The sequence below is a fragment of the Scyliorhinus canicula genome, chromosome 18 (genome assembly GCF_902713615.1).
Source record: "Scyliorhinus canicula chromosome 18, sScyCan1.1, whole genome shotgun sequence".
Taxonomy (NCBI): Eukaryota; Metazoa; Chordata; class Chondrichthyes; order Carcharhiniformes; family Scyliorhinidae; genus Scyliorhinus; species Scyliorhinus canicula.
The window spans coordinates 109,885,566-109,949,758 of NC_052163.1; the positions used below are offsets into that span (position 1 = coordinate 109,885,566).

At 50.4% G+C, this 64,193-nt stretch overlaps 2 protein-coding genes across 4 annotated transcripts in view; one reads left to right on the forward strand and one right to left on the reverse strand.

The window, feature by feature from the left end:
- Nucleotides 1–25,465: 25,465 nt before the first annotated feature.
- Nucleotides 25,466–35,093, reverse strand: LOC119953546 (leucine-rich repeat-containing protein 25-like). Its single transcript, XM_038777923.1, has 4 exons — nt 35,075–35,093; nt 33,699–33,731; nt 32,728–33,549; nt 25,466–25,632 (listed from the first exon to the last, which is right to left on the reverse strand). The coding sequence occupies exons 3-4, from the start codon at nt 33,546–33,548 to the stop codon at nt 25,488–25,490; spliced, it is 966 nt and encodes a 321-aa protein (XP_038633851.1). The 5' UTR covers nt 33,549; nt 33,699–33,731; nt 35,075–35,093; the 3' UTR covers nt 25,466–25,487.
- Nucleotides 35,094–63,426: 28,333 nt separating this feature from the next.
- klhl26 (kelch-like family member 26) overlaps nt 63,427–64,193 on the forward strand; it is a 7,561-nt gene continuing 6,794 nt past the window's right edge. The window contains exon 1 of one of the 3 annotated variants that reach the window (XM_038777374.1): nt 63,427–63,506. In XM_038777374.1, coding sequence (XP_038633302.1) covers nt 63,460–63,506 — 47 coding nt within the window. In that variant the 5' untranslated portion in view covers nt 63,427–63,459. Of the gene's footprint in view, nt 63,507–63,564; nt 63,607–64,193 lie in introns of those variants that run through there. The other 2 variants (XM_038777376.1, XM_038777375.1) reach the window with 2 other exon arrangements.

Genomic DNA, 64,193 nt, shown 5'->3' on the forward strand with positions numbered 1-64,193 from the left:
AGGTGACCATAATGTATTCGAACCAAATGGCTATGTTCAGCGCAGTGGTTGGGGCCGCTGCACTGCAGTTGGCCATCCAGCAGCGTCCACAGCCACATCCCACAGTGGATGCAGGGGCAGCTGCAGCAGCAGAGGGAATGGTCGAGGAGTTGCCAGTCGTCGAGCAGCATGGGGGGAAGGAGGAGGAGGGGGAGGAGGAGACATTGATTGTGGAGCCAGGGCGCCAGAGGCGACGATCGAGGCCTAGGGTGTACCGTGACCGGATCTCTTTCGAGGCACTGCCGGACATCACCTGCAGGAGGAGACTACGGTTGAGCAGAGAGACGGTCGCACATACTTGCCAACTCGTGTCGCACCTCGCCCCACGTGGAAGGGGAGGAGGACACGCGATCCCGGTTGCCATCAAGGTGACGGTGGCACCTAACTTTTATGCTACCGGCTCCTTCCAGTCTCCGAGTGGGGACCTATCCGGGATATCGCAAGCATCAGTCCACAGGTGCATCCGGGATGTGACCGACGTCCTGTTTGCCATCGCGGACCGCTACATCACCTTTCCCGAGTACCGAGCAAATCAAGAAGCACGAGCCCGATTTCCCAATGTCGCCGGGATACCGATGGTCCAGGGAGTGATAGATGGTGTTCACGTCCCCATGCACCCGCTTGCAGGCAACAGGGAAGTGTTCACAAACAGGAGGGGAAATACTCCATGAATATCCAGGTAGTATGCGACCCCCACATGAAGATCATGCACGTGTGCGCAAGGTTCCCTGGGAGTGTGCTTGATGCGTACATTCTTGCGCAGTCGTTCATCCCTGCTATGTTTGAGGGACGGCCCCCCCCGGCTGAGGGGCTGGTTGCTGGGCGACAGGGGTTATCCACTGTGGTCTTGGCTGATGACGCCTATACGGAGGCCTCAGACCAACGCAGAGACCCTATACAATGAGGCCCATGCAGCAACCAGGAGCGTGGTGGAGCGCTGCTCTGGTCTTCTGAAATGCGATTCAGGTGCCTGGACCGCTCTGGAGGGGCCCTGCAGTACCAGCCTGACAGGGTCGCTCGCATTGTCGTGGTCTGCTGTGCGCTGCACAGCATCGCGATGCAGAGGGGAGATGCCCTGGTGGAGGAGTCGGAGGGAGAAGCTACTGGCAGTGGTGCCAACACGGAGGAGGAGGAGGAGGAGGAGGAGGTGGAGGAGGTGGAGGAGGAGGAGGAGGAGGTGGAGGAGGAGGAGGTGGAGGAGGTTGGTGGTACATCGGGCGCAGCACGCAGACACGACCCGGGTGCTGGTGATGTCCAGGAGGCTGCACGACGGCACTGGCAAGGACAGCGGGCACGCGACATGTTGGTGGCAGCAAGATTCACGCGTTGCGTGCGACGGCACCACTGAACACTACCACCTGCATCGCCAGTCGTGCAGACGGACAGCACACAACTCCCACCACCAGCACCCCCCCCCCCCCCAACCCCACCCCCGCTCCGCGTACACTGCTCCAGTTCTACATCACCCTTACCACAGGGGCCAGACGGTATGGCATGACATTGATGGCTGTGTCAGCGGGTGTGATCAGTGCCATGTTGAATGATGACAGCCCGCTCTGCGATGAGCTATGAGCTCAGAATCGTTAGACTAAGTCTGACTCATGGCAATAGCTGAACCATCCATCTCGGTGGTCGCTGAGTTTGTCAGGGACACTCCATCACGTGCCCACGTGGGGTAGCTGTGGGAGGGGGTGGGGGGGGGAAGGGACTACACACCCAGCACCGAAGTTTCACCGCTCGTCAACCCCAGCGACACTCGGTCACCATCACGATCCCCGTGGCAACGGAAAAATCACACAGTCTTACAAGTTAGGTTCAACAGTGAGTTTAAATGTGAATATTAAGTACAGATGCCCTAGCCCCTACAACTAAACTGTGCCCTTCACCCGTGCCAACTTACTCTGTGTCCCTCTTCATTGCCTTATGGGCCCTACCACTACGTCTAAGTGAATTCCCAGATGGTACAGCAGGAGTGGAGGCGGACTGCTGAGCATCACGCCCCGCGACATGTCTCCCCGTCAGCACGCGTTTCCTGGGGCGACCCGGCCTTGATGGGCCAGGCTGCTCCACGGGCATTTCGGATGACGTGGTGCCACCCTGCTCTGCCCGCTGCCCACCCGATGCACCAGGGTTGGGACGGGGGGAGGCCGAGCGTTCAGGGATGTCCCATGATGGAGTTAATGGGACGGCCCCCAGAACCTCCTCCTCCCTCGGGGAGCCCGGTAGCCCCCGGGCCTCACTGTAGGACGGAGGTGCGAGCGGTGAGGCGCCCCGTCGCCCCACCGACACCTGGCGCTGCCAGTCCTGGAGGCCTGCAACCATATCGACCAGGGTCCGAAGGTTCGCTGAGACAGAGTCCAGAGAGTGAGACATTCCCACCAGGGACTGTGCAACCTCAACCTGTGAGTGCACAACGCCATCCAGCACGTGTGTCAGGCGGTCGATGCTCTCCGCGACTGACTGCTGGGACTGTGCCATGGCCTGCTGGGACTGTGCCATGGCCTGCTGGGACTGTGCCATGGCCTGCTGGGACTGGGCTATGGCGTGCTGGTACTGTGCCATGGCGTGCTGGGACTGTGCCATGGCCTGCTGGGACTGGGCTATGGAGTGCTGGGACTGTGCCATGGCGTGCTGGGACTGTGCCATGGCCTGCTGGGACTGGGCTATGGCGTGCTGGGACTGTGTCATGGCCTGCTGGGACTGTGCCATGGCCTGGTGAGACTCGGCCAGGGCCCGTAGCGTGCCGGCAATGTCATGTTGGCTCTGGCGCATTGCTGCCTGTGAGAGGGCAGCCCTCTCCGGCACCACTCCCTGCTCCTAGACGCGGTTTGACTCCTCTAACTGCATCTGCAGCTGCTGGAAGACGGCCCTCATCCCGTCATTGTGTCCCTGGGTTTCAAAATGCATCGGCTGTCCAGGTGGGTCGGGTAAATGTCTGGTTCTCCGTCAGGTGAGTCTGTTGACTGCGTCGCTGTCCTCTGTGCGTCCTGCTCGAGAGTCCCCAATTTGGAGGATGGCAATCCTGGCTGACCTCCTGCCACCCTCTGGCGTGTGGCCCTGGGTGCGGTGGTCGTGGCGGATGGGCGCCTGTGTGTGGCACCAGATGGCCCTGGACGTTCGTCAGCACGCCCTAGGGAACAGAATAATACGGGGTTAGTTAGACACGCTCGGCCGGGCGTTGGATGGTCCAGTGGGTAGAGTGTGAGGGGACAGAGGATGGGGTGTCCAGTGGGCAGAGTGTGAGGGGACAGAGGATGGGCTTGGGGGGGGGGGGGGGCAGGTCATGCAGGGTTGTCTCACTTGGTTCTGCACCTCCAACTTCGCATTGCGCGACCTCCAGGGTGGCAGATCCCCCAGCAAGGTCCAGTGCCCTCTGCTCGAACACTGTCAGGGGGTGCATGGTGGGTGAACCCCCTCCAGTTCTGTTGCGTTCCCGGCTATTGTGAGCAGTCTTATCCTGTTGGGGGGGGGGGGGGGCATAGATAGATCATCACAATTCGGCAGGGAACATCAGGGCGTTCAGATATTGGCACAGGTTGGGGGGAAAGTTGCAGCTACACCATGGCATCTCTCCAGGGGGTCGCAGTGCTCATGTGGGTCTGTGACAGCTTTGTTAACCAACCTCCCCTCACTCTTGCCTGCCCCCCTCCCCCTCGTGCCCGGAGGGGAGGTGGGTGATGAGGGACATGGGGGGGGGGGGGACATTGTGACCTGGGGGCACCCTTGTGGGCACTTACCCTGGCAGCCCTGGTGAGGTCGTGGAGCTTCTTGCGGCACTGCTCCCCAGACCGAGGGGTCTGCCCCACAGCACTGACTGCCTTGCCCACCTCACGCCAGGCCCGTCGCACGACGCTGGATGGGTGGCGATGCCCTCGTCTTGGGCATATGATGCCCCTGCGCTGCTCCACCTCATCAAGGAGGGTCTCGAGGTCAGTCTCACCAAACCTCGGGGCGGCCCTCCGTGGCTCCGTCATTTTCACCCCCTCCCTTGTTGTCGTCGCTCGTGCCCTTTTACGACGCGGAGCGGCGTCATTCGGGCGTCATTCGGGCATCATTCGGTCGTCGCGGCCTTCAAACGTAACCTCCCCCCCCCGTGTTTCCCGCGGCCCCGCTCCTTGCCCATTTCTGGGGCCAGAATCGATCGTGAACGGGGCCGTTTCCCACCGTCGTGGAACTCGGCCGAGTTCACAACGGATTTCCCGATGCCACGCAGCATCGGAGAATCGCGCCCCGAACTGCGTGTACTGGTGTGCTTTCTGGGGGGTTCCAAAAATAACCATGTCTGGAACCTGCCTTCGCTAAGGCATCTGCTTTAACGTTACCGGGGGGGAAGAACGGTGGTGACTGCGAACTTTTACAACGCCGTATTTCCTGTCCTTTGCCTGCTTTAAAATATGGCGGAGTAATGGGGCTGAGGGTAGGGGTTTTCCGTCTGCAGAAACAAATCCTCTTGTTTCCCACAGGGATAGGAATTCCGTCAAACTATTGCAGACATACAAGCTGTCCGAATAGATGTCTGCTGGGGTGGGGAAAAAGTCGGGGTGGTCTACTATGTACGCGATTGCTGCCACTTCTGCTGCCTGTGTGCCTAAGTGCCGTGGCAACTTTAGGGAAATCTCTTCTAGGGCGCGTCCCTGCGCGTCCTCTACATAAATGCCGCAACCTGTTATTCGTTTGCCATTCAGAACTGTGGAGGAGCCATCCACATACATTTTCAGGGGTGTGCACGTGTCTGTGGGCTGGGGTCTCTGGGGTGTATTGCCGAATTTCCTGGGAGGTGTCTTCAGAATGAATGGGCCTGTGTTGTGCTGTGTAGAGATAATCTCACATTCATGAGGGATGCCTGGGTACTGTAAATTATCGACAAGGAAAGTGTGTGTCTTTGTTCGTTTGACTGTAATGCCCCGTCCCTGTAAAAGAAGGGACCAACGGGCTGCTCGGATTTGGCTGACTGTACCATCTTTAAGTCGGCCGTCTAACAATAGCTGTGTCGGGGTGTGTTCGGTGAGGATGGTGATGGGGTTGAGTCCGGTTATGTATGAGAAGTACTGTACTGCCCAAAAAACTGCGAGCCCGTGACTTTCACAGGCAGAAAATCCTTGCTCGACAGGGTCTAAAACTCGTGAGGCATATGCCGCGGGTCGTAACTGGTCATGGCGTTCCTGGAGAAGCACGGCCGAAAGGGTTCGATCGGTGCTTGCTACCTCAATAGCGTACGGGGAAGAGGGTCTGGGACCTGTAGTGCTCTTTTTTAAAATAAATTTAGATTACCCAATTATTTTTTTCAATTAAGGGGCAATTTAGCATGGCCAATCCACCTACACTGCACATCTTTGGGTTGTGGGGGTGAAACCCACGCAGACACGGGGAGAATGTGCAACTCCTCACGGACAGTGACCCAGGGCCGGGTTTCGAACCCGGGTCCTCAGCGCCGTAGGCAGCAATGTTAACCACTGTGCCACCGTGCCACCTCTGAGCTCTTTTTAAAGCATCCACAGCATCTGTATGCTGTGGAAGCCATTCCCAAGGTGCCTTTTTCTTGAGTAGGTCCGATAGGGGCGCTGCTTTCGTGGCGAAACCGTCGATGTGGTTTCGGCACCAGTCCTAAAATTGACCGGAGGGCGGAGACATTGTGGGGAAGGGGCAATTTGACGATCGAGTCAATTCTCTTTTGCTCGATCTCGCGTTTACCATGCGTGATAACTGTTCCCAAGTATGTCACATTTTCTTCCAAAATCTGTGCCTTTTTGGGGTTTACCTTACAGCCAATTTCTTTCAGGAGTCCGAGGAGTTCTGCGAGAAGCGAAATGTGCTCTGCTTTTGTGTCTGTCTGTAGTAGCAGGTCGTCTACCTACTGAACCAGACAATCGGGATGGGAGAATTTTGCTAATCCATTTGCCAGCTGTCGGTGGAAAATGGAGGGGGATTTGTGGAAGCCTTGTGGAAGGCACGTCCACGTATACTGCTGTCCTTTAAAGATGAAGGCGAATTTGTACTGGCACGCTTTAGCCAATGGAATGGACCAAAAGCCGTTACTAGTGTCCAAAACTGAAAAGAATCGTGACTGGAGTCCCTGTTTGAGCATGGTCTCGGGATTCATTGCTATGGTGGGGGCTGCTGCTGGAGTTACTTTGTTCAGTTCCCGGTAATCAATGGTCAGTCGCCATGATCCATCCGGTTTCCTGACGGGCCAAATGGGTGCGTTGTTTGTGGAGGCTACTGATCTCAGTACGCCCTGGTCTAATAAACTATCTATCACTTTTGAGATTTCTCCCTCTGCTTCCTGGGGAAATCCGTACTGTTTCTGGGCTCTGGAGTCAGGACCTGTGATATGCACAGAGCCAGCCATTCTGCCACAGTCGTGCTTGTGTTGTGCAAATGCTGCTCTGTGTTCTTGCAGGACTGCCCTAACCTGTCTGTCTGTACTAATGGTTCGCGGGTCGAACCAGTAGTCTCCTACTGAGCTAATCCTATTTACATACTTTCCTACTGTGAGCGTGGCGGGGGCTCGTGATGCCTTTGCAATTCTCCAAATACATTTGTTGACTGGATCAAAGGAAAGGTTGTGGGAGCTCATAAAATCGATCCCTAAAATATGTTCTGCTGTGTGGGGCAGATCAACTAACACTATAGGGTGCTTGATGGATATGTTTCTGATTTGTATTGCTACAGGGGCTGTGATGTGTCCCTGTTGTAAGTGACCTGTAAAGCTGCTGAGGGTAATGGTGTCTGTTGTGGGCCACATGTCCCTCTGGAACATCGTGGAGGAATTGAGTGTGGTGCGGGACCCTCCTGTGTCCCAAAGAAATTCTACGGGCTGACCCCGGACTTTGCCTGCTACGACCGGTCGACCGGACTTATCCCAAAGGGTGTCGTAGACCCAAATTGGGGAGCCCGAACACCGTCAGTCTGTGCCATTCATGTCTCCATTGTCTGAACGGGCGCTAACACTATGGATAGGCTTTGCCCTATTTCTATTTAGGGTGCCTGTCTGTTGGACTCTCTATTGTTTCTGTGGCGCGTTGCACTCTCGTGCAAAGTGTCCTAACTGTCCACTGTTATAACACTCCTGTGATTTGGGTTGGGGTGGGCTGTTCCTACTCTCATTCACCCATGCGGGGTTCTGGTGCGCTTTAACTGTATGCATGTATGCTGTATGCTGTATGCTGTATTCTGTAAACTGTATGCTGGTTTAGCTCACTGGGCTAAATCGCTGGCTTTTAAAGCAGACTAAGCAGGCCAGCAGCTCGGTTCGATTCCCGTACCAGCCTCCCCGGATAGGCACCGGAATGTGGCGACTAGGGGCTTTTCACAGTAACTTCATTGAAGCCTACTCTTGACAATAAGCGATTTTCATTTCATTTCATTTCATCTGCCTGCTCTTCCTCGAGTTTGGGAAATGTGGTTTTGCTGTGAACGGATTGCTCCCAAGCGCGGGACAACCTTTTCAAAACCCATTTCTCATTGTGGGCCTCATCCGAGGGGTTGTAATTCGCGCAAGCTCTCTGTCCTGCCTCTGTTGCATGGGAGACCAAGATTCGAGTCCATTTGGCCATGTTATCTGCGGACAAATGGGCGTGGGTTAATTCTCCAAAAACTGCTGTGAAATGTATCCACAGGCGTCCAGCAAACGCTGTGGGGTGCTCTGTTTTCTTTTGCCTACATCTGTTTAGGCCTTCTACCGGGTCTCCTCTGTTGTAGCCGATCGCATCAAGGATCGCTGTTTGCATCTCTTGGAGTGTGCCTCCTCCTACATTCTGTGGGTCGGGAAGGGCTGCCATCACTGAAGGGTCGAGGCTTAAAGCTGCGAGCTTTACCTGCACTCTCTCGTCTAGGCCGTACATGGTGGCCTGTTGTTTAACCTTCGCAAAGAATTGGTGGGGGTCTGAAGTGGGGAGTAACGGTGTAATTTTTCCACACGCATCCCATAATTGGGTCACGGTTAAGGGGGTTGTGTAGAGAAAATCTGCTTCTCCTTCTGCTGTGGCCTGTGGTGTGTGGTTACCGGGTTCATGGGGGTGTGTTCAGTGGGGGGTTGGGGTGCTCTCCTTTTCTGGGGTTTCTCCTGTGTACATGCTCCATGTACGTATCTATGGGCTGTTTCATTTAATTCCTGCCAATCGGGGCTGTTTTCCTGATTTAATTGGGGTCCGAATGTACTCTGGAATCCATTCTGAACTGAAAGCAGGGATTGCAATTCTGCAATTTGCTTCCAGCACTTTGCGTGGTCTACGGAGCTCTGCCTTTGTTCTGCTGTGGAAGTATGGAGGCTCGTAGGGCTGCTTTTAAATCATTGCACTGTTTCTGCAATGTTTCTACTTGCTGCTCGGTTTCCTGTCTTACCAAGACCGCACGTTGTGTGTCCTGGTAGGCCTTATCGTACTACGTCTGGAAGCTACTTAAGTGCGCAAGACAAGACTGGTGTGCCCTCTTGGCATCATCCATCTCTCTGTCCTTTGCTGCTAGCTTCTCTCTCAACTCTTTATTCTCCTTCTCTAACTCACTCACGTCTACTTCACTGGTTCTATCTCTCTCCTCTATCTCTCTATGGAGCGTCCGAATGACCTCCTCTGTGCCTCGCAATTGTGCCAACAGGACACGATTGCCATCGGCTTGCGAGCTTTTCCCAAGCTCTTCTTGTGGATCTCTGTCAGGTTCTCCCACCAAGTATGTCCTATACTCCCAGGACCTGTTTCCTCATTAGCGCAGAATTCACTCCAAAGGGGCCATCCTTTCCCTTTGAGGTATTTCCTAATTTCCTCTTCCCAAAGGGGACACTGTCCTACTCTACTGGTCGCTGCGACCTCAAATTCCTGGGGGTTCATGAGACGTTCCATTGCCTTCATTGCCATCTTTTCTCTATCTCTGCGTTCTCTACTGAATTTGGAACAGGGGGTGATAAAGCAGTGTTGTAGACACGGGTACGGCTTACGCTAATTTCCGGCCTACAAAACTCCCGACAGATTTACGCAACAAAGTCTATCAGGCTTATATCCCTGTTAGTACATATGCATTAACACACTTCCGAATTCTGGAGGCTTGATCAGTATTGCTTAAACACTTGTGGTTTTTTCTGTTGCCAATTGGATTTCAAATTCAAATTTTGGGTTCTCTCGGAGTGGTGGGGCCACTTCTAAGTCGGGTCCCATCAGATGTCGCCAGTAAATGTTGCTCATTATGCTCTCCTTAATTTGCTCTGTTTTAATTACGTTTGCTCAAGAGTCGCCAAGTATCTTTCTGATACCGGCACAAGGTTCAAAACCGAATACTGATCAATGACTCGATACACCAGTTAGTAAGTTTGAAATCAATGCACATTTATTTACACACACAGTCAATTGTACTCATGTACAAACTCTACTCACTAAACTACAACTGCTACTAAAAGCCTATACTTAGCTTCGGGCGCCCACTCACTCAGAGAAACAATGGCCGTTGTCCGGTTCTGAGGCTGCTGGCATCGAACTGGTATAGAATAGTAGCTAGGAGCGCCTATCTCGTAGCGTGCGTTGACCTTAGACTTACTTGGCTGGTGCTTGGCGGCCTCTCGTCGCTGAGAGCCAAGGCCAAGATGAAGGTGAAGAAGAAGAGAGCGATCTGTCTTTGGGGACTCCTCTTTATACCCCAAAGGGGCTTCGTGCCCTTTTGGACGGTCCTTGAACTTGGCCACAATTAATTAGACAATGTCCTAATCATTTGTATTGATTTCTCCAATAACGGGGTCGTTGCTTGATCACTGGGTGGGCTCTAGGTAACCGTTGGCCTGCCTTTGTTTTAGTTTCCACTGGCGCCGGGGAGTCTGCCCTGGTACCGATTGTTTAAATGTTTCTCTTTTGTCCCCGGAGATAGCTCATTACTATGCTAATGACTTGTAGTATCGGTTTTGGCTGGGAGCTGCAAACTCCAATCCACAGGCAAACCTTGCACCTGCTTGTTTTCCTAGCTGTCCAATTTTTCCTTTACTCTTTGCAAGTGTCCATTTTTAAATCGGGACGTGGCCACCCCAGGTGGCTACAGGGGTAGTGTGTGTTCGGGGGGGAGTGTGTGTGTGGGGGCGGGGGGGGGGGGGGTAGTGTGTGTGTGGGGGGGGGTTAGGGGGGGGGGGGGTTAGTGTGTGGGGGGGGTTAGTGTGTGTGTGGGGGTTAGTGTGTGTGTGGGGGGGGTTAGTTAGTGTGTGTGTGAGGGGGGTAGTGTGTGTGTGTGTGGGGGGGGTAGTGTGTGTGAGGGGGGAGTGTGTGTGTGGGACTGGGTAATGTGTTTGTGTGGGGTGTTCGGGGATAGTGTGTGTGGGTGGGGTAATGTGTGTGGGGTGAGTGTGTGTGGGGGAGGGGTAGTGTGTGTGTGGGTGGGGGGATAGTGTGTTGGTGGGGGGGGGTAGTGTGTGGGAGTGTTGTGTGTGTGTGGGTCGGTTGTGTGTGTGTGAGGGGGGTTGTGTGTGTGGGAGGTACTGTGTGTGTGGGGGGGTTAGTCAGGGTGTCTGGGGGGTACTGTGTGTGTGGGGGGAGTGTTTGTGTGGGGGGTAGTGTGTGTGGGGGGAGTGTGTGTGTGGGCTGGGTAATGTGTTTGTGTGGGGAGTTTGGGGATAGTGTGTGTGGGTGGGGTAATGTGTGTGGGGTGAGTGTGTGTGGGGGAGGGGTAGTGTGTGTGTGGGTGGGGGGTAGTGTGTGGGTGGGGGGGATAGTGTGTTGGTGGGGGGGTAGTGTGTGTGAGGGGGGAGCGTGTTTGTGTGGGGGGAGTGTGTGTGGGGAGTGTGTGTGTGGGCTGGGGTAATGTGTTTGTGTGGGGAGTTCGGGGATAGTGTGTGTGGGTGGGGCAATGTGTGTGGGGTGAGTGTGTGTGGGGGAGGGGTAGTGTGTGTGTGGGTGGGGGGGTTGTGTGTAGGTGGGGGGGGTAGTGTGTTGGTGGGGGGGGTTGTGTGTGTGAGGGGGGAGCGTGTTGTGTGTGGGGGGAGTGTGTGTGGGGGAGTGTGTGTGTGGGCTGGGTAATGTGTTTGTGTGGGGGGTTCGGGGATAGTGTGTGTGGGTGGGGTAATGTGTGTGGGGGTGAGTGTGTGTGGGGGAGGGGTAGTGTGTTTGAGGGTGGGGGGGGTAGTGTGTGGGTGGGGGGGATAGTGTGTTGGTGGGGGGGGGGGTAGTGTGTGAGAGTGTTGTGTGTGTGTGGGTCGGTTGTGTGTGTGTGAGGGGGGTTGTGTGTGTGGGAGGTACTGTGTGTGTGGGGGGGTTAGTCAGGGTGTCTGGGGGGGGGTACTGTGTGTGTGGGGAGCGTTTGTGTGGGGGGTAGTGTGTGTGGGGGGAGTGTGTGTGTGGGCTGGGTAATGTGTTTGTGTGGGAAGTTCGGGGATAGTGTGTGTGGGTGGGGTAATGTGTGTGGGGTGAGTGTGTGGGGGGGAGGGGTAGTGTGTGTGTGGGTGGGGGGGTAGTGTGTGGGTGGGGGGGGTAGTGTGTGGGGGTGTTGTGTGTGTGTAGGGGGTTGTGTGTGTGGGAGGTACTGTGTAGTGGGGGGGTTAGTGAGTGTGTCTGGGGGGGGTACTGTGTGTGTGGGGGGGTGTTTGTGTGGGAGGTAGTGTGTGTGTGGGGGGGCTAGTGTGTGTGAGAGGAGTAGTGTGTGTCTGGGAGGGAGTGTGTGTGGGGGGGGGGAGAGTGTTTGTGTGGGGGGTGATAGTGTGTGGGTAGGGTAATGTGTGAGGGAGGGTAATGTGTGGGGGAGTGTGTGGTGGGGTAGTTTGTGTGTGTTGGGGGGGAGTGTGTGTCTGGAGGTGAGTAGTGTGCGTGTGTGGGGGTTAGTGTGTGTGTTGGGTGGCAGTGCGTGTGCATGTGTGCGGGGGAGTGTGTTTCTGTTGGGGGGATTGTTTGTGGGGAGAGTGTGTGTGGGGGAGAGTGTGTGTCTGGGGCGGGTTGTGTGTGAGGGGGTGGTTTATGTGTGTGTGGGGGGTAGTGTGTGTTCGGGGGGAATGTGTGTGGGGGTAATGTGTGTGTGTGTGGGGGTAATGTGTGTGTGTGTGTGGGGGGTAGTGTGTGTCTGGGGGTTAGTGTGTGTGTGGGGGGGTTAGTGTGTGTAGGGGGGTAGTGTGTGTGTGTGGGGGGTAGTGTGTGGGGGAGTAGTGTGTGGGGTTAGTGTGTATGTGTGGGGGGTTAGTGTGTGTGGGGGTTAGTGTGTGGGGTGGGGTAGTGTGTGTTTGTGTGGGGTAGTGTGTGTGTCGGGGTTAGTCTGTGTGTGGGGGTAGTGTGTGTGGGGGGGTAATGTGTGTGTGGGGGGTAGTGTGTGTGTGTGTGGTGGGGTAGTGTGGTGTGTGGGGGGGTAGTGTGTGTGTATGTGGGGGGGGGTAGTGTGTGTGTGGGGGGTGGTAGTGTGTGTGTGGGGGGGTAATGTGTGTGTGGGGGGGGAGTGTGTGTGTGGGGGGTAATGTGTGTGTGGGGGATAGTGTGTGTGTGTGTGGGGGGTGTAGTGTGTGTGGGGGTAGTGTGTGTGGGGGGGGTAGTGTGTGTGGGGGGTAGTGTGTGTGGGGAGGGTTAGAGTGTGTGGGAGGGTTAGAGTGTGTGGGAGGGTTAGTGTGTGGGAGGGTTAGTGTGTGTGGGGGGTTAGAGTGTGTGGGGGGGGTATTGTGTGTTTGGGGGGTGTGTGGGGGGGGTAGTGTGTGTGGGGGGGGTTAGTGTGTGTGGGGGGTTAGAGTGTGTGGGGGGTATTGTGTGTTTGGGGTGTGTGTGTGGGGGGGGTAGTGTCTGTGTGTGGGGGGGTAATGTGTGTGTGGGGGGTAGTGTGTGTGTGGGGGGGTTAGTGTGTGAGGGAGGGTAGTGTGTGTGGGGAGGTATTGTGTGTTCAGGGGGAGTGTGTGGGGGTAGTGCGTGCATGTGGGGGGGGGGGGTTAGTGTGTGTGGGGGGTTAGTGTGTGTGTGGGGGGGGGGTTAGTGTGTGTGGGGGGTAGTGTGTGTGTGGGGGGGTTAGTGTGTGTGGGGGTTAGTGTGTGGGGGGGTATTGTGTGTTCAGGGGGAGTGTGTGGGGTAGTGTGTGTGTGTGGGGGGTAATGTGTGTGTGGAGGTAGTGTGTGGGGGGGTAATGTGTGTGTGTGGGGGGTAGTGTGTGTCTGGGGGGTTAGTGTGTGTGTGTGGGGCGTTAGTGTGTATGTGGGGGGTATTGTGTGTTCGGGGGGTGTGTGTGGGGGTAATGTGTGTGTGGGGGGGTAGTGTGTGTCTGAGGGGATTAGTGTGTGTGGGGGTTAGTGTGTGTGGGGGGTAGTGTGTGTTTGTGTGGGGGGTAGTGTGTGTGTGTGGGGGGGTAGTGTGTGTTTGTGTGGGGTAGTGTGTGTGTGTCGGGGATAGTCGTGTGTGGGGGCAGGGTGTGTGGGGGGGTAATGTGTGTGTGGGGGGGTAGTGTGTGTATGTGGTGGGGTAGTGTTTGTGGGGGGGTAGTGTGTGTGTATGTGGGGGGGGTAGTGTGTGTGTGGGGGAGTAGTGTGTGTGTGGGTGTCGGGGTTAGTGTGTGTGGGGGTTAGTGTGTGTGGGGGGTAGTGTGTGTTTGTTGTGGGGGTAGTGTGTGTGTGTGTGGGGGGTAGTGTGTGTTTGTGTGGGGTAGTGTGTGTGTCGGGGATAGTCTGTGTGTGGGGGCAGTGTGTGTGGGGGGGGGTAATGTGTGTGTGGGGGGGTAGTGTGTGTATGTGGTGGGGTAGTGTGTGTGGGGGGGTAGTGTGTGTGTATGTGGGGGGGGGGTAGTGTGTGTGTGGGGGGATAGTGTGTGTGTGGGGTGTCGGGGTTAGTGTGTGTGGGGTAGTGTGTGTGTGTGGGGGGTAATGTGTGTGTTGGGGGTAGTGTGTGTGTGGGGGGGGGGTAATGTGTGTGTGGGGGGTAGTGTGTGTGTGGGGGGTAGTGTGTGTGTGTGTGGAGGTAGTGTGTGTGTGTGTGTGGGGGGGGGGGGTAGTGTGGGGGGCAATGTGTGTGTGGGGGTAGTGTGTGTGTGGGGGGGGTTAGTGTGTGTGGGAGGGTTAGTCTGTGTGGGAGGGTTAGTGTGTGTGGGGGGGTAGTGTGTGTGGGGGGTAGGTGTGTGTGTGGGGGGTGTAGTGTGTGTGGGGGGTAGTGTGTGTGGGGGGGGTAGTGTGTGTGGGGGGGTAGTGTGTGTGGGAGGGTTAGTGTGGGGAGGGTTAGAGTGTGTGGGAGGGTTAGTGTGTGGGAGGGTTAGTGTGTGTGGGGGTTAGAGTGTGTGGGGGGGTATTGTGTGTTTGGGAGGTGTGTGTGGGGGGGTAGTGTGTGTGGGGGGGTTAGTGTGTGTGGGGGGTTAGAGTGTGTGGGGGGGTATTGTGTGTTTGGGGGGTGTGTGTGGGGGGGGGTAGTGTCTGTGTGTGGGGGGGTAATGTGTGTGTGGGGGGTAGTGTGTGTGTGGGGGGGGTTAGTGTGTGAGGGAGGGTAGTGTGTGTGGGGAGGTATTGTGTGTTCAGGGGGAGTGTGTGGGGGTAGTGTGTGTATGTGGGGGGGGGGGGGTTAGTGTGTGTGGGGGTTAGTGTGTGTGTGGGGGGGGGTTAGTGTGTGTGGGGGGTAGTGTGTGTGTGGGGGGGGTTAGTGTGTGTGGGGGGTTAGTGTGTGGGGGAGTATTGTGTGTTCAGGGGGAGTGTGTGGGGGGGTAGTGTGTGTGTGTGGGGGGTAATGTGTGTGTGGGGGTAGTGTGTGTGGGGGCAATGTGTGTGTGTGGGGGGGGTAGTGTGTGTCTGGGGGGGTTAGTGTGTGTGTGTGGGGCGTTAGTGTGTGTGGGGCGTTAGTGTGTATGTGGGGGGTATTGTGTGTTCGGGGGGTGTGTGTGGGGGTAATGTGTGTGTGGGGGGTAGTGTGTGTCTGAGGGGATTAGTGTGTGTGGGGGTTAGTGTGTGTGGGGGGTAGTGTATGTTTGTGTGGGGGGTAGTGTGTGTGTGTGTGGGGGGGTAGTGTGTGTTTGTGTGGGGGTAGTGTGTGTGTCGGGGATAGTCTGTGTGTGGGGGCAGTGTGTGTGGGGGGGGGGTAATGTGTGTGTGGGGGGGTAGTGTGTGTATGTGGTGGGGTAGTGTGTGTGGGGGGGTAGTGTGTGTGTATGTGGGGGGGGTAGTGTGTGTGGGGGAGTAGTGTGTGTGTGGGTGTCGGGGTTAGTGTGTGTGGGGTTAGTGTGTGTGTGGGGGGTAATGTGTGTGTTGGGGGTAGTGTGTGTGTGGGGGGGGGGTAATGTGTGTGTGGGGGGTAGTGGTGGTGTGGGGGGTAGTGTGTGTGTGTGGGGGTAGGTGTAGTGTGTGTGGGGGGTAGTGTGGGGGGCAATGTGTGTGTGGGGGTAGTGTGTGTGTGTGGGGGGGGGGTTAGTGTGTGTGGGAGGGTTAGTCTGTGTGGGGGGTTAGTGTGTGTGTGGGGGGTGGTAGTGTGTGTGGGGGGTAGTGTGTGTGGGGGGGTAGTGTGTGTGGGGGGGGTAGTGTGTGTGGGAGGGTTAGAGTGTGTGGGAGGGTTAGAGTGTGTGGGAGGGTTAGAGTGTGTGGGAGGGTAGTGTGTGTGTGGAGGGGTAGTGTGTGTGGAGGGTTAGTGTGTGTGGGAGGGTTAGAGTGTGTGGGAGGGTTGGTGTGTGTGTGGGAGGTAGTGTGTGTGTGGGGGTAGTGTGTGTGGGGGGTTAGTGTGTGTGGGGGTTAGAGTGTGTGGGGGGGGTATTGTGTGTTTGGGGGTGTGTGTGGGGGGGGTAGTGTCTGTGTGTGGGGGGGTAATGTGTGTGTGGGGGGTAGTGTGTGGTGTGGGGGGGGGGTTAGTGTGTGAGGGAGGGTAGTGTGTGTGTGGGGGGTATTGTGTGTTCGGGGGGAGTGTGTGGGGGCGGGTTAGTGTGTGTGTGTGGGGGGGGTAATGTGTGTGTGGGGGGTAGTGTGTGTGGGGGTAATGTGTGTGTGTGTGGGGGGGGTAGTGTGTGTCTGGGAGGGTTAGTGTGTGTGTGTGGGGCGTTAGTGTGTGTGGGGCGTTAGTGTGTATGTGGGGGGGTATTATGTGTTCGGGGGAATGTGTGTGGGGGTAATGTGTGTGTGTGGGGGGGGTAGTGTGTGTCTGAGGGGGTTAGTGTGTGTGTGTGTGTGGCGTTAGTGTGTGTGGGGCGTTAGTGTGTGTGTGGGGGGGGTTAGTGTGTGTGTGGGGGTGGGTAGTGTGTGTGTGTGTGGGGTAATGTGTGTGTGCGGGGGGTAATGTGTGTGTGGGGGGTAATGTGTGTGTGGGCGGCGTAATTGTGTGTGTGTGGGGGGGTAGTGTGTGTGGGGGTAATGTGTGTGTGTGGGGGGGGGTAGTGTCTGAGGGGGTTAGTGTGTGTGTGTGGGGGGGTAGTGTGTGTGGGGGTAGTGTGTGTGTCAGGGGGGTTAGTGTGTGTGTGGGGGGTTTAGTGTGTGTGGGGGGGGCTAGTGTGTGTGTGTGTGTGGGAGGGTAGTGTATGTGTTTGTGTGTGTGGGGGGAGGTAGTTTGTGTGTGGGGGGGAGTATTGTGTGTGTGTGGGGGGAATGTGTGTGTGGGGTATAGTGTGTATGTGGGGGGGTTAGTGTGTGTGTGTGTGTGGGGCGTCAGTGTGTGTGGGGCGTTAGTGTGTGTGGGTGTGGGGCGTTAGTGTGTGTGGGGGGGGTTAGTGTGTGTGTGTGGGGGTGGGCAGTGTGTGTGTGTGTGGGGGGTAATGTGTGTGTGTGGAGGGTAATGTGTGTGTGTGTGGGGGTAATGTGTGTGTGGGGGGTAATGTGTGTGTGTGGAGGGTAATGTGTGTGTGTGTGGGGGTAATGTGTGTCTGGGCGGCGTAATTGTGTGTGTGTGGGGGGGGGTAGTGTGTGTGGGGGTAGTGTGTGTGTGTCAGGGGGGTTAGTGTGTGTGGGGGGTTTAGTGTGTGTGGGCGGGGTTAGTGTGTGTGGGGGGGTTAGTGTATTTGTGGGGGGTTAGTGTGTGTGTGTGTGGGGGAGGGTAGTATGTGTGTTTGTGTGTGTGGGGGGAGGTAGTTTGTGTATGGGGGAGTATTGTGTGTGTGGGGTATTGTGTGTGTTTGTGTGTGTGGGGGTTAGTTTGTGTGTGGGGAGAGTATTGTGTGTGTGTGGGGAAAATGTGTGTGTGGGGGGTATAGTGTGTGTGTGGGGGGAAGTATTGTGTGTGTATGTGTGTGTGGGAGGGTAGTTTGTGTGTGTGGGGTGGGCGGTTGTGTCTATGTGTGGGGGGATAGTGTGTGTGTGTGTGTGTGTGGGAGGGTAGTTTGTGTGTGTGGGGTGGGCGGTTGTGTCTATGTGTGGGGGGATAGTGTGTGTGTGTGTGTGTGGGAGGGTAGTTTGTGTGTGTGGGGTGGGCGGTTGTGTCTATATTTGGGGGGATAGTGTGTGTGTGTGTGTGTGTGGGAGGGTAGTTTGTGTGTGTGGGGTGGGCGGTTGTGTCTATGTGTGGGGGGATAGTGTGTGTGTGTGGCTGTGGTGTATTTGAAGGGGTAGTGTGTGTGCGAGTGGTTAGTTTGTGTGGGAGGGGAGGACATTTCTGGGACATTGACAGAAATCTTTGTATCCTCACTGTCTACAGGTGAGGTCCCAGAGGACTGGAGAGTAGACAATGTTGTTCCTTTGTTTAAGAAGGGTAGCAAGGATAATACAGTAATTACAGGCCGGTGAGGCTTACGTCAGTGGTAGGGAAATTGGTGGAGAGGATTCTTCGAGACAGGATTTACTCCCATTTGGAAGCAAAGGGACGCATTAAATGAAAATGAAATGAAATGAATGAAAATCGCTTATTGTCACGAGTAGGCTTCAATGAAGTTACTGTGAAAAGCCCCTAGTCGCCACATTCCGGCGCCTGTCCGGGGAGGCTGGTACGGGAATCGAACCGTGCTGCTGGCCTGCTTGGTCTGCTTTAAAAGCCAGCGATTTAGCCTTGTGAGCTAAACCAGCCCATTAACAAGTAGCAACATGGTTTTGTGAAGGGGAGATCGTGCCTCAACAACTTGATTGAGTTTTTCGAGGAAGTGACGATGGTGATTGATGAGGGTAGGACAGTGGATGTGGTCTATATGGACTTAAGGAAAGCCTTTGACAAAGTCCCTCATGGCAGATTGGTACAGAAGGTGAAGTCACATGGGATCAGAGGTGAGCTGGCAAGATGGATTTACAGAACTAGATCGGTCATAGAAGACAGAGAGTAGCAATGGAAGGGTGCGTTTCTGAATAGAGGGCTGTGACTAGTGATGTTCCGCAGAGATCAATGCTGGGACCTTTGCTGTTTAGAGTATATATAAATGATTTGGAGGAAAATGTAACTGGTCTGATTAGTAAGTTTACAAATGACCCAAAGGTTAGTGGAACTGCGGATAGCGGTGAGGATGCTGTCAGAGGATACAGCTTGGTTGGAGACTTGGGCGGAGAGATGGCAGATGGAGTTTAATTTGGACAAATGTGAGGTAATTCATTTTGGAAAGTCTAATACAGATGGGAAATATACAGCAAATGGCAGAACCCTTCTGAGTATTGACAGGCAGAGGAATCTGGATGTACAGGTCCACAGGTCACTGAAAGGGGCAACACAGGTGGAGAAGGTAGTCAAGAAGGCATATGGCATGCTTGCCTTCATCGGCCGGGGCATTGAGTATAAAAGCAAATTATTGCCGATGCTGGAATCTGAAACCAAAGAGAAAATGGTGGAAAATCTTAGCAGGTCTGGCAGCATCTGTAGGGAGAGAAAACAGCTGATGTTTTGAGTCCAGGTGACCTTTGTCAAAGCCAGTTTTTGGTTTCAGATTCCAGCATTGAGTATAAAAATTGGCAAGACTTCCTGCAGCTGTATAGAGCCTTAGTTGGGCCACACTTGGAACACATTCTGGTCGCCACACTACCAGAAGGATGTGGAGGCTTTGGAGAGGGTACAGAAGAGGTTTACCAGCAAGTTGCCTGGTATGGAGGGCATTAGCTCTGAGGAGAAGTTGGATAAAATCTCGGTTTGTTCTCACTGGTACATCGGAGGTTGAGGGACGACCTGATAGAGGTCCACAAAATTTTGAGGGGCATGGACAGAGTGGATAGTCAGAAGCTTTTTCCCAGTGTGGAAGAGTCAATTACCAAGAAACATAGGTTAACGGTCGAGGGACAAAGTTTGGAGGAGATGTGCGAGGGAAATTTTTACTTGCAGAGGGTAGTGAGTGCCTGGAAGACGCTGCCGGAGGAGGTGGTGGAAGCAGGGACAATAGTGACATTTAAGGGGCGTCTTGCCAAATACATGAATAGGATGGGAATAGAGGGATACGAACCCCGGAAGTGAAGAAGATTTTAGTTTGGACGGGCAGCATGGTGGGTGCAGGCTTGGAGGGCCGAAGGGCCTCTTCCTGTGCTGTACTGTACTTTGTTCTTTGGGTGGCAGTGTGTGTGTGGGAGGCAGTGTGTGTGTGGGAGGCAGTGTGTGTGTGGGAGGTGGGTACTGTGGTAATAAGGAAAAGGTTTTATTGGAGGGGGCGGGTGGGTGGTTGGGGATTGATTGGGACTGAATTAAATGAGTTTTAAACAGCCTCGCGCCAAAATCTGAAGATCAAGACTAACAAAGTTGCAAACTCTGGAAATGTGAAATGTGTCGACAAACAGGTTTATCTGGAGGGAAGTGGATTGTGTAAGACACAGTGGGGAAACTGAAATCTGCAGCTTAACTTCCTGAAGCGAATATACCAGCAGGCAGCAGTCCCTTGCAAACCACCAAACTTCCCCATTCTGCACAAGTTTTGTCTGGAGACGAGAACCACAAACTCGGAGACTGAGCCGAACATGCTCAAGCCAGGAATCTACCTAGCTGTGAGCAGCAAAGTAGCACAAGTGGATAGCACTGTGGCTTCACAGCACCAGGGTCCCAGGTTCAATTCCCCGCCGGGTCACTGTCTGTGCGGAGTTTGCACGTTCTCCCCGTGTCTGAGTGGGTTTCCTCCGGGTGCTCCGTTTTCCTCCCACAGTCCAAAGACGTGCAGGTTAGGTGGATTGGCCATGATAAATTGCCCTTAGTTAGGTGGGGTTATTGGGTTACGGGGAGAGGGTGGAAGTGAGGGCTTAAGTGGGTCGGTGCAGACTCGATGGGCCGGATGGCCTCCTTCTGCACTGTATGTTCTATGTATAAACTTGAATTAAAGATGACTGCTGGGTGCTTGCTGAAGAGAGTAGGATAGTGGAAAGAGAGCTCAGATGTGCAGGGTAGGGGAACAGGGCAGGCTGGGAAAGCAGCGACTCCAGCAGCATAATCAAAGTGAGAGTCACCAAGAGACGGGAATATGTTGCAAAACCTAAGCCACTCTTCCTGCAGCCCCTTTCAAATGTTACCATTTAATTAATTTTATTTCCCCACATTCTTTACACATTCCTATTATTTTTCAGTACCTAAAGCATAGAGAGCTTTAAGTTTCATTGCTCCTCCAAAGTTCCTACCTACTCATTATTTATCAGAAAGTACTCTAACTGTAGCTAAATTGTTAAGAGTAAATGTTTGATCAGGGTACGGGTCACTCACTGTAACTGCACAGAGTCACTGTTTATTCAGGGTGAGGATCACTCACTGTGTAACTGTACAGAGTCACTGTTTATTCAGGGTGAGGATCACTCACTGTGTAACTGTACAAAGTCATTGTTTATTCAGAGTAAGGGTCACTCACTGTGTAACTGTACAGAGTCACTGTACAGAGTCACTGTTTATTCAGAGTGTGTGTAACTGTACAGGATCACTGTTTATTCAGAGTAAGGGTCACTCACTGTGTAACTGTACAGAGTCACTGTTTATTCAGGGTGAGGGTCACTCACTGTGTAACTGTACAGAGTCACTGTTTATTCAGGGTGAGGATCACTCGCTGTGTAACGGTACAGAGTCATTGTTTATTCAGGGTGAGGATCACTCTCTGTGTAACTGTACAGATTCACTGTTTATTCAGGGTAAGAATCACTCACTGTGTAACAGTAGAGTCACTGTTTATTCAGGGTCAGATCACTCACTGTGTAACTGTACAAAGTCACATTTTATTTGAATAAGGATCACACACTGTGTAACTGTATAGTCACTGTTTATTCAGGGTGAGGTTCACTCACTGTGTAACTGTACAGAGTCACTGTTTATTCAGGGTAAGCATCACTCACTGTGTAACTGTACAGAGTCACTGTTTATTCAGAGTAAGGGTCACTCACTGTGTAACTGTACAGAGTCACTGTTTATTCAGGGTGAGGATCACTCACTGTGTAACTGTACAGTCACTCTTTATTCAGGGTGAGGATCACTCACTGTGTAACTGCACAGAGTCACTCTTTATTCACGGTAAGGGTCACTGTGTAACTGTACAGAGTCACTGTTTATTCAGGGTAAGGATCACTCACTGTGTAACTGTACAGAGTCGCTGTTTATTCAGGGTAAGGATCACTCACTGTGTAACTGTACAGAGTCACTGTGTATTCAGGGTAAGGATCCGTCACCGTGTAACTGTACAGAGTCACTGTTTATTCAGGGTGAGGATCACTCACTGTGTAACTGTACAGAGTAAGAAGTCTTACAACACCAGGTTAAAGTCCAACAGGTTTGATTCAAACCTGTTGGACTTTAACCTGGTGTTGTAAGACGTCTTACTGTGCTCACCCCAGTCCAACGCCGGCATCTCCACATCATAACTGTACAGAGTCACTGTTTATTCAGTGTGAGGATCACTCACTGTGTAACTGTACAGAGTGACTGTTTATTCAGGGTAAGGATCATTCACTGTAACTGTACAGAGTCACTGTTTATTCAGGGTGAGGATCACTCACTGTAACTGTACAGAGTGACTGTTTATTCAGTGTGAGGATCACTCACTGTGTAACTGTACAGAGTCACTGTTTATTCAGGGTAAGGATCACTCACTGTGTAACTGTACAGAGTCACTGTGTATTCAGGGTAAGGATCCGTCACCGTGTAACTGTACAGAGTCACTGTTTATTCAGGGTGAGGATCACTCACTGTGTAACTGTACAGAGTAAGAAGTCTTACAACTCCAGGTTAAAGTCCAACAGGTTTGATTCAAACCTGTTGGACTTTAACCTGGTGTTGTAAGACGTCTTACTGTGCTCACCCCAGTCCAACGCCGGCATCTCCACATCATAACTGTACAGAGTCACTGTTTATTCAGGGTGAGGTTCACTCACTGTGTAACTGTACAGAGTCACTGTTTATTCAGGGTGAGGATCACTCACTGTAACTGTACAGAGTGACTGTTTATTCAGTGTGAGGATCACTCACTGTGTAACTGTACAGAGTCCCTGTTTATTCAGGGTAAGGATCACTCACTGTGTAACTGTACAGAGTCACTATTTATTCAGGGTGAGGATCACTCACTGTGTAACTGTACAGAGTCACTGTTTATTCCGGGTAAGGATCACTCTCTGTGTAACTACAGAGTCACTGTTTATTCAGGGTAAGGATCACTCACTGTGTAACTGTACAGAGTCACTGTTTATTCAGGGTGAGGTTCACTCACTGTGTAACTGTACAGTCACTGTTTATTCAGGGTGAGGATCACTCACTGTAACTGTACAGACACACTGTTTATTCAGGGTAAGGGTCACTCACTGTGTAACTGTACAGTGTCACTGTTTATTCAGGGTGGGGATCACTCACTGTGTAACCGTACAGAGTCACTGTTTATTCAGGGTAAGGGTCACTCACTGTGTAACTGTACAGTGTCACTGTTTATTCAGGGTGAGGATCACTCACTGTGTAACTGTACAGAGTCACTGTTTATTCAGGGTAAGGATCACTCACTGTGTAACTGTACAGAGTCACTGTTTATTCAGGGTAAGTATCACTCACTGTAACTGTACGGAGTCACTGTTTATTGAGGGTGAGGATCACTCACTGTAACTGTACAGAGTCATTGTATATTTAGCAGGGTAAAACGTATTTCACATTTGTGCACATAAAGTCATCATCTATTTAATTGTAGCTTTCCAAATGTGCCCTGTCGATTGAGATGCCAAGTGTGCCCCAGTGTGTGTGCTCCCAGTGTGTGTCTGGACCCAGTGTGTATTCCCTGCGTGTGCTCCCAGTGTGTATTCCCTGAGTGTGCTCCCAGTGTGTACTCGCTGCGTGTGCCCCAAAGTGTACTCGCTGCGTGTGCCCCAATGTGTACTCGCTGCGTGTGCCCCAAAGTGTACTCGCTGCGTGTGGTCCCAATGTGTACTCCCTGCGTGTGCTTCCAGTGTGTACTCGCTGCGTGTGGTCCCAATGTGTACTCGCTGCGTGTGGTCCCAATGTGTACTCGCTGCGTGTGCCCCAATGTGTACTCGCTGCGTGTGCCCCAATGTGTACTCGCTGCGTGTGCCCCAATGTGTACTCGCTGCGTGTGGTCCCAATGTGTACTCGCTGCATGTGCCCCAATGTGTACTCGCTGCGTGTGGTCCCAATGTGTACTCGCTGCATGTGCCCCAATGTGTACTCGCTGCGTGTGCCCCAATGTGTACTCGCTGCGTGTGCCCCAATGTGTACTCGCTGCGTGTGCCCCAAAGTGTACTTGCTGCGTGTGCCCCAATGTGTACTCGCTGCGTGTGCCCCAATATGTACTCCCTGCATGTGTCCCAATGTGTACTCGCTGCGTGTGGTCCCAATGTGTACTCGCTGCATGTGTCCCAATGTGTACTCGCTGCGTGTGCCCCAATGTGTACTCGCTGCGTGTGGTCCCAATGTGTACTCGCTGCGTGTGCCCCAAAGTGTACTTGCTGCGTGTGCCCCAATGTGTACTCGCTGCGTGTGCCCCAAAGTGTACTTGCTGCGTGTGCCCCAATGTGTACTTGCTGCATGTGTCCCAATGTGTACTCGCTGCGTGTGTCCCAATGTGTACTCGCTGCGTGTGTCCCAATGTGTACTCGCTGCGTGTGGTCCCAATGTGTACTCGCTGCGTGTGTCCCAATGTGTACTCGCTGCGTGTGCCCCAATGTGTACTCGTTGCGTGTGCCCCAGTGTGTACTCCCTGCGTGTGCCCCAGTGTGTACTCCCTGCGTGTGCCCCAGAGTGTACTCGTTGCGTGTGCCCCAGTGTGTACTCCCTGCGTGTGCCCCAGTGTGTACTCCCTGCGTGTGCCCCAGAGTGTACTCCCTGCGTGTGCCCCAGTGTGTACTCCCTGCGTGTGCCCCAGTGTGTACTCCCTGCGTGTGCCCCAGTGTGTACTCCCTGCGTGTGCCCCAATGTGTACTCGTTGCGTGTGCCCCAGTGTGTACTCCCTGCGTGTGCCCCAGTGTGTACTCCCTGCGTGTGCCCCAGAGTGTACTCCCTGCGTGTGCCCCAGTGTGTACTCCCTGCGTGTGCCCCAATGTGTACTCGTTGCGTGTGCCCCAGTGTGTACTCCCTGCGTGTGCCCCAGTGTGTACTCCCTGCATGTGCCCCAGAGTGTACTCCCTGCGTGTGCCCCAGAGTGTACTCCCTGCGTGTGCCCCAATGTGTACTCCTGGTTTCTCCTCACTTCACCAGCCAGCGACTTTTTGAAATACTGACCAGTTCTTCCAAACCCACAATTCAGCATCTCTCAGCTCCGAGCCAGTTTTTTCTTCTTTTAAGACAGAACCTTGCTGACAAATTCTTCCTAATCTTTTTGACAATTCCTGAAATCCCTTTATCCCCACGGTGGAATTCGCTGTGACCCAAAGCCTCCCCTTTATTCTAGACTGTGGAATCAGCAGTTCTCATGATGTTAAATTTCCGACACAAAACTAAGTGAGGAACTAGAGGGTTGGCCAGCAATATGTTTCTCAGTCGATTTCACACTCTCACCCCAAGGTGAGATGCATCTCCGGGAATGTATCCTCATCAAACCACCAAAACCTGTGGCCCTCTGAATCCGGTTGGATTCCTGGTGATCTGGTTGGATTCCCAGTGATCTGGTTGGATTCCTGGGTTCCTGGTTGGATTCCTGGTTGGATTCCCAGTGATATGGTTGGATTCCTGGGTTCCTGGTTGGATTCCCAGTGATATGGTTGGATTACTGGGTTCATGGTTGGATTCCCAGTGATCTGGTTGGATTCCTGGGTTCCTGGTTGGATTCCCGGTGATCTGGTTGGATTCCCAGGTTCCTGGTTGGATTCCTGAGTTCCTAGTTGGATTCCCAGTGATCTGGTTGGATTCCTGGGTTCCTGATTGGATTCATGAGTTCCTGATTGGATTCCCAGTGTTCCTGGTTGGATTCCTGGGTTCTGGTTGGATTCTCAGTGATCTGGTTGGATACCTGGGTTCCTGGTTGGATTCCCGGTGATCTGGTTGGATTCTGAGGAGTCTGGTTTAATTCCTAGGTTCTGATTAGATTCCTGGGTCCGTGGTTGGATTCCCAGGCGTATGTTTGGATCCCTAGGGTTCTGTTGGATTTCTAGGACTGTACATGCCACTTGTTCAGATTGTAAGCGATTAAAGATTTTCATGGCTTGGTATTAAGAGGAAATGCAATAAATGATCTGCAGTCAATCAGATTTTTTACAAATAGATGGGGGCACTACAATATTTTCTTTACTTGTCAGGTATGATATAAACATCATCCTCTGGGTTCGGCATGGATCCTTCGTAGTTACAATAAATGGGCTGCTCGTTTAAGTAAATATCACTGGCTGGGTCGCTTTCCAGATAGTAGGTATCATCAGTGGTCTTCTGATTCCTGTAAAGAAAGTAGCAACAGAAATACTATTAAAAAGTGAACAGGTAGTGCAGCAAAATCTGTGTCTCTTGTTTATTCCACTCATCCCCTGAAAAGTTTTCGTTAGAATCCAAATTATTTCTGCCTGAGATGCCACGGAAGGTGAAGACTGCTGTCTCTATATCATAAGGCCATAAGACGTGGGAGCAGAAGTAGCCCACTTGGCCGATCGAGTCTGCTCTGCCGCGCAATGAGATCATGACCGATATGAAATGATAATCCTCAACTCTAATTTCCTGCCTTTTCCCTACAACCCTTGATTCCCTGACTAATTAAAAATCTGTCGAAGGAGGCGGCCAGAGAAATAGGCAGGGTAGTGAACGATATGGGGAACAGAGTGGATGACCCGTCAGGACTGAACAAGGTGTTTCAGGAGTTTTATAGCAAGCTCTATGCCTCGGAACCCCCAGAGGAGCCGGAGGAGATGAAGCGCTTCTTAGACGGACTGACCTTCCCAAAAGTGGGCAGGGGGCTAGTAGACGGACTGGGGGCCACGATTAGAGCTGAGGAAGTACTGGGGGGGGGGGGGGGGGGCTTGAAGGCCATGCAGTTGGGTAAATCCCCGGGGCCAGATGGATACCCAGTGGAGTTCTACAAAAGATTCTCAGAGATAGTGGGGCCGGTGCTGACTAGGATATTTAACGAGGTGAGGGACAGAGGGACTCTACCCCCGACGATGTCACAGGCTACCATCTCGCTGATATTAAAACAGGATAAAGACCCGGAAGCGTGTGGGTCATACAGACCAATCTCCCTGATCAACGTCGACGCCAAGCTCCTGCCGCTTAGAATTGAGGACTGTGTCCCGGAGGTGATCGGGGAAGACCAAACAGGGTTTGTTAAAGGCAGACAGCTGGTAGCCAACTTAAGAAGACTACTCAACGTGATCATGATGCCCCCGGAGGGCAGAGTGGTAGAGGCAGTGGTGGCAATGGATGTGATAAGGCCTTTGACCGGGTGGAGTGGGACTATTTGTGGGAGGTACTCGGACGGTTCGGGTTCGGAGAGGGCTTTGCCGCCTGAGTCAGACTATTGTATCAGGCCCCAAAAGCTAGCATAAGGATGAATAGGACAACATTGGACAATTTTAGACTGCACCGGGGGACCAGACAGGGATGTCCACTCTCCCCATTGCTGTTCGCACTGACTATAGAACCTTTGGAACACAGGGTCTCGCTTTACATGAATGACCTGCTCCTGTACGTATCGGACCCGCTGGCTGGGATGGACAGTATACTCGGAATATTGAGAGAATTTGGCCTGTTTTCAGGGTACAAACTGAACATGTCTAAGAGTGAGATGTTTGTAGTGCAGGTGAGGGGCCAGGAGAATAGGTTGAAGGAGCTGCCATTTAGGATGGTCAGAGAAAGTTTCCGATACTTGGGGATACAGGTGGCGCGAGACTGGGGCAGGCTGCACAGGCTAAATTTGACTAGAGTGGTGGAACAAATGAAGAGCGAGTTTCGGAGATGGGATGCTCTCCCGATATCACTTGCGGGGAGGGTGCAGACGGTAAAGATGACAATCCTCCCAAGATTCCTGTTTATTTTTCAGTGCCTCCCGATTTTCATCCCGCGGTCCTTCTTCAAAAGGGTCAACAAGATTATTATGGGCTTTGTCTGGGTGGGGAAGTCCCTGCGGGTGAAGAAAGCGATGCTTGAGAGGAACCGTAGTGAGGGTGGGCTGGCGCTGCCGAACCTCAGCAACTACTACTGGGCGGCCAACATAGCCATGGTAAGGAGTTGGATGGGTACGGGGTCTATTTGGGGGCTTCGTGAAGGGGCACCAGTTTGGCAGCCCTGGTCACGGCCCCCCTACCGCTCCCGCCGGCCAGGTACTCCACCAGCCCGGTAGTGGTGGCAGCCCTGCGGATCTGGAGCCAGTGGAGGAAACATGTAGGGGAGGTGGGAGCATCGGTCTGGTCTCCATTATGCGACAACCACCGATTCACCCCTGGGCGTATGGACGGTGGATTCCGAGCGTGGCAGCGGGCAGGGGTGGGAAGGATGGGCAATATGTTCTTGGGGGGGCGGGGGGATGCTTTCTGAGCGTGAGGGCCTTGGAGGAGAAATTTAGACTAGTATGGGGAAATGACTTTAAGTACTTGCAAGTGCGTGACTTCATACGCAGACAGGTCCCATCCTTCACACGCCTCCCACCAAATGGGATCCAGGATAGAGTAGTCTCTAGGGGAGAGGTAGGAGAGGGAAAGTCTCAGATTTTAACAAGAACTCATGAAAGGGGAGGAATCCCAGACAGAAGCTCAAGTGGGAGGAGGAACTTGGCGAGGAGATGGAGGATGGGGTATGGGCGGAAGCCCTGAGTAGGGTAAATTCAACTGCAACATGTGCTAGGCTCAGCCTGATTCAGTTCAAGGTCGTCCACCGGGCCCACATGACGATGGCCCGGATGAGCAAATTTTTTTGGGTGGAAGACAAGTGTGCTAGATGCGCGGGAGGACCAGCAAATCACATCCACATGTTTTGGGCATGTCCAAAATGTAGGAGATACTGGGAGAGATTTGCGGACGTCATGTCCCAGGTACTGAAAACGAGGGTGGTGATGAGTCCAGTGGTGGCAATTTTTGGGGTCCCGGAAGACCTGGGGGTCCAGGAGGAGAGGGAGGCCGACATCTTGGCTTTTGCTTCCCTGGTAGCCCGGCGACGTATACTGCTGCCATGGAGGGACTCAAAGCCCCCGAAGAACGAAGCATGGCTCTCGGACATGTCGAGCTTTCTTGGCCTGGAAAAAATTAAGTTCGCCATGAGAGGATCTGTATTAGGGTTCGCCCAAAGGTGGCAACCATTCATCGACTTCTTCGCGGGGAATTAAACGTCAGCACGGGGGAGAGGGAGGGGGGGGGGTAGATTAGAGTAGAATAGGGGGGGATAAATAGGCGGGTATTGTTTATGAGAGAGGATTGGTCATTTGCACTATTTGTTTGTTGATAATTGCACATTATTGTAAGTTGTAACTGTTTACAATGCCAAAAATACCCCAATAAAATTGTTTATTTTTTAAAAAATCTGTCTCTCTCAGCCTTGAACATAAAGAATACCACAGATTTACTACCCACTGAGCGAGGAACTTCCTCCTCATCTCTGTGTTCAATGGACCACCCCTTACTCTGAGATTACACCCTCTGGTCCTACACTCTCCCACAAAGGGAAACAACCTTTCAGGTTTTCCCACCCCTTTCAGGACCCTCCCAACCTTTCTGTAGCCCCTTCATGGGCATGGCCCTCCGGGAGTCAATGGCTGCCCCTCAGAGGCCTTAACCAGGTGCCAATTAGCACTGGTTTCCACAATCGTGCACCAGGCATGATGGCACCTTGGGTGGGGGGTGGGGTCTCTGAGGCCATTAGAGCCCTCGGGTGGCCGGGGACAGGGCAGGGTAGTACTCTAGCATTCCCCCTGGCACCCTGGCAGCGCCATCAGGCACCCAGGCCCAGACTCCTGGTAGTGGCAACCTAGCATCAAGACATCTTGGCACTGCTAGCCTGATACCCTGGCAGTGCCCCGTGCACCCTTCCAGTGCCAACCAGGCACCCTGACTGTGCCAGACTGGCCTTGAAAGCCTTGTCCGCGCATATCGAACCTGTATGAGTATTGCAGATGTACATTATATATTCAACAATAGAATTCAGAGTGAAAATGAATGATACATCACAGCAGTAACACAGCTAGCAAAATCATGTGAAATTGGGACAGCTAAAAGATGAAGGCTACTCTCCTTATACATAAAAAAGGGGAAAGGAAAATTGCTTCTCTCCTGAGACATGCACAATATCCCTTTTTGAGTTTCTTACAAAAATGTTCACATTCGGTGGCCTCGGTATTCTGTTGATATGCTTTGCTTGTGCACAGTTACTGTAGTAAATGTATTTACACATTCACAGCTACTGATGTGTTAATGCATTCACACTGGTGCAGCTACCAATGTTGTGATAAATGTAGGCATTTCAGATTTATTGTGTTATTTTATTTGATGCAGTAAGGGTCAAAAGCCTGGGTTGGTGTATGTATGACTACTGCAGTAGTGTTTTCTAAAATCCTGGTTTGCAAGACAGTTTGGCTTTTTGTGGCCCAGTAGTGCAAGTAAAGCATCATAAAATTTGGGCTAATGGATTTTTGTTTGGATTAGGAGGATTCCCTGGGGAATGGTTAGTTGGAGACGTGTTTCAGCTTAGTAAGATGATAAAACTAATGCAAGGAGCTAGAGTAGTAGACATTTTAGTAGAGAAGCAGAGATTGTTCAGTTAGTTACTGGACGTTGAACCGTGTAAACAGTTTCTGAAAACTTCAGCTGGAGAATTGACTTGACAGGATTCAGGTCTATCTCTTCAATCAGTCTGATTTTGATTTTAGATTTGATTGATTGTCACATGTACCAAAGTACAGTGAAACGTCTCAAAGAACATCTCTTCAACAAATATATCTGCTAACTCTATTTAAAAGTGGATGTTGACCTGATGGGTTTGCTTGAGTGGGAGTAAAGATAGCAGTTAAGGGTTATTGTGTCACCGTAATGATTAACATTGTGTAAGGGGTAATCATAAGCTATTGGGCAGGATTCTCCCTTGTGACGGCAGAGTGTTGACGCCGTCATAAAAACCGGAGAGTTTAACGACGGCGTCATCAGACCGCTAAATGTAGCGATCCTCTGCCCTCCAGGAGGCCAGCACGGCACTGGAGCGACTCACGCCACTCCAGCTGCCGATACCGGCGTCAAACATGCAGCGTGGGTCTGCGCAGGCGTGAATGGAAACTGCAACCGGCGCGAATGCGCACATGCGCGGTAGTTTCCTTCTCCGCACCGGCCCCAACGCAACATGGCACAGGGCAACAGGAGCTGACGCGGAGCAAAAGAGGCCACCACCAGGAGAGGCCAGCCCGCCGATTGGTAGGCCCCAATTGCGGGCCAGGCCACGTTGGGCCCCCCCTGGGGTCGGACCCCCCCCCCCCCCCCCCCCCCCCGGGGTCGGACACCCCCCCCCCCCAACCACCAGGCCGCCACCGACAGGATGGATGCCGCGGTCCCGCCAGGTAAGACCACATGTCAATGGCGCCAGCGGGCTTCGGGCTTTCTTGGCGGCCACTCAGCCCATCTACGGCGGAGGCTGCGTGGAGCAGCCCCTGACTGGCGCCGCGCCGACGCCAATTCTCCAGTGACCGGAGAATCAGCGGAGCGGCGATGCGCGAATCGCGCCCGGCCTGGCGATTCTCCGAACGGCCACAGGCTGAGAGAATCCCGCCCATTGTCTTGTGTGATGTTAAGGATATTTTAATACTGTGTTAGCAATAAAGTTTGTTTTAATATACCACATCCCTGTTTTGTGTGAAATCACCCCCAGAGTGAGGTATCCTTTCCTCAGTCTTACAAAATTAAAACAAAATATTGAGGCTTCTGTCCAGTATCTTAGTCACTGTTGGAGTCTCGTCTGGGTATGTAATAATGTGCTGATGTACATACACAGTCTCATTTACCAATGTGTTAATGTATTTACACACTCGCAGTCACTGATGTGCTGATGTATTTACACACTCGCAGCTAATGTGGAAATGTATTTTGCACAGTTAGCGATGTGTTAATGTATTTACATATTTTCCATTATCTATGTGTTGACGTATTTACACACTTACAGTTACCGGTGTGTTTATACACTCAGTTATGATGTGTTGATGTATTTACACATTCACAGTTATCAATGTGGAAGTGTATTTACGCGCTCACCATTATTGATGTATAAATATATTTACACTCGCCATTATTGATGTGGGGATGTATTTACATACTCGCAGGCATTGATGTGGACAGAAATGTACACACAATTATCAGCGTGTTAATGTATTTACACACTCAGTCATCGATCTGGAAATGTATTTACACACTTGCAGTTGTTGGTGGCATGGCGGCACAGTGGTTAGCACCGTTGTCTCACAGCTCCAAGGTCCTGGGTTCAATTCTGGCCTTGGGTCGCTGTCTGTGTGAAGTTTGCACTTTCACCCCGCGTTTCCTCCGGGGGCTCCTGTTTCCTCCCACAGTCTAAAGATGTGCAGGTTAGGTGGATTGGCCATGCTAAATTGTCCGCTAGTGTCCAAAATGTTAGGTGGCGCTACTGGGTTACGGGGATAGCGTTGGGGCGTGGGCTGGGTAGGGAAAAGGCAAGTAGGTATTCTTTCCAAGGGTCGGTGCAGACTCGAAGGGCCATATGGCCTCCTTCTACACTGTAGAGATTCTGTGCGATATGGAAATGCATTTACACGCACAGTTATCCATGTTAATGTATTTACACACTCAGTTATCGATGTGTTAATGTATTTACACACTCAGTTATCGGTGTTAATGTACAAAGAACAAAGAACAGGCCCTCCAAGCCTGTGCCGACCATGCTCCCCGACTAAACTACAATCTTCTACACTTCCTGGGTCTGAATCCCTCTATTCCCATCCTATACATGTACTTATCAAGATGCCCCTTAAATGTCACTATCGTCCCTGCTTCCACCACCTCCTCCGGCAGCGAGTTCCAGGCACCCACTACCCTCTATGTAAAAAAACTTGCCTCGTACATCTCCTCTAAACCTTGCCCCTCGCACCTTAAACCAATGCCCCCTAGTAATTGACCCCTCTACCCTGGGAAAAAGCCTCTGACATCCACTAAAAAAAGAGTATTTACACACACAGTTATCGATGTGTTAATGTATTTACACACTCAGTTATCAGTGTTAATGTATTTACACACTCAGTTATCGATGTGTCGATGTATTTACACACTCAGTTATCGATGTGTTGATGTATTTACACACTCAATTATCTGTGTTAATGTATTTACACACTCAATTATCGGTGTTAATGTATTTACACACTCAATTATCGATGTGTTAATATATTTACACACTTATAATCACTTATATGTGTCATTTTTCCTGCTCCTGTTGTGTACAATTACACAATTGCATTGACTCAACTGCATTGACACAGTTACTTATGCAGATAGAAGTGCACACTTAAATGTGTGTTGGTGCATTTACACTCTTCTGACCCCCACTTTACCTGTCATGTCTTCCCGGTTTTCCGTGGGATTCCCCCACCAGCATGTTCTCATAATCCTGGTGGACGGGCTGCTGCTGCTGCTGCCCGCTTGCCCTGGGACACTGAGAGGTGCCGCTCTCCGCCTCCGCCGCTGAACCTTTCCAGTTTGTGGCGCTCACATACCTCTGCTGCCCGGCATCCGAGGCGGACAGCGACTTGTTGGTGGAGAGGGTGCCGGCGCTGCGCTGGGAGCACCGCCTGACCAGCAGGAAGACGGCGGCGCCGGCGATGGCAGCAGCGAGCAGCGGGAGGAGGATGTAGAGGGCCAGCAGGTGGTCGGTCTCCGGGCATTCGGCATCGTAGAAACTGCTGGCGTTGAAGAGCTGGGGGCCGCTGGTGGAGCTGCAGCTCAGATTGTCCAGGGAGCAGTTCGCCGTTTCGCTGCAACTTTGCTGCAAGCCCCGCAGAAGACCACAGAAGCAATCGAAGCTGACTTGTATTTGCAGAACGACGCTGAGAGGGATGGACGTGAGAGGGTTGCCAGTCACATTGAGCACCTTTAAGCCGGTGAGGTTTTGCAGGAGGTCCTCTGGAAGTTGCTGAAGGTTGTTATTGCTCAGAATGAGTGTCTCCAGGGCAGAGTTGGGGACCAGGTTAACAATGCGGGAGATTTTGCAATTCGGCAATGACAGGACAATCTGATCCTTGAGCTGCAATGCACCCCAATCCAGACAGCTGATGGAGCAGTTACCCCATTCCGGGTTGATGGGTGGACCTTCACATTGGGAACCCACTGTGGACTCAGCATGCAGCAGGATGATAACCACACCGAGGATCTTCATCCTGTGGAGATGGAGAGGAGAAGCTCTGTATTAGCAATAATCACCTGCTCGTCCAATAGTTGCAGGGTTTGAGAACAAGGCGCTTTGTGTGCACTGAAGGATAATGCAATGTCACACTCGCGTTTCCACTTCAGCCAATGAACTACTCACACCCAATTTGGAAACTTGCATCCAAATATCGCCCTTAAAAAAATGGAGCCTCAGTTTAACATTTCATCTGAAAGACATCACCTCAGACACTCCCTCAGTACTGACCTTCTGACAATGCAGCACTCCCTCAGTACATACCCTCTGACAGTGCAGCACTCCCTCAGTACTGACCCTCTGACAATGCAGCACTCCCTCAGTACTGACCCTCTGACATTGCAGCACTCCCTCAGTACTGACCCTCTGACAGTGCAGCACTCCCTCAGGACTGACCCTCTGACAGTGCAGCACACCCTCAGCACTGACCCTCTGACAGTGCAGCACTCCCTCAGTACTGACCCTCTGACAGTGCAGCACTCCCTCAGCACTGACCCTCTGACAGGGCAGCACTCCCTCAGCACTGACCCTCTGACAGTGCAGCACTCCCTCAGCACTGACCCTCCGACAGTGCAGCACTCCCTCAGTACTGACCCTCTGACTGTGCAGCACTCCTTCCTCACTGACCCCCTGACAGTGCAGCACTCCCTCAGCACTGACCCTCTGACTATGCACCACTCCCTCAGTACTGACCCTCTGACAGTGCAGCACTCCCTCAGTACTGACCCTCTGACAGTGCAGCACTCCCTCAGTACTGACCCTCTGACAGTGCAGCACTCCCTCAGTACTGACCCTCTGACAGTGCAGCACTCCCTCAGTACTGACCCTCTGACAGTGCAGCACTCCCTCAGTACTGACCCTCTGACAGTGCAGCACTCCCTCAGTACTGACCCTCTGACAGTGCAGCACTCCCTCAGTACTGACCCTCTGACAGTGCAGCACTCCCTCAGTACTGACCCTCTGACAGTGCAGCACTCCCTCAGTACTGACCCTCTGACAGTGCAGCACTCCCTCAGTACTGACCCTCTGACAGTGCAGCACTCCCTCAGTACTGACCCTCTGACAGTGCAGCGCTCCCTCAGTACTGACCCTCTGACAGTGCAGCACTCCCTCAGTACTGACCCTCTGACAGTGCAGCACTCCCTCAACACTGACACAGGGAGCACGAACCTGGTCATGGGCCTTAATCACTGAAGTGGTCTTTTGTCTCAGAGGTAAGACCGTTCAAGCTGGGCCAGGGCACAGTAAGAATCAGTCAGGGTCTTGTGATAATCTAACAGCGTTCGAGCCACCAGTTATATTCCGGGAGCTTTGCAGAGGATTGAGATTAGGATCGCAGTCAGTGGCTGTGAGAGGCTGTGAAAGACACAGCAATAAAGAATGGCACACTAACACAGGCTGAAAACCTTGAAGAAGCAAAGGCAAATACATAAATCATAAAATAACTGCAGTGAATAGTTACACGTACTACCCCCTCATTGAATGGAAATGTAGAATATTACCTGTACCTGGTCGTAGATGATGTTGATACAACCTCTGGTTTCTTTCCCAAAAGGAATCAAACTGAGCTTTTGACTAAATTCAATTTTGTTGATGACAAAAAAGGAAATTGACAAAAGGGAAATATTTCACTCAGGAAGCTGCGGCTGATTTAGCAAATTCTCAGGTCTTCTGTCATCAGTTTCAGGAACTGGAGGGTTTTTTTTTCTAAATTTATCGTTGAACGTTTCTGGGAAAGGAATTGAAACTTACTAGTTCCCACTATCATGATGGAATCAAGTGAGAAGGGGAAAAGTACAGCTCCATGTCTGCTTATCACAGACATCTGCTCCATTCTTCATAGTTTTCAACATATTGGAAGATGTTCGGTCATAGTCTCTTTCATGCTGGAATCAGCATGAACGTTTCCCACTAACAGAATGATCGAGAACCGAGCAGACTGTAATATTACAAGGCTCTGTGACATTACAGACAGTGAGGGACAGACTGTGACCACGACACAACGTCTGATTTGATCGCTGAGTGCAGAAGGAAGAGGAACAAGGGTTGGGAAATACTGGCAATAAAGGTTATTATAATACAAGCAACACAGGTTAATAAGGTTGTTGAAGCAAAACAATTTCTAGAGGAATAGAATTGAAAAGCAGAGAAGTTAGGGTAAGCTTGTATTGAACCTTGGTTAGACCACATGTTGCGGAGCGTTTATGAACAATCACTAGATACAAGGTTCTCAAACAATCAGAGTGTTTTATTTTGTTACACTGAGGGGGAGACAATACCTACAACATAATGAAAGGGAAAATGCTGGAAAATCTCAGCAAGTCTGGCAGCATCTGTAGGGAGAGAAAAGAGCTAACGTTTCGAGTCCGATGACTCTTTATAAAAGTCTAGAACAGGGGTGGGCAAACTTTTCCGTGCAAGGGCCACATTCAGAAATTCACAATTCACAAAGGGCCGCATAGTATATTAAGTAAAATAATTACTTCACCCGGTTATGATTCTGGGCGCCTCATATAGAACATAGAACAGTACAGCACAGAACAGGCCCTTCGGCCCTCGACGTTGTGCCGAGCAATGATCACCCTACTCCAGTCAACGTATCCACCCTATACCAGTAAGTAACCCAACAGCCCCCCCCCCCATTAACCTTAAAAAAAAATTTTTTTTAAAAAAAATTTAAAAAAATTTTTTTTTTTTTTAATAATTTGGTGGGCCGCAGAAATACCTTTGGCGGGCCGCATGCGGCCCGCGGGCTGTAGTTTGCCCACCCCTGGTCTAGAACATAAGAACAAGGAGCAGGAATAGGCAATTCAGCCCCTCGAGCCTGCTTCGCCATTCAATATGATCATGGCTGATTTCATCTCAACCTCAACTCGATTTTCCAGCCCATCCTCCATAACCCATCAACTCATTAAATATCTGTCTACCTCCTCCTTTAAATTTACTCAATGTGCCAGCATCCACCGCACTCTGGGGCAGCGGGTTCCACCGATTCACCATCCTTTGAAATAAGTAATTTCTCCTCATCTCTGTTTTAAATCTGCTATGACCTCTCATTCCAGAATGCCCCAGAACAGGAAACATCTGCTCTACGTCTAATTTGTCAATACCTTTTTTATCATCTTATATACCTTAATTAGATCTCCCCTCATTCTTCTAAACTCTAGTGAGTATAGGCCTAAACTGCTCAATCTCTCTTCATAAGCCAAACCCCTCATCTCTGGAATCAATCCAGTGAACCTCCTGTGAACTGCCTCGAATGCCACTACATCTCTCCTCAAGTAAGGGAACCAAAACTGTACACAGTACTCCAGGTGCGGTCTCACCATTACCTCATACAGTTGTAGCAGCACTTCCCTACTTTTGTATCTTATTCTTTTAGCTATAAAGGCCAAAATTCAATTTGCCTTCCTTATTACCTGCTGCACCTGCATGCTAGGTTACTGTGATTCATACACCAGGACACCCAGATCCCTCTGCACCCAAGCACTCTGAATTTTCTCTCCATTTAGATAAGAAGTTGCCTTTCCATTTTTCCGACCAAAATGGGTAACCTCACACTTACCCGCGTTAAACACCATCTAACAAATTTGGGCCCACTCACCTAATCTATCCATATCCATTTGTAAATTTCATACTTCCTCGTTGCAATTTACTATCCCATCTATTTTAGTGTAATCTGCAAATTTGCCTCCAGTACCTTCTACCTCTGCATCCAAGTCATTTATATAGATTGTAAATAGTTGGAGCCTGAGGACAGAACCGTGTAGCACCCTACTAGTTTCATCTTACCAGCCAGAAAAATACCTATTTATCCTGACTCTCTGCCTTCTTTTGCTCAGCCAGTCCTCTATCCAAACTAATAAATTACCCCTAATCCCATGTGATTTTACCTTGTGTGTTAACCTTTTGTGTGGCACCTTATCAAATGCCTTCTGGAAGTCCAGATATACTACATCTACAGGATCCCCATTACCCACTTGGCTTGTTACATCTTCAAAGAACTCTAGAAAATTATTTAAGCATGATTTATGCTTCATAAAACCATGCTGAATCTGATGGAATGCGTTTTGATTTTCCAAATGTACTGTTATTACTTGCTTGATAATGGATTCTAACAACTTCCCAATGACAGATGTTAAACTAACTGGTCTATAGTTTCCTACTTTAGCCTTCCTCCCTTTTTGAACATGGGCGTTGCATTGCATTTTTCCAATCCACTGGAATCTTTCCAACATCCAGGGAATTTTGGAATATTAGAACCAATGGATCCAGTATCTCTGCTGCCACTTCCTTTAAGACCCCAGGATGTAGGCCATCAGGTCCCATGGACATGTCTGGCTTCAATCCCAATAGTTTGTTTCGCAATTTTCCCCTATTGATGATGATTGTTCTAAGTTCCTCCCTTTCTATTATCCTTTCTAATACCTCTGCATTTAGGACGGCATGGTGGCACAGTGGTTGGCACCGCAGCCTCACAGCGCCAGGGACACAGGTTCTTTTTGGGTTACTGTCTGTGTGGAGTTTGCACATTTCCCCGTGTCTGTGTGGGTTTCCTCCGAGTGCTGCAGTTACCTCCCACAGTCCAAACGTACATATTAGGTGAATTGGCCATGATAAATTGCCCCTTAGTGTCCAGGGATGTACAGATTAGGTTATGGGGTTACGGGGATAGGGTGGGGTGAATAGATGAGCGGATATGGGTAGAGCGCTCATTCGATGGATTGGTGCAGATGCGATGGGCCGACTGGCCACCTTCTGTACTGTAGAGATTCTATGATTGCCTGTTACTAGTGTCCTACACCATGAAAAATGAGGCAGAATATTGATTTAGCGACTCCGCCATTTCTCTGTTCCTCACTATTAACTTCCCGGTCTCAAACTCCAAGGGACCAACGTTCACTTTAGCTACCCTTTCATATACTTATCGAAGCTTTTGCTAAAATCCTTTTTTAGATTTTGCACTGGTTTTCTTTCATAATTTACTTTTGCTCTTTTTATTACTTTCTCTGTTGATCTTTAAAAGTTTCCCAATCTTCCAAAATGATATGCCTTAGTTTATGTTATCTTTAACTTCCTTGTTTATCGATGGATGTTTTTTCCCCCTCTTGCAATCTTTCATCCTCTCTGGAATATATTTTATTTGGGAGGAATTGAATATCTCCTTAAACAACTGCTCATCAACTGCCCTATCTATCATCTCCCTGCCCAATCCACTAGGGACAAATCTGTCATCATGCCAACGTAATTACCTTTGTTTAACTCCAGAACGCTAGTGTGGGGCTCCAGTTTCTCACCCTCAATTTCCTCAATTTGAATTTCAAATTCTATCATACTGTGATCACTCTTCCCCAGAGGATCCTTAACTATGAGGTCATTAATTAATCCCTCCTCACTACACCATACCAAATCCAGAATAGCCTGCTCTCTGGTTGGTTCCACAACATATTGTTCCCAGAAACAATCTGTAAAACATTCAATGAACTCTTCCTCGAGGCCAGCCTTGTCAATTTGATTAATCCAGTCTATATGCATATTAAAATCATCCATGATTATTGTTGTAACTTTCGTACAAGCCTCCAATATTTCCTGGTATATACTATGCCCCACTGGGGAACTACTGTTTGTGGACCTGTATATTACTCCCACCAGGGACTTCTTTCCTTTGCCATTTCTTATTTCTACCCAGACTGATTCTACGTCTTGATCCTCAGTGCCTATATAATTTTTCACTATAGCACTGATCCCTTCCTTTACTAGCAAAGCTATGCCATCTCCTTTTCCTTTCTGTCTACCCCTCCAAAATACTGAGTACTCTTCGATATACAACTCCCAGCCATGGTCTCCTTGCAACCATGCCCCAGTAATCGCCACCAAATTATAGCCCTTTGTCTCTATTTGCGCTGTTAACTCATTCATTTTGTTCAGAACACTTTGTGCATTCAGACACATGGGCGGGATTCTCCGATCCCCGCCGAGTTGGAGAATCGGCGGGAGGCGGCGTGAATCCCGCCCCAGCCGGCCGCCGAATTCTCCGGCACCGGAGATTCGGCGGGGGCAGGAATCGCGCTGCACCTGTTGGCGCCCCCCCCCCCCCGCCGATTCTCTGGCCCGCGATGGGCCGAAGTCCCGCTGGTTCTATGCCAGTCCCACAGGCGTAAATTGGACTAGGTCCTTTACCGGCAGGACCTGGCGGTGTGGGCGGGCTCCGGGGTCCTGGGGGGTGCGCAGGGCGATCTGGCCCCAGGGGGTGCCCCAAGGTGGCCTGGCCCACGATCGGGGCCCACTGATCCGGGGGTGGGCCTGTGCCGTGGGGGCACAGGAGAATTCCGCCCAATGCCTTTAAGTTTGTTCTATTATCAAATTTCTTTGCTTTTGTCTGATTCCTTGGTGCAATCTGACGTTCAAACCTTCTGTCCCTTCCTTTTATTTATTTTTCCAGTTCATTGGTTATATGGTTACACAGGAGACTTGTCTGACGGTTTACAGAGATAAACAGGCTTATATACAATTGTCGAAATACACATAAGATACCCACAGGGAGTACAAACATTGGACGGAATCTTACCAAAAAATGGCAAAGTGTCAGTCCCGGCGAGAAAAATGACTCAGTCAGCAGGATTTCTTATGGAATTTTACACATCTTAAAGAAATGTTTTTCTCCACACAACATTAACGCCATACTCTTGGCATGCTCCCGCTTATTTTCTCACCCTGGGAAAACTTAATTATTGCAAAGATTGGCAAGCTCCATCTAAACGCTTCCCCAGCACTGTTTCCAGATGTATGAGAGGGATGGCAGCCAGCGTTTCACAGAGGAAGTCCTGGATGGTGCGCAGCAGTGGCGGGAAGTCCTGGTGGGAGGGTTTCCACCCCCGACTGGGAGGCAATAGCTCTCTCCAGAAGAGGATAGGGCAGTTCTCTTCAGCTTTGCATATCTCATTAGCACTGAAGGGGGAAATTGCATTCCAATCAAAAAAATTTTTAATAAATATTTTTATTCTCCTTTTGCACATTTTCTTCATATTTACAACAACAAATATTATCAATAACAACAAATACAATGGCAATCCCCTAGCCAACAGTCCCCTCATCCCACCAACCCTCAAACAGCTCCCAACATTTTGAATACGAAAGACCAATGAAAAAGAATCATCTTTAATTGATACATTCCAAACCCCCCCCCCATGTTCGATGTCATCCAATTCATGGAAATGCATGGTGAACAAGGCCAATGAGTTGTAGAACCCTTCCATCCTCCACCTCAACTCAAACTTTACTTTCTCGAGCGTTAAGAACTCCACCAGGCCCCCTCGCCACGCCGAGGCACAGGGCGGAGAAGCCGACCTCAACCCCAACAGAATCCGCCTTTGGGCAATCAGCTAGCGAAGGCGAAGGCATCTGCCTCCACACCCGCTTCCAACCCCGGCCAATTCGACACCCCAAACATGGCTTCCAGGGGACCTGGTTCAAGTCTCACGCGCACACATTCCAATCAATTTCATGCCTCTTGTGACTGAAAAGACTCAGCTGGTCAGAGTAAAGCCGGCAAGGAACATGACAAGCACAAATCTAAAAGGCACCCTCGCTCTCCCTTTGTCACAGCCCTACACACTTATTCCTGAGATAAACAAGTGATTTTCAATAGAATTAAACCCCTTGTTACACAGAGTTGTGCCTGGATGTGGGGTTCCACGCACATTCCAGTTGTGCTTTCCCAAGTGAGAGGGTCTTCATTATTCATGAGGCAGAGATGCAAATCATTCTTGTGGTACCCACTCTGCCCTTGCAGCATAGCTTCTCATTGGACATCCCCAGTTCTGACCTTCAGTATTCACCTCCTGCCACCCACTTACCAGCTCCCAGTAAGGACAGGCACTCCCTCTGTGGTGATTTGGCATCGTGCCCAGCAAGGAGGACAGTGGAAGCGATGCCTGCATGACAACCTCAAGACCCCCTTAAATCAAGGGCTGCCCAAAGGCCTGCTAGTGACCCCTCCCCCCGAGATTGAGTGACTGAACCCCAGCCCCTGGTTGAACTTATCTGTGTCCCTCAGGTCCTTTCCGATGCACCCTGACCAGTGAGGAGCTTGGAGCACCTGAGGACTCGCCTCCAATAGCCCCCTTGGAGGAGGGGCTCCCACATGCACGATTTTGTAGACCTGTTGTAAATGACGCTGGCATGATGTCATGCCGGTGCCCAGTGAACATTCCGTGAGGAGGGAACACCCGGAGAGAGTGCTTGCTAATGACATGGTAAAGGGCGGCACGGTAACACAATGGTTAGCACTGTTGCTTCACAGCGGTTAGAACTATTGTTCACAGCTCCAGGTTCGATTCCCGGTTTGGGTGGCTGCCTGTGCGGAGTCTGTACTTCTCTCTGTTTCTGCGTGGGTTTCCTCCGGGTGCTCCGGTTTCCTCCCACATGTCCCAAAAGACGTGCTGTCAGGTGAATTGGGCATTCTGAATTCTCCCTCCGTGTACCCGAACAGGTGCCGGAATGTGGCGACTCGGGGATTTTCATAGTAACTTCATTGCAGTGTTAATGTAAAACTTGCGACAATAAAGATTATTATAGTATTAATATTATAATGTATTAAAATGAGGTTCCTGGGTTGCTGCAGTGCAATTTGCTCTACTCCACTGGAGAGAGGGGTGGGACAGGGATGGATTCCAAAACCCAATACACCCAATCACGCCAGTGAGAATCATGTCTTTTGAATCTCTCCGTATTTTCAGCCTATGCTGGGATTCTCACAGGAGGCGGGGATGGGCTCAGAAATCGCCCCCTTCATTTTATTCACTGATATTGTTAATGGTCAGCCCTTTGATGGCTTCTAATCACATTCTCCAGACGTACATTTCATGCAACTGTTAATTCTGGATTTTAACTATACACTGCAGTCCACAGGCAGAAGCATCTTCTCCTTACGATCCCCCTTTCTGGTGCTTGGCCCCAGCTCAAGACAATCAAAAAAAGCCCTTGGATTCCCTGCCTCCTGCAGGGGCCAACTGCTGGTTTGGGATCCCTGGTTTTGAGCAGTTACATGATAAGTTGTGCTTGTTCTCTTGCACTTGCTCGTGCCTTGTGTCTGTTTCTGCATTTCCTGCAGCTATTTCCCCAGCAATGGCCAAAATCAGCTGGATTATTGCCAGATGATGCGAGTCTGAGGGTGGATTTCAAATTATAAACCCCCAGCTCCACAGTCATAGCTCCAGGGGCTTGGCTCAAGCTGTATGTTTCTGACTTCCTGGGTCTGGTGGATCTGTTTGTTCTCAGGGTCCTCCCGGTTTATTCCCTTATTTCCCCTTTCTTTTATTTTGGCTATTGCATTTTTTGATCCATGGATTATTTATGGACATGTGTCTTTAAAGCAGTGGCTTTAATTCAAGCAGAGAATTTCAGCAGCAGGAGAAACCACTGGAATTGTGGACTGTCAGGTCACTGAGCCTCGGTTTGATTGATTTGACTGGTGGCCAACGGATTTGGCCCAAAAGGCTGTGCTCTGCCCAGTAACAGGTGGTGATTGGATCTGATCCACTGGAATGTTTTCAATTTAGATTCTGTCAGCCTGGATGGAGGGATCTAACTGATTCTCTCCAAAAAAGATCCTACCAATTCCCTGGAAGGCCACTGCGAGGGCTGACTCTCTCCAGCAAGTCTGTGTGCTGTTCTCTTGATACTGCACAGGTCTGAACCTCGAGCAAAAGGCCCAGTTTGATGAGAAATAGAGGGCGCGATTCTCCCAGCCCTGCGCCAGGCCGGAGAATCGCCACAACCGCGCCATGCCGCCCCTACTTCAGTGCACGATTCTCTGAATCGGAGAATCGGCGCCATTTGCGCCGGCGCATTTGGCGCGGGCCGGTCGCGGGCTGCCGTACGAGGCCGGGCCACCGATTCTTCGGCCCGGCGCCGTCCATACCTGATCGCTGCCAACGGGAACTCTGTGCGAAGGGTCGGGGGGCGGCCAGTGGTGGGGTTAGGGGTGTCTGCCGATGGGGTCTGGCCCGCGATCGGGGCCCACCAATCGGCGGGCCCGCCTCTCCCCCCCCCGGACCTACTTTCTTGCGCGTCCGGCCCCAGAACCCTCGTGCCATGTTGCACATAAAATCACAGGTAAAGCCACTGTGCATGCACAGGTTGGCGCGTCGCCATTGCACATGCGCGGGTTGGCGCTGCCCTCAGTGTGCGCCAGGAAGTGAGGCTGGAGCGACGTGAACCGCTCCAGCGCCGTGCAGGGGGCCAGAATCGCTAGTGCCCATGCCCGTTTTGCGCCGCTCCGAAACGCAACGGCGTTCACAAAGTCGCGGACACTCTGTCCCGCGATCGGAGAATCACGCCCAGAGTGTCCAGAAAGACTGTGAGTATTGCATCTTCTCACCTGCGAGGACCCTGAATGAATGACTCTGCAAAGAAGACCATTACCAGCTGTAAACGAGAAACTTTTATCAGCAAGCGTGCTGTGAGGAACATGTGCTAAAATAAAACACCATTTTGATCTTCATCCTTATTATTTTTACCCCTTTCCACCCCTCTGTGTTTGTCTGTCTTGTGTGTGTGTGGGTAGTGGATGTGACAATTAAAGGGGGCTGTACGTATTAGCTTGTCATTAACCAGTTGTATTTACTGTATTTTTAATGATAGCTCTTGGTATAAATAAACAGTAATTGTGTTTCAACTTACAAACCTGGCAACTGTAATTATTGGGCAGCCAAGGACCAAAGACTTAGGGTATTTTTATAAGAATTATTGGTCAATTCAATTGTGTTGTGACTCCGGGACGAGTTGGTCTGGAACTGACCATGCACTTGCCCAGGAAGTTGTAACATAGTCCAGGACTACATATTGTTTCACCAGTTTGTGCAACTCCTCTTTCATCACAGGCAGCTGTTGGAGTAATAATTCTTTTAAAATAAATTTAGAGTACGTGTAGAAGTCAGGTATTTTAAATACACTTAATATAGGTAAAAAGCTGTTTAAAGCATAAATATTAATTCCCAGTTTTAAAATGAAAGAAACATACAATTAATCATGTAATAAGGTGGTTACTCCCAATTTGTAAATGTGCCTGGATTCCTGATGCCAATGAGAGGCACAAAGGGAGGCAGCTTCCCTTGCTGCTTGGTCCGCAAGAGCATTTCCTCTTGCTTCCATAGTGTCCTCATGAGTATGGGCTTTACATTTTAGAACTGATACTTCTTTGGGCAAGGTCATAGCTTCTAGAAGATCTCGTACTTCCTTTCCATTTCGGATAGGTGTACCTGCTGGTGTGAGAAATCCTCTTTTTCTCCACAGTTGGCCAAAATCATGTGCTACTCCAAAACCATATCTGGAGTCAGTATAGATGTTAGCAGTTTTATCTCTTGCCACATGACATGCTTCTGTAAGTGCCTTTAATTCGGCCTGCTGAGCTGATGTAGCTGGGGGCAAACTTCCTTCAGCTAATACTTCGTATGGGCTTGTGACTGCCCACCCAGCTTTCCTGATACCCTTGTCAATAAAAGAGGAACCATCTGTGAATAGGATTAAATCTGGGTTCTGTAGTGGCTCTTCTTCTACTAAGCGTACTTCTTCCATTTCCTCTATTATTTTCACACAGTCATGCACTTCTCTCTCTCCCTTCCCTTGTTCCTCGGGAAGCGGGAGCAAGGACGATGGGTTTACAGGACTGGCTTTGTGAAAATATAGGTTGGGAGCTTCCAAAATTGCTGTCCATCTAGTCCATCTAGCTGATGTAACTTGTGATACTCTGTTCATGGATAGTAGAGAATGGACTGAATGTGGACATTTAATGATTAACTTTTGGTCTAGAACAAGTCCAGATGTAATCATTACAGCTCGACATGTAGCTTCCATGGCTCGTAAGCAACTGCCAAATGCTAGTGCCACATTGTCAAGTTTAAAGGAATAGTACCCAACTGGTCTTAACTGATCACCATGTTCTTGAGCTAGTACTGCAGTCATGTAACCATCTCTTTCATGAACAAACATGGTAAAAGGTTTTCCGTTGTTTGGAATACTTAAGGCTGGCGCTGAACACAGGACCTTTTTCAAATTCAGAAATGATTGTTTTTGTTCAGAATTGAGTTTAACTCGATCTTTTGATTTTTTGTTTCCTTTTAGAAGATCATTCAATGGCTGGCATAACTGAGTATAAGAATCAATCCAATTTCTGTTAAAATTACAGAGTCCCAAGAAAGATCTGACTTCCTGTACAGTTGAGGGTTGTTTAGCTGCTTTGATGGCAGCTGTTCTGTTCTGAGTAAGTTCCCTTTTGCCTTTGGAAATTTTCTGTCCCAAGTAAACAACTTCTTCCTGGGTAATTTGTGCTTTTGCAAAGCTAGCTTTGTGACCATTTGTACTGAGGTGGTTCAAGACCACCCGTAAGTCCTTTTCATGGTCATCTTTATTGATGGAGGCTAACAGAACATCATCTACATACTGAATAATGGTTGAAGGCAGATCAGGCAGTTCCCTGATGTGATTCTGCAGAGCCATGTGGTAAACAGTTGGGCTATTGTGAAAACCTTGCGGTAGTCTAGTCCATGTGTACTGTTGTTGATTGACTGTAAAAGCAAACCATGGTTGTACTTGTTTAGCTAATGGTACTGACCAGAAGCCATTTGCCATATCAATGACTGAAAACCACTGAAGGTCAGGAGTTAAAGAGTTAAAAATTGTAGACGGATCTGCCACTACTTTAATTCTGTAAAGTAAGAGCAATTCTGTAAAGTAAGAGGGGATGGAGGCTAGGGCAGTTGCATGCTCCTCCTGTAGGATGTGGGTGGTGAGGGATACCACTGGTGTCCCCGCTGACTATACCTGCGGGAAGTGCACCCAACTCCAGCTCCTCAGAGACCGTGTTAAGGTACTGGAGCTGGAGCTGGATGAACTTCGGATCATCCGGGAGGCAGAGGGGGTCATAGAGAAGAGTTACAGGGAGGTAGTCACACCAAAGGTACTGGACAAGAGTAGCTGGGTTACAGTCAGGGGAAAGAAAACTAACAGGCAGACAGTGCAGGGATCCCTCGTGGCCGTTCCCCTTCAAAACAAGTATACCGTTTTGGATGCTGTTGGGGGGGATGACCTACCGGGGGAAGGCCCCAGCGGCCAGGTCTCTGGCACTGAGTCTGGCTCTGGGGCTCAGAAGGGAAGGAGGGAGCATAGAAAAGCAATAGTAATAGGAGATTCAATGGTTAGGGGAATAGATAGGAGATTCTGTGGTCGCGAGCGAGACTCCCGAAAGGTATGTTGCCTCCCGGGTGCCAGGGCCAGGGATGTCTCTGATCGTGTCTTCGGGATCCTGAAGGGGGAGGGTGAGCAGCCAGAAGTCGTGGTGCTCATTGGTACCAACGATGTAGGTAGGAAAAAGGGTGTGGAGGTAATAAACAAGTTTAGGGAGTTAGGCTGGAAGTTAAAGGCCAGGACAGACAGAGTTGTCATCTCTGGTTTGTTGCCGGTGCCACGTGATAGCGAGGCTAGGAATAGGGAGAGAGTGCAGTTGAACACGTGGCTGCAGGAATGGTGTAGGAGGGAGGGCTTCAGGTATTTGGATAATTGGAGCGCATTCTGGGGAAGGTGGGACCTGTACAAGCAGGACGGGTTGCATCTGAACCAGAGGGGCACCAATATCCTGGGGGGGAGGTTTTCTAGTACTCTTCGGGAGGGTTTAAACTAATTTGGCAGGGGTATGGGAACCGGATCTGTAGTCCAGCAACTAAGGTAGACGATAGTCAGGACGCCAAAGCACGTAGTGATGCAGTGGGGAAGGTAACAATGACAAAGGAGAGTACTTGCAGGCAAGGAGATGGGTTGAAGTGTGTATACTTTAATGCAAGAAGCATCAGGAATAAGGTGGGTGAACTTAAGGCATGGATCTGTACTTGGGACTACGATGTGGTGGCCATCACGGAAACTTGGATAGAAGAGGGGCAGAAATGGTTGTTGGAGGTCCCTGGTTATAGATGTTTCAACAAGATTAGGGAGAATGGTAAAAGAGGTGGGGGGTGGCATTGTTAATTAGAGATAGTATAACAGCTGCAGAAAGGCAGTTCGCGGGGGATCTGCCTACTGAGGTAATATGGGTTGAAGTCAGAAATAGGAAAGGAGCAGTCACCTTGTTGGGAGTTTTCTATAGGCCCCCCAATAGCAGCAGAGATGTGGAGGAACAGATTGGGAAACAGATTTTGGAAAGGTGCAGAAGTCACAGGGTAGTAGTCATGGGCGACTTCAACTTCCCAAACATTGAGTGGAAACTCTTTAGATCAAATAGTTTGGATGGGGTAGTGTTTGTGCAGTGTGTCCAGGAAGCTTTTCTAACACAGTATGTAGATTGTCCGACCAGAGGGGAGGCCATATTGGATTTAGTACTTGGTAATGAACCAGGGCAGGTGATAGATTTGTTAGTGGGGGAGCATTTTGGAGGTAGTGACCACAATTCTGTGACTTTCACTTTAGTAATGGAGAGGGATAGGTGCATGCAACAGGGCAAGGTTTATAATTGGGGGAAGGGTAAATACAATGCTGTCAGACAAGAATTGAAGTGCAGAAGTTGGGAACATAGGCTGTCAGGGAAGGACACAAGTGAAATGTGGAACTTGTTCAAGGAACAGGTACTGCGTGTCTTTGATATGTATGTCCCTGTCAGGCAGGGAAGAGATGGTCGAGTGAGGGAACCATGGTTGACAAGAGAGGTTGAATGTCTTGTTAAGAGGAAGAAGGAGACTTATGTAAGGCTGAAGAAACAAGGTTCAGACAGGGCGCTGGAGGGATACAAGATAGCCAGGAGGGAACTGAAGAAAGGGATTAGGAGAGCTAAGAGAGGGCATGAAAAATCTTTGGCGGGTAGGATCAAGGAAAACCCCAAGGCCTTTTACACATATGTGAGAAATATGAGAATGACTAGAGCAAGGGTAGGTCCGATTAAGGACAGTAGCGGGAGATTGTGTATTGAGTCTGAAGAGATAGGAAAGGTCTTGAACAAGTATTTTTCTTCAGTATTTACAAACGAGAGGGGCCATATTGTTGGAGAGGACAGCGTGAAAAAGCAGACTGATAAGCTTGAGGAGATACTTGTCAGGAAGGAAGATGTGTTGCGCTTTTTGAAAAACTTGAGGATAGACAAGTCCCCCGGGCCTGACGGGATATATCCAAGGATTCTATGGGAAGCAAGAAATTAAATTGCAGAGCCGTTGGCAATGATCTTTTCGTCCTCGCTGTCAACAGGGGTGGTACCAGAGGATTGGAGAGTGACGAATATCGTGCCCCTGTTCAAAAAAGGGAATAGGGATAACCCTGGGAATTACAGGCCAGTTAGTCTTACTTCGGTGGTAGGCAAAGTAATGGAAAGGGTACTGAGGGATAGGATTTCTGAGCATCTGGAAAGGCATTGCTTGATTAGGGATAGTCAGCACGGATTTGTGAGGGGTAGGTCTTGCCTTACAAGTCTTATTGAATTCTTTGAGGAGGTGACCAAGCATGTGGATGAAGGTAAAGCAGTGGATGTAGTGTACATGGATTTTAGTAAGGCATTTGACAAGGTTCCCCATGGTAGGCTTATGCAGAAAGTAAGGAGGCATGGGATAGTGGGAAATTTGGCCAGTTGGATAACAAACTGGCTAACCGATAGAAGACAGAGAGTGGTGGTGGATGGCAAATATTCAGCCTGGAGCCCAGTTATCAGTGGCGTACCGCAGGGATCAGTTCTGGGTCCTCTGCTGTTTGTGATTTTCATTAACGACTTGGATGAGGGAGTTGAAGGGTGGGTCAGTAAATTTGCAGATGATACGAAGATTGGTGGAGTTGTGGATAGTGAGGAGGGCAGTTGTCGGCTTCAAAGAGACATAGATAGAATGCAGAGCTGGGCTGAGAAGTGGCAGATGGAGTTTAACCCTGACAAGTGTGAGGTTGTCCATTTTGGAAGGACAAATCTGAATGCGGAATACAGGGTTAATGGTAGGGTTCTTGGCAATGTGGAGGAGCAGAGAGATCTTGGGGTCTATGTTCATAGTTCTTTGAAAGTTGCCACTCAAGTGGATAGAGCTGTGAAGAAGGCCTATGGTGTGCTAGCGTTCATTAGCAGAGGGATTGAATTTAAGAGCCGTGAGGTGATGATGCAGCTGTACAAAACCTTGGTCAGGCCAAATTTGGAGTACTGTGTGCAGTTCTGGTCACCTCATTTTAGGAAGGATGTGGAAGCTTTGGAAAAGGTGCAAAGGAGATATACCAGGATGTTGCCTGGAATGGAGAGTAGGTCATACGAGGAAAGGTTGAGAGTGCTAGGCCTTTTCTCATTAGAACGGAGAAGGATGAGGGGCGACTTGATAGAGGTTTATAAGATGATCAGGGGAATAGATAGAGTAGACAGTCAGAGACTTTTTCCCCGGGTGGAACACACCATTACAAGGGGACATAAATTTAAGATAAATGGTGGACGATATAGAGGGGATGTCAGAGGTAGGTTCTTTACCCAGAGAGTAGTGGGGGCATGGAATGCACTGCCTGTGGTAGTAGTTGAGTCGGAAAAGTTAGGGACCTTCAAGCGGCTATTGGATAGGTACTTGGATTAGGGTAGAATAATGGTGTGTAGGTTAACTTCTTAAGGGCAGCACGGTAGCATTGTGGATAGCACAATTGCTTCACAGCTCCAGGGTCCCAAGTTCGATTTCGACTTGGGTCACTGTCTGTGTGGAGTCTGCACATCCTCCCCGTGACTGCGTGGGTTTCCTCCGGGTACTCCGGTTTGTCTGTCCTCAAAATCCTGAATATCTTCATTACTTTTTTGAATGCAAGATGTGATCTTAGACCAATCGGTCCTCGGGGGGCGATATGTTAATAGCCAATCCCTGATTGCTAGCCAACCAGCGTCTAAATTTTGCAAATCGTCTCCAAGGGCAAATTCCACCTCAGTTCTAAGGGTTGAAATTATGCGAGTACCGAGCATGATAGTTAGAACTTGTACTCCATCAAATGGGTGGAGACTGTAAATGGATTTTAATCTGTTAATTCCATTCCATGTGGACATACCACCCTTTTTAGGATGTGGGAGATGTTTGGACCATTTGTCAATTTATGCAGGCTCTGCTGGTTCCTGAGTCCATTGATGATCAAATATGTTTCTAGAGATAGTTTCACCTTCTTCCTCTATTTTTTTGCTTCCAACTCTAACCCGTTTGCGTTTTAAAGGGGCTAGTTGAATTAATTTAGTATTACGCTTTGTAGGAACACTATCTTCGTCTGATTCATTTGGCAGAGGAATTAATTTATTCTTGACACTTGATCTCGGCTGTGCATTTGCTAATTGTGCCACTAGGTGGGGTGCTTGGGCTGCTTGTTGAGTTTGTGTTACTTCAGCTGCTGTTTGAATCTGAGCTGTGCTTTGCTTCAAACAGTCTTTTAGGACCTTGCCGCTTTCAGTGGCAGTGTTTAAATCTTTTTTTAAAACATATCTTTCTTCGATTAACTTGCAATTATCATATTCAATTCGCTCAGTTTTTGATTGCAACCTTTGGTATCTTGACTCTACTTCAAAAATTTGATCTTGTAATTCTGCTGTTTGAATAGATAACTTCTGGAGTTTAGAGGTTTTGTTTTGCAATTCTGTTCCAATTACATCATAATGTTCAAGTTTAGATTCTGCATCTTGCAATTCTCTTTCTAAAACACATTTTTGTTCCATTACCTTGTACTTTTCAAGTTCAATTCGCTCAGTTTTTGATTGCAACTTTTGGTATCTTGACTCCACTTCAAAAATTTGATTTTGTAATTCTGCTATTTGAGAAGATAACTGCTGGAGTTTAGAAGTTTTGTTTTGCAATTCTGTTTCAATTTCATCATAATGTTCAAGTTTTGCTTTTGTATCTTGCAATTCTTTTTCTAAAACACATTTTTCTTCAATTAACTTGGAATTTTCAAGTTCAGTTTGATCAGTTTTTAATTGCAACTGTTTGTATTTTGACTCTACTTCAAAAATTTGATTTTGGAACTCTATTTGAACAGATAACTGCTGGAGTTTAGAAGTTTTGTTTTGCAATTCTGTTCTAAGTTCATCGTCCTGTTCAAATTTGGATTTTACATCTCGCAATTCTCTTTCTAAAACACAGTTTTCTTCAATTAACTTGTACTTTTCAAGTTCAATTTGCTCAGTTTTTGATTGCAGCTGTTGGTTTTTTGATTCCACTTCAAAAATTTGATTTTGTACTTCTGCTATTTGAACAGGCAACTGCTGGAGTTCAGAGATTTTGTTTTCCAAATCAGTTCTAATTTCATCGTCAGATTCAAGTTTTGCTTTTGCATCTTGCAATTCTTCAACAACTGCAATTAGTTGGTCTTTAGTGGTCCTATACTCATGATCAGTTTTATTTTTAGTAATTATCTCTTGCTGTCTGCGTAATTGTCCCATAATTGCCAGGGACCATTTAACACGTTCTGCACTGTGCAATCGTGTGCATTTTCCCCATGCTCTCTTGATATTATCAAAGGACCACTGTCCTCTGCGGATATTATACTTTGATTCAATTTTTCTTGAGGTTTCACAAAGGTCAAATTGTTTACGAAAGAAAGACCCAAAATCCCGCAACATATCTTCAACGGAAACATCTGGTATCCCAGTTCCTCCTTTTACCGTCGTAGGGAGTAAATTTCTGCCTTCTAAAGGGTCTAAATCTATACTTTCATCTGGATCAGCCATAAATTCAACCTTTCACTTAACTTTTTGTGTGTAGGCTGTGTTAGTCTCAACAACCGGCACCTGATTGATTTAACACAGTCTATAAAAATGTCCTTTTCAGGGGTCGAAGCACTGATTGATGCGGCTTTAAGACTTTTAATGGGTGAAAAAGATATTTCTTACCCCAGTCTAGCCGTGGATTCCGACTGTCTTCCGATCTCTTCCGATTATTCCCGAAGCTTCCGTCGTCGCCTGGTCCTCCTCCGATTTCTCACGAAGCTTTCCGAACCTCTCCGAAGGTCGTATCAGAACTCCTCCCCCGCTGTCGACTACGCCAAGTTGAAGAATCTTAGGATTGAAGTTTATTCAATTTATGGTTACCGGTTGTTCTTGAGACATTGCTGAAACTCAGTAGAAATTCAAGTTAAAAACTTGTCAGGTGCAAATAAGAATTGTTTTATTTGAAGTTCATTGGTTACAACTTGAAAATCATTTAAAAGGTAGTTTGTAGACAATTTGATTTTCTTCAAAGAATCACAGGAATTATCTTCTGAGACAATAGCCTGAACACAACTTTAAAAGTCAAAGTCTGAAGTCAAAGTATGAAAATGAAATATGAATACAGAACTCTTTTCTAATTCTCTTCCTTTACTTTCTCTCTTTCTGTCTCTTTCTTCTCTTTGTCTCTTTCTGAAATGGTGGCCAAATCATCCATGGATATACTATTTCATATCTGTCTTAAGCGATCCGATCACACCCCAATATAATCCTAATTGGTTTAAGTTAGACTCAAAACACATTTGATTTGATAACAAGCCGTCCATCTTCACAATGTAACATTACTTCCAATTATTGCTTGTCTGCAACAATGGAGACGTTATGTCATCTCATCATACTATGCGAGGCATAATTCCGAAAATATAATTGAAACTGTCTTTTAACACAGTCTAAAATGTTTCGGCTTGCATAAGTTATGGAATGTGGTTCAGGCTGTTATCACAAGTGGCCTGAAATCAGAACAATAGAGCCTTTAATGCTTCCACCTCATTGCCATGGGATTCAGCCCTTGTCCTTGGAAAAATGTGATGTTTTTATCAGTGTTTCTGTGTTTTCCAAACTCATGACTGAGTTTAGAAATTGTATGTTTCTTTCATTTTAAAACTGGGAATTAATATTTATGCTTTAAACAGCTTTTTACCTATATTAAGTGTATTTAAAATACCTGACTTCTACAGTACGCAATTCATTTGTTCCAATTAAGGGCCAATTTAGCGTGGCCAATTCACCTACCCTGCACATCTTTGGGTTGTGGGGGCGAAACCCACGCAGACACGGGGAGAATGTGCAAACTCCAGACGGTGACCCAGAGCCGGGGTCGAACCTGGGACCTCGTCGCCATGAGGCAGCAATGCTAACCACTGCACTGCGCCACCGTGCGGCCCCTGCTATTGGAGTAATAATGGTATTTGTGCCTCTTCGGGTTCCTCAAAGCCTTTGAGGTCCATTCCCAGCGGCCGGTAATATTAATCTGCATCTCTGTGGATTGATGGATAAGAGTTGGGAGGGGCTAACTGACACTGGTAACCGAGGGGTGAAGCGAAAGCCCAGGTTTGTTACGATACAGGTTAAGTGGCCGTACTAGTAGGACATCTCGGTGGCAGTGACACGGTGCTCCCATTTCTCCCCTGTTACTCCAGCTTTGCCTGATGATGATCCAAGTGTGTCATTTCCAGAATGCAGCCCTCAGTCAGATTGTACCCACTGGCATCTTTGAGACCCTTTCCATGGGGGATGAGGACAGATAGTGATGATCCCTTTGCATCTGCTTCCACTCAGAGGCACCCTATAGGTATTGTTATGACACCTGATGGCACAGACATCGACAGGGTAATATTCAGAGGTATATTTCCCTTCTGATTAATTCTATATTAACCACCTAGTGTTCTGGATATACTTCTCTACCGTCACCAGGTAGATCGTTACAATCATCGTAAGGTCACTCTGTTTACAATCCTGGACCACTGGGAATACCTGTGTACATAGAATCATTGAATCCCTACAGTGCAGAAGGAGGCCATTCAGCCCATCGGATCCGTACCAACCCTCTGAAAAAGCACTCTACCTAGGCCCACGTCCCTGCCCTCTGCCCGTACCGCCACCTAACCTTTATCACTAAGGGGCAATTTAGCATGGCCAATCCACCTCACCTGCATATCTTTGGACTGTGGGAGGAAATCGGAACACGCGGAGGAAACCCACGCAGACACGGGGAGAACGTACAAACTCCATACAGACAGTCACCTAAGGTCGGAATCAAACCCGCATCCTGGCACTCTGAGGCAGCAGTGTGAACCACTGTGCCATCGTGTCGTTTTCCTTTCCTAATTTATTGTTATTATTTTTTGTAAATAAATTTAGAGTACCCAATTCATTTTTTCCCATTAAGGGGCAATTTAGCGTGGCCAATCCACCTAGCCTGCACATCTTTGGGTTGTGGGGGCGAAACCCACGCAGACACGGGGAGAATGTGCAAACTCGACATGGACAGTGACCCAGGGCCGGGATCGAACCTGTAATCTCGGCGCCGTGAGGTAGCAATGCTAACCACTGCGCCGCCGTGCTGCCCCTCCTTTTCCCAATTTAAATGCCTGTGTGAGTGCGTTTAACTCTGCCATCTGCCCGATGGTCCTCCCTCCATTCGTCCCTCAGCAACCACCTCCCCGAATTCAGACCCCACCACCCATCCGGGTGTGAGGTTCCCCGTTCATGTAGCGGCCCGACCCAACTCTAGATTGGAGAATTGTACTGTGACAGGGTGTCAGGTCCAATGATGCTGAGGATTGGTGAATCACCCTGTGGAAAATATCTGGAATGTTGTGCAAGTCTTACGGAACTCCAGTACACATATAATGTGTCGTTGCCCCCCCCCCTATAGTAAAGGCGAGTTTCTCTCGTGAGTCGTCTGCCAAGAGGATCAAGCAAAACCCATCCGCTATGTCGAGAACTGTAAAGATTTGGAGTAGGTTTAAGCCGTTGAAGACTGTCACCCAGTTGGCTGCAATGGGATCTCCATTTGCGGTCACCTGTAGTCTATGGTCAGACAGTATGATCCATCTGGTTTTGCCACTGGCCACGTAGACAGATTGGTGATTGATACCGCCTCCAGCAGTATTCCCAGCTCCATCGAGCGGCAGAGGATGGTGAGGGCCTCCTACTGCACTCCTGCTTAATGGGGTCCTGTCAGTGGCCTTCAGTGCAGGCCCGAGTATCACCACACAGGGCCGATGTTCACTCGTCCGCGATCACTTTTCCAGGATGCCCACAAGCTCTCTACTGCCTGGCACATTATTGCCCATTGGCTGTCCTGTGTCCAATCCCTTAACTACTTTCATGCTTAACACTTATATCATGTAATTTATCACCCGGGATCCGATCTCCATGTGTCTTGATAATCTCTGAATCAGTTTTTCTTTCCCCTCCATCTATTACCATATTCAGTTCACTGACAATATCCATGTCTAGAATTGTTCCTGCCGGATGATCACAAACCCAAGACTGCGCTGGCAAACGGGTTACCTAGACCAGCCCACTCTCTCACTGGCCCCGCCCCTTTCTCTGGCCCATAAGACCACTCGGCCTATCGCGTCTGCTCCGTCATTCAATCATGGCTGATATTTTTCTCATCCCCATTCTCCTGCCTTCTCCCCACAACCCCTGATCCCCTTATTAATCAAGAACCTATCTATCTCTGTCTTAAAGACACTCAGTGGTTTTGCCTCCACAGCCTTCTGCGGCAAAGAGTTCCACAGATTCACCACCCTCTGGCTGAAGAAATTCCTCCTCATCTCTGTTTTAAAGGATCGTCCCTTTAGTCTGAGATTATGTCCTCTGCTTCTAGTTTTTCCTACAAGTGGAAACATCCTCCCCACGCCCACTCTATCCAGGCCTCGTAGTATCTTGTAAATTTTAATAAGATCAGGCAGCACTGTGGCGCAGTGGTTAGCACTGCTGCCTCACGGCACCGAGGACCCAGGTTAGATTCCGGCTCTTGGTCGGTGTCCGTGTGGAGTTTGCACATTCTCCCCGTGTTTGCGTGGGTTTGGCCCCCACAACCCAAAGATGTGCAGGGTAGGTGGATTGGCCACGCTAAATTGCCCCTTAATTGGAAAAAATGACCCTCATCCTTCTAAACACCAATGAGTACAGACCCAGAGTCTTCAACTATTCCTCATACGACAAGCTCCTCTTCATTCCGCGGATCAGTCTTGTGAACCTCCTCTGGACCATTTCTAAGGCCAGCACATCCTTCCTTAGATAGGGGGTCCAAAACGCTTCACAATACTCCAAATGGGGTCTGACAAGAGCCTTATACAGCCTCAGAGGTACATCACTGCTCTTGTATTCTAGCCCTCTCGACTTGAATGCTAAATTTGCATTTGCCTTCCTAACTGCCTACTGAGCCCGCACAGTAACCTTAAGAGAACCTTGAACAAGGAAATCCAAGTCCCCTGGTGCTTCTGATTTCCTAAGCATTTCCCCATTTAGAAAACAGTCTATGCCTAAATTCCTCCTTCCAAAGTGTATAACCTCACATTCTTCCACATTGTATTCCATCTGCCACTTCTTTGCCCACTCTTTCAATGATCCCACCCCTTCTCTGGACCAGCCCACTCTCTCAATGACCCCGCCCCTTCTCTGGACCAGCCCATTCACTCACTGACCCTGCCCCTTTCTCTGGACATGGCAACTCTCTTACTGGCCCTACCCCTCTCCCTGGACCAGCCCACTCTCTCACTGGCCCTGTCCCATTACCTGGACCAGCCCACTCTCTCACTGGCTCTGTCCCATTACCTGGACCAGCCCACTCTCTCACTGGCCCCGCCCCTTTCTCTGGACCAGCCCACTCTCTCAATGACCCCGCCCCTTTCTCTGGACCAGCCCACTCTCTCACTGGCCCCGCCCCTTTCTCTGGACCAGCCCACTCTCTCACTGGCCCTGCCCCTTTCCCTGGACCAGCCCACTCTCTCAATTACCCCGCCCCTTTCTCTGGACTAGCCCATTCTCTCACTGGCCCTGCCCCCTTCTCTGGACCAGCCCACTCTCTCACTGGCCCTGTCCCATTACCTGGACCAGCCCACTCTCTCAATGACCCCGCCCCTTTCTCTGGACCAGCCCACTCTCTCACTGACCCCGCCCCTTTCTCTGGACTAACCCACTCTCTCACTGGCCCTGCCCCTTTCCCTGGACCAGCCCACTCTCTCACTGGCCCTGTCCCATTACCTGGACCAGCCCACTCTCTCAATGACCCCACCCCTTTCTCTGGACCAGCCCACTCTCTCAATGACCCCACCCCTTTCTCTGGACCAGCCCACTCTCTCAATGACCCCACCCCTTTCTCTGGACCAGCCCACTCTCTCAATGACCCCACCCCTTTCCCTGGACCAGCCCACTCTCTCAATGACCCCACCCCTTTCTCTGGACCAGCCCACGTCTCACTGGCCCTGCCCCTTTCCCTGGACCATCCCACTCTCGCAATGACCCGCGCCTTTCTCTGGACTAGCCCACTCTCTCAGTGGCCCTGCCCCTTTCCCTGGACGAGCCCACTCTCTCACTGGCCCCGCCCCTATCTCTGGACCAACCCACTCTCTCACTGGCCCTGCCCCTTTCCCTGGGCCAGCCCACTCTCTCAATGACCCCACCCCTTTCTCTGGACCAGCCCACTCTCTCAATGACCCCGCCCCTTTCTCTGTACTAACCCACTCTCTCACTGGCCCTGCCCCTTTCTCTGGACCAGCCCACTCTCTCACTGGCCCTGTCCCTTTACATTGACCAACCCATTCTCTCAATGACCCCGCCCCTTTCTCTGGACCAGCCCACTCTCTCACTGACCCCGCCCCTTTCTCTGGACCAGCCCACTCTCTCACTGACCCTGTCCCTTTCTCTGGACCAGCCCACTCTCTCACTGGCCCTGCCCCCTTTCCCTGGACCAGCCTACTCTCTCAATTATCCCGCCCCTTTCTCTGGACTAGCCCATTCTCTCACTGGCCCTGCCCCCTTCTCTGGACCAGCCCACTCTCTCAATGACCCTATCCCATTACTTGGACCAGCCCACTCTCTCACTGGCCCCACCCCTTTCCCTTGACAGGCCCACTCTCACACTGACCCCATCTCTTTCACTGGACTAGCCCACTCTCACACTGGCCCCGCCCCTTTCACTGGACCAGCCCACCCTCTCAATGACTCTGTCCCTTTCATGGACCAGCCCACTCTCAATGAACCATAGAACATAGAACATTACAGCGCAGTACAGGCCCTTCGGCCCTCGATATTGCACCGACCTGTGAAACCAATCTAAAGCCCATCTACACTACTCCCTTATCGTCCATATGTCTACCCAATGACCATTTGAATGCCCTTAGTGTTGGCGAGTCCACTACTGTTGCACGCAGGGCATTCCATGCCCTTACTACTCTCTGAGTAAAGAACCTACCTCTGACATCTGTCCTATATCTATCTCCCCTCAATTTAAAGCTATGTCCCCTCGTGCTAGACATCACAATCCGAGGAAAAAGGCTCTCACTGTCCACCCTATCATCTTGTATGCCTCAATTAAGTCACCTCTTAACCTTCTTCAGCCTCAAGTCCCTCAGCCTTCCCTCATAAGATCTTCCCTCCATACCAGGCAACATTCTGGTAAATCTCCTCTGCACCCTTTCCAATGCTTCCACATTCTTCCGATAATGCGGCGACTAGAATTGCACGCAATACTCCAAATGCGGCCGCACCAGAGTTTTGTACAGCTGTAACATGACCTCATGGCTCTGAAACTCAATCCCTCTACCAATGGAAGTTAACACACCGTACGCCTTCTTAACAACCCTCTCAACCTGGGTGGCAACTTTCAGGGATACATGGACACCAAGATTTCTCTGCTCATCCACACTACCAAGAATCTTCCCATTAGCCCAGTACTCTGTATTCCTGTTGTTCCTTCCAAAATGAATCACCTCACACTTTTCTGCATTAAACTCCATTTGCCACCTCTCAGCCCAGCGCTGCAGCTTATCTATGTCCCTCTGTAACTTGTAACATCCTTCCGCACTCTCCACAACTCACCGACTTTAGTGTCATCTGCAAATTTACTCACCCATGCTTCTACGCCCTCCCCCAGGTCATTTATAAAAATGACAAACAACAGTGGCCCCAAAACAGATCCTTGTGGTACACCACTAGTAACTGGACTCCAGTCTGAACATTTCCCATCAACCACCACCCTTTGTCTTCTTCCAGCTAGCCAATTTCTGATCCAAACTGCTAAATCACCCTGAATCCCATGCCTCCGTATTTTCTGCAATAGCCTACCGTGGGGAACCTTATCAAACGATTTACTGAAATCCATATACACCACATCAACTGCTTTACCCTCATCCACCTGTTTGGTCATCTTCTCAAAGAACTCAATAAGGTTTGTGAGGCACGACCTACCCTTCACAAAACCGTGTTGACTATCTCTAATCAAATTATTCCTTTCCAGGTGATTATATATCCTATCTCTTATAAACCTTTCCAAGATTTTGCCCACAACAGAAGTAAGGCTCACTGGTCTATAGTTACCGGGGTTGTCTCTACTCCCTTTCTTGAACAAGGGGACAACATTTGCTATCCTCCAGTCTTCTGGCACTATTCCTGTAGACAAAGATGACTTAAAGATCAAAGCCAGAGGCTCAGCAATCTCCTCCCTAACTTCCCAGAGAATCCTAGGATAAATCCCATCCAGCCCAGGGGACTTATCTGTTTCACACTTTCCAGAATTGCTAACACCTCCTCCTTATGAACCTCAAGCCCTTCTAGTCTAGTAGCCTGTATCTCAGTATTCTCCTCGACAACATTGTCTTTTTCCTGTGTGAATACTGACGAAAAATATTCATTTAACACCTCTCCTATCTCCTCGGACTCCACGCACAACTTCCCACTACTGTCCTTGACTGGCCCTACTCTTAGCCTAGTCATTCTTTTATTCCTGACATATCTATAGAAAGCTTTAGGGTTATCGTTGATTCTACCTGCCAAAGACTTCTCATGTCCCCTCCTAGCTCTTCTTAGCTCTCTCTTTAGGTCTTTCCCCGCTAACTTGTAACTCTCGAGCACCCTAACTGAACCTTCACGTCTCATCTTTACATAAGCCTCCTTCCTCTTGACAAGTGTTTCAACTGCTTTAGTAAACTACAGTTCCCTCGCTCGACCACTTCTTCCCTGCCTGACAGGTACATACTTAACAAGGACACGCAGTAGCTGTTCCTTGAACAAGCTCCACATTTCCATTGTGCCCACCCCCTGCAGTGTTCCTCTCCATCCCATGCATCCTAAATCTTGTCTCATCGCATCATAATTGCCTTTCCCCCAGATATAACTCTTGCCCTGTGGTATATACCTATCCCTTTCCATCACTAAAGTAAACGGAATCTAATTGTGGTCACTATCACCAAAGTGCTCACCTACCTCCAAAGCTAACACCTGTCCTGGTTCATTACCCAGTACCAAATCCAATATAGCCTCGCCTCTCGTTGGCCTATCTACATACTGTGTCAGGAAACCCTCCTGCACACTTTGGACAAAAACGGACCCATCTAAAGTACTCGAACTATAGCGTTTCCAGTCAATATTTGAAAGTTAAAGTCCCCCATAACAACTACCCTGTTGCTTTCGCTCCTATCCAGAATCACCTTTGCAATCCTTTCCTCTACATCTCTGGAACTTTTCGGAGGCCTATAGAAAACCCCGAACAGGGTGACCTCTCCTTTCCTGTTTCTAACCTCAGCCCATACTACCTCAGTAGACGAGTCCTCATCAAACTTGCTTTCTGCCACTGTAATACTGTCCTTGACTAACAATGCCACCCCTCCCCCTCTTTTACCACCTTCCCTGAGCTTACTGAAATATCTAAACCCAGGCACTTGCAACGACTATTCCTGTCCCTGCTCTATCCATGTCTCCGAAATGGCCACAACATCGAAGTCCCAGGTACCAACCCATGCCGCAAGTTCACCCACCTTATTCCGAATGCTCCTGGCATTGAAGAAGACATAATTTAAACCACCTTCCTGCCTGCCAGTACACTCCTGCAACTTTGAAACCTTACTCATGACCTCACTACTCTCAACCTCCTGTATACTGGAGCTACAATTCAGGTTCCCAATCCCCTGCTGAACTAGTTTAAACCCTCCCGAAGAGCATTAGCAAATTTCCCCCCCAGGATATTGATACCCCTCTGGTCCTGGTGTAGACCATCCCGTTTGTAGAGGACCCACCAACCCCAGAATGAGCCCCAATTATCCAGGAATCTGAAACCCTCCCTCCTGTACCATCCCTGTAGCCACGTGTTCAACTGTTCTCTCTCCCTATTCCTCGTCTCGCTGGCATGGGTAACAACCCAGAGATAATTACTCTGTCCTAGATCTAAGTTTCCACCCTAGCTCCCTGAATTCCTGCCTTACATCCCTATCCCTTTTCCTACCTATGTCGTTGGTACCTATGTGGACCACGACTTGGGGTTGCTCCCCCTCCCCTTTAAGGATCCCGAAAACACGATCCGAGACATCACGGACCCTGGCACCTGGGAGGCAACACACCAACCGCGAATCTCTCTCGTTCCCACAGAATCTCCTATCTATCCCCCTAACTATGGAGTCTCCAATGACTAATGCTTTAACTCCTCTCCCCTTTCCCTTCTGAGCAACAGGGACAGACTCTGTGCCAGAGACCTGTACCCCATGGCTTACCCCTGGTAAGCCCCCCCCCCAACCAGTATCCAAAGCGGTATACTTGTTACTAAGGGGTACGACCACAGGGGATCCCTGTACTGACTGCTTCCTCCCAGCCCCTCTCACCGACACCAATCTATTTTTATTCTTCGGAGTAACTACATCCCTGAAGCTTCCATCTATGACCACCTCTGCCTCCCGAATGATCCGAAGTTCACCCAGCTCCAGCTCCAGTTCCCTAACGCGGTTTCTGAGGAGCTGGAGATGGGTGCACTTCCCACAGGTTAAATCAGTAGGGACACTGACGGCGTCCCTCACCTCAAACATTCTGCAGGAGGAACATTGTACTGCCTTCCCTGCCATCCCCTCTAGATAAAAAAAAGAAAAAGAAAGAAAGAGCTTACCTGTTATTCACTCTACCCCTTAGGTTAAAGGAGGTGGAAGGGTGGGGGGCACTACAAGTGTAGTGTGTAGGGTTTAGGAATGCCCAACTTAAATACAGGTAAAAATAAAACACTTAACCAGCAACCACTGCGCCCCACACAAGAACAGCAATCAGCTGTTATGGGCCCGTGCAAACAATTTAAATCTTTACTACTTACCCAGCAGTCACTCTGTCCTCACTCCGACCGGATTCAGCTGGAAACTCCTAAAGTAAGTTTTTTAAAAATTTACTCCCCTTCTCAGCAAGCACACACTCAGCAACCACTGCGGCCCGCACGATAACACCTCAGGGAAAAGACAAACTACTTACCAGTCAATCACTTACCTGCAGGCTGTGACGTCACGGTTCAACTTCTTTCTACTTCTACCTGCCCTCGCGCCTTCCTCTTGATCTTAACTCGGCTGGGATCCTTACAGGTTGTTTTTTTTGGTTAGAGGAGGAGGGTAGGGAGGGAAACACCTTCCTCCCGCCCCTTTCTCTGGACCGACCCACTCTCTCAATGACCCCGTCACTTTCCCTGGACCAGCCCACTCTCACTGGCCCAGCCCCTTTCTCTAACCCTAACCCAGCTTTCATGATCCTGTCTTCCGCTCTTGCACCACCCCGGGCCCTGCCTTTGCAGTTGACCCCGCCTCTGTTGGCCCCGCCTCCCAGGTTTGGCCCCTCCCTGGGGCCCACCCCTCTGATTGGCCCTGCCCCGGGCACCGCCTCCTGGGTTTGGCCCCGCCCTGGGCCCCATTCCTCTGATTGGCCCCGCCCCAGGCCCCACCCTGTTTGGCCCCACCCCCAGGCCCCGCCTCCAAGTTTGGCCCCGCCCCAGGCCCGCCTCCCGGGTTTGGCCCCGCCCCGGGCCCCACTTCTCGGTTTGGCCCCGCATTAGGCCACACCCCTTTGGTCCCGCCCCGGGCCCCGCCTCTCAGATTGGCCCCGCCCCTGGCCCCGCCTCCTGGGTTTGGCCCCGCCCCGGCCCCACCCCTCTGATTGGCCTCCCGGGTTGGCCCCGCCCCCGCTAAGATGGCCGAGCCAGGTGGCGGTGAGTTCTCTCCGGAGCTGCAGAGCAGGTAAAGGGGAGCGCGAGCGGCAAGACTCCGACCCGCCGCCGGTTCCGCGCCTGGGAAACATCGGGGGCCTCGTCTCGGGAAGGCCGAGATCACAGACCGTGTAGGGCCCGAGGGGGAGGGGACGGGACGATGAGGGGATCGTTGGGGGCGAGAGGGGATCGTTGGGGGCGAGAGGGGATCGTTGGGGGGGGGGGGGGGGGGTGAGAGGGGATCGTTGGGGGGGGGGTGAGAGGGGATCGTTGGGGGGGGGGGTGAGAGGGGATCGTTGGGGGGGGGGTGAGAGGGGATCGTTGGGGGGGGGGTGAGAGGGGATCGTTGGGGGGGGGGGGTGAGAGGGGATCGTTGGGGGGGGTGAGAGGGGATCGTTGGGGGGGGGGGGTGAGAGGGGATCGTTGGGGGGGGGGTGAGAGGGGATCGTTGGGGGGGGTGAGAGGGGATCGTTGGGGGGGTGAGGGGATCGTTGGAGGGGGGGTGAGGGGATCGTTGGAGGGGGGGGTGAGGGGATCGTTGGAGGGGGGGGTGAGGGGATCGTTGGAGGGGGGGGTGAGGGGATCGTTGGAGGGGGGGTGAGGGGATCGTTGGAGGGGGGGGGTGAGAGGGGATCGTTGGAGGGGGGGGGGTGAGAGGGGATCGTTGGGGGGGGTGAGAGGGGATCGTTGGGGGGGGTGAGAGGGATCGTTGGGGGGG

Excerpts from the sequence above, each read along its gene's own strand:
- LOC119953546 (XM_038777923.1), bottom strand. The coding sequence starts at position 33,548 with ATGAAGATCCTCGGTGTGGTTATCATCCTGCTGCATGCTGAGTCCACA. Across the intron at positions 25,633-32,727 it reads AAACCGGGAAGACATGACAG|GAATCAGAAGACCACTGATG; the intron begins GTAAAGTGGGGG and ends CTTTCTTTACAG.